Source organism: Sminthopsis crassicaudata, chromosome 5 (assembly GCF_048593235.1).
Source record: "Sminthopsis crassicaudata isolate SCR6 chromosome 5, ASM4859323v1, whole genome shotgun sequence".
NCBI lineage: Eukaryota > Metazoa > Chordata > Mammalia > Dasyuromorphia > Dasyuridae > Sminthopsis > Sminthopsis crassicaudata.
Window position 1 is genome coordinate 229,245,075 of NC_133621.1, and position 69,142 is coordinate 229,314,216.

The window sequence follows — 69,142 nt, forward strand, 5'->3', positions numbered from 1 at the left end:
CCATTTCTTTTTGGAGTTTGACACCACTACTCCAGAGGACCTCAAAAGTCTCTCTAAACCCCAAAATTTTATGACTGATTATCCCATCCAGGGATGGCAATATGTGTTAAAAAGGCAAACACTAACGCATCAAACTCCAAAATGTTGATGTTTGTGTTTAAAAGAGGGATGGCAAGCACCAGGATGCCCATCCCTTATGCCCAGGGGAACATGAAATAAAATCAAGAAAAGGACCAATTTCACATATTTTTTCCTGGCTCTAATTCCCAGGTCAAAGGTCCAAGGAAAATGACTTAGTAAAGGCTGGGTAGAATGGAAAGAGGATGAAAATGTGTATAGCAGTATCCTTTTGGATAAGAAATCAGAAGAGCACAAAGTTGTCCTATGAAAGGACTTGCTAACTAAAGGTGTAAGGAATACATCTATTACAAGGGTCCATTGTGAGTATTGTTTTTCAAATGTGTAACACAATATGTGGGACCTTCACTGACAAGTCTCCTACATGGCTGGAATAAATAGGTTTGGAGTTGTGAGGAAGAAATCATAGTCTTAAAATTAGGACTTTCAAGACTATCTACTAGTCCAGTTGTATTATTTTGAAGATCAGAAAACCGAGGCCCCAAGAGGTAAAGGTCTCCAAGATCAAATTAGTAGTATGTGACTGAAATGGGATTTGAAACTGTCTTTTGACTCCAAATTCTTCAATCAGCATAATGGAAAGAACACTTAAGAAATGCATATGATCAACATCCATATGAGAAAGTGTTCCAAATTAATATAAGAAATGCTAATCAGACAAGATTTTACTTCATATTCAAACTAGCAGATGATAAAAAAAATAGAGTCACTATTGCAAGGGGTATGAGAAGAGTGGCATATTTAATACTGTTGATAACAGCTGTGAATTGGTCTGATCAGCTTGGAAAACAATTTGGAAATATTTGAGAAAGAATCAAAGTATTCACACTCCCTGATCCATTAGCCTCACTCTAGAGCATATATCAGTTCTATATATAACAAAAAATTTATGTAATATTTTTTATAGTAGAAGAAAAATGGACATCAATTGAGAAATTGCTTAACTGCAGCAAATTAATGGGATAGATAAGCTAAGGCTCTATTGAAGGAAAGGAGAAGTCTTCACCAGGAAATGATAAAAGTGTTTGGGTTTTTTTTTTTTTTTTCTTTTTTAAAACTATCTGGCTTGGAATTAGAACTTATTTTCAAGTCTCAAGTCTGCTGATGTTCATTAGTCCTGTGATGTAGGCAAGTCACTTCAGTTCTATGGACCCATTTCCTTATTTGTAAAGAGTTGACTTTTGAGCTCCTTTCTTTGAGACTATCTTATTGTGTACTAGGATGCAAACAATACTTGAAGCCATTTGATTTCACTGGGCTAATGTTTAATGCACTCCACCCAATAAGAATATTAACTTGTCAAACCCACAACTAGAGTCACTGCTCCAGGCTCCCTAACCTAGGGATGGAGAAGAGAAATGACATTCATTTACGACCAAAGAAAGAGGAGGCTACACTCATTCTACCCAGACAATTTCCCACAAATTTGTCTGGGAAATACTTTTCTCATTTAAAAAGGTAGTTTTCCAAGGAGGAAAAAAACCAAAACAAATTAGTGAACATAAGTCCTATGTTCTGCTCCAAGGCCTGTAAAATGTTTCAGCTTATAGAAAAATGACAAAAACATGATGCTTGACTTTCCTCCTTAGCCCAGCTATCTGATGCTGGGATTCCCTGGCCTTGGGCAAAAGGTTCTCTTTTTTAAATGGAAGGATCAGAAAGGTGCAAAACACAGTATTAGCTGATCATATTAAGCAAGTCCTCTGAATGTGCAATTAGTATGTCTTCTCACTCTGCACACTCAACAGCAGAGTACTATGATTTGAGAAATATCTGACTAAAGGGCTGGGGGAAAATGTGGAAGCCTAACAGACTGGTTCTTTCCAGACCACAGAGTCAACTTCTATACCAATATTTAACCCTACATACATATGATTCATAGCACATGAGAAGCCCTGTGAATAAAACATTTTAATAATGTACAGCAGAAATCGGACAGGCTTGTTCTTATATTAAAACAAAAGATTTCCTATATTACAATTTATTTACATTTGCATACTGAAGAGGTAAAGTGTCTAAGTGGCTATTTTACAGTCCTTTCTAATAAAATGTACAAAATAACAAACAAGTACCGAGGAGCCGTTCCAGGGCTTGATGGCGACGTAAGAACGGGCTTAAACTTGGTCTGTGAATCGAGGATCCAAAGTTGCAGGGCAATCCTAAGGATCGATGTTAGCCTTGGTTGATCCAAGGACACAGCTTCAGTTCCTCCCTAATTCTCAGGTGGTGTTTTAGTGGGGTTGCCCCAAACAGCTGCCACATTCTTCCCCTGAGGTGGCTGAACTCTGGGGGGTGATGAGCAAAAATGAACTGACCAGGGGAGCTGGTTAAGTGTTTAGGATCCACTTGGATGTCACTGGTTGGAAAAAGGGCATCAGATAGACCTTGAAGGCTAGCTAGCTATAAACGGAGACTTAGGAGTGTTAAATTCCTATCATTATCCTTGGCTTCCAGTTCCCAAAGCTCTGCTATGGGGAGGATCAAGTGGAGGCCAGAAGCAGGGTAAACTGATGCCCCCAACAAGATAGTTAAGTGCTAAAAAATTTGTCTTTGGCCAAATGGCCTCAAGTGTTTAGGGAATGGAGAAAATTTCCATAATGTAAGATAACGTAATACAACAGAAAAATAAATATGGGGAGGAAAAAGAAGGCTTTAGGGTAGTCAACCCTAATGGGGAGAGGGTCTACTTCCCCCTCACATACCAGTTTTGGCATTGGCCTGCTGGAAAGGAGAGGACAGGATTCTATTGGTCAGCAAAGGCAAAGAAATTTCCCCTTGGAGGAAGGAGATGAAAGGAAGGGAGGGAGGGAAGACCTTTGCATGAATGTAGCCTACTGAAATTGGTAACTCTTAAAGTAATCCTACTGGCATTTAATCTGGAATGCTGGGTCCCACGTCCAACCTGAGGCCCGAATCAGATCATTAAGCTAATCTTCTTGGCCACACATCTCACCTTTGGTATCTTGGCCACTGTCTTCTATTTGCTCTGTGTTCTCCCACGGCATACAGGGTGCTATAGAAAGTGGACACTGGGCACTCAATACATACTGCTGCCTGGCTGTTGGCCAATTTGAGGGATGAGAAGTTAAAGGATTCCAGCAATGGCAAGGATGTTTTCAAATAGGAGCAGCAACTTCTGGCTCCAAAAGCTCTCAAAGTCAAGTGTCTTTCTTTCTGTTCCAAAGCTGCCACTCCACAAAATCAGTCTGTTCAGTCTGCATGTAGGTCTGCCTCCTGGCTCAGGAGAGAGGGTATAACCAGTTATATGACCAGCAAAGGGCTCTGGCCACAGTTCAGAAAACTCCACTCTGACTTGGGATGGGGAGGGGTGGGGCTGAAAAGAAGGGAGAGAGGATTGGACCCCAAAGTAGGGAGGAAGTTCTCAATGTTGAGTACAGGCTCAGGTACACATAACAAATAGTTCCAGTGTGATTAAGCTGTGTGCATTTGATTGGATGGTTTCTCTTTTTCGGTGATTTCTTTAAAAACAAATAGGTTGAGAGGTAATCACACACAGAGAGGTTTTTCTTTTACAAACAATTAACAATATTAAAAAAAGTTAAAATCTAGACCCTCCCAAACAACAAAAATCAAACCACTCCAGTTAAAAGTTATGGCTTCAGAGTTATTATATACGGAAGAGACGCAGGCCAAATCACCACCCTTCTAGAATTTCATTAAATGCTACACTCAGATTAAATAAAAAGGGTCCTGTTAAACTATATCCTGTCTTTCCTAGGGGCCCCTGAAATGGATGTAAATCTCTCATCTGTCCTCCACCTTGATCAAATAATCCAGTAAAACAAAACCCATGCAGTACCCTCCCTTCCCTCCCTCCCACCCCTAAAACTAACCCAGCCGCCACCAAAAATATACATTGCTGTTTCTGGGATCTAGGATGCAAGAGGAGGATGGGACACTCCAATATGATTCTAAAGTTCTGGATCCTTCCATTTCACAGCTCATACTCATAAAATTCCTGGTCTGGCTGAGATTTCTATGGCCATAGTTCTATTTCCCTCATCCCTACTCCCCAGGACTTCCCCTCCTGCCCCATATTTTGACTTCAAATTTTCTCCCCACCCACAGCAACTGTGTGGCACCAAGCAAAAATGGCCAACCTGTGCCAGCTTTGGTTCCAAAGTCTGAAATGGAGGAGGGAGTGTGAGGCCGGGCAGCCAGTTGTAAAGGAAAAAGGAAAAGGCCCTAGGCAGAGAGGGTCACATGGTGAAGGGGCCTAGTCCAGGGAAGGGAAAGACAGAGGCCTCCCTGGGAAGCCGGGAGAAACGAGATTTTGCTCACTACTAAATAGAGAGGCACCAGCACACTGAGACTGAAAGACAACTGACTGCAACCAGACTTGCACATGCACAGTAAGCTCAAGCAGTTAAGTGCGTACCGACAGACACACAGACACACATACACAGACACACATACACAGACACACACGTGTAAGGGCATGGCTTGGATGCCTTCGCACATGCACACACAGTTGGAACGAACACAACAGGCAGCCTCTTCCATCTCTGTGGATGGTTCCTCCAGATGTTCGTGCCAGGGAGGGAGGGGAACATTTGGCTCAAAGCTGCCCCTGGAGGGGGTACCCCTTCGGCTCCTTTGGGCCTATTCTGGGGGCCATGCGCAGGCTTCCCCAAGAGAGCTCTCCGGCAGCTTGGTGATGGCAGCACAGCTTCACGTTTCCTGGCCCTTTCTCAAGCTGTCCCTATATCAGTTCCCAGACAATGTGCCAGAGGTACTGGGCTTAGCTTTCCACAGAAAGAAAGCTCTAAGCTTGGTGTTGAGTCCTCTGTACCATAGCTCACCAGTCTCCATGCCATTAGGAGGGGAACATAAAAAGGTAGGTGTCTCAGACCTCACATGGGTTGAGAGCGTCTCTCCCAGGCTCTTTCCCTCTCATGGCCCAGGCTAGCCTGGGACAAAGGGCTGGGCAGAAACGAGAGGTAGGCCTCCATTACCCTCTAGCATGGCAGGTTTCTGTGTGGTTCTGGATGCCCAGAGCTGCATGTGGACGGGGTCGGGAAGGGACTAGATCTTCACATCTTCTTGCACACTGAGCTGTGAAAGAGTCTTCTTAATGCGGAGGGCGGTCAGACGTGCCGCCCCGTTGGCGTACCAGCACTCTCGCATCATCTTTCCCATGACCCGTAGTGCCTGAGAGGAAGACCACAAAACATGCACAACTGTCACAGCCTAAGGGACCACCACTCTTACCACCACCCACTCCCCAGCTCAGGACCTATGCAGAAGTAGAACTTAAGTTCCAGGCCCCACCTAAGAGGCAGAGGGAGGAGGCCACCTGGAAGCACTCCTGGGATTTGAAACATTCAAGATGTGTATTCTACCTTGTAGCTGATTATCCTAATTAAGGTAACTGTGTTTAAAATTAAATGGAGTCTAATGTAAAAAGGTTACTCAGAACTGAACTGAACCTGTGGCCAGTTGCTTTGGTGGGGAGGAGCAGCAGATGGTGGAGGTGGTAAGGAGTATTGTCTTAACTTTCCCTGGGTGAGGAGGGAAAGACTTGCTTTCCCAGGAATGCAATGGGAAAACATGGTCTAAAATGTAAGTCAAGCTGAAGTGGCTTCTTAACTTTAGAATATCCACAAGAGCAAAGATTCGTAACTTTTTTTTTTTGGGGGGGGGGCTGTGAACTAGATGGTAAATTTATTTTAAACAATTTTTGACAACCTTATTTCAATGTAATTGGTTTCTTTGATAATTTTATGTATTTTTATGCATTAATAAGAATCTTATAAGAAATTTATGATAATACAAGTCATTCCCCAATTGATAAATGGCCAAAGGGTATGAGCAGACATCACTCAGATGAAGAAATTAAAGACATCTATAGTCTTACTGAAAAAAAAAATTTAATTTTTTCAATCAATCTACTACTGACTGGAGAAATGCATATTAAAAGGACTCGGAAGTTAACACCTCACACCTATCAGATTGACTAAGATGACAGGAAAAGATGATAATAAATGGGAAAACTGGGACATTAATGCATTGTTGGTGGAGTTGTGAAATGATCCAACCATTCTGGAGAGCAATTTGGAATTATGCCCAATGCGCTATAAAGTTGTGCATATTCTTTGATCCAGCAGTGTCACTATGGTACTCCAAAGAGATCATAAAAGAGGGGAAAGGACCCACATCTGCAAAAATGTTTGTAGCAGTTCTTGTTGTGGTGGCAAAGAATTGGAAAATGAATGGCTGCCTGTTAATTGAGGAATGGCTGAATAAGTTATATAGTATAGAAAAGTAATGGAATATTACTATTCTATAAGAAATGCTTGAACAAGCTGATTTTACAAAAAACTGGGAAGGTTTACATGAATTACTGCTGAATAAGTAGAACTAGCAAAACACTGTATACAATAACAGCTAAACTGTATGATAATCAAATATGACTGATTTGGCTTCTCAGAAATTCTGTGATTCAAGGCAATTCCCTTAAACTTTGGATGGAAAATGCCATCTGCATCCAGAGAGAGAACTATAGAGACTAAATAAAAGATTGAACCATACAATTTTCACCTTTTTTTCCGTTTTTTTTTCTCTTGACTTTTCCTTTTTGTTCTGATTTTTTTTTTTTGCCTAATATAACTCATGTGGAAATATGTGAAAAATGAATGTACTGTATAACCTAAAATAATTTAAGACATTATTCCAAAAAGGCCTTCATTAGGCTTTTCCAGACTGCCTAAGGGACCCAAGACACACAAAAAAGTCAAGAACTTCTGTCCCTAAGGTTTATTTTTAAAAGAGCTGCTGTCTAAGTCTTTACTGACTCACTGGATTTCCTCAAATGGCAATAAGGATAATAACAAAAAGAAAAGATGCCACTCACATGGCACTTTTAAGATTTACATATTTTATTTTCATTTCAATCTTCCAGCAAATCTGGGAGGGGGTCACCATAGGTATTATCATATTTATGGCACAGTTTTTGAGATTAAATTACACGAACACTATTTCTCCATTGATGAAGAAACTTACAGGCCTCTTATCTGATTCAGGATCTCAGTTATTTTGCTGATCACACACTCCAGGGAGTTAGGATCTCATCACTCACTGTGGAAATGACTTTTTTAAATGTTTCCAATTTAAAAAAAAAATTTTTCCCCATCATCTTCAGTTCCAAATACAGCACATCACAATCTAGATAGCTACTCTTTTTTTTAAACAAAAGAAGTAACAGGAAAAAAAGCAGTTCAGTAGACCCAAATGATCCAGTGACAGCATCTCACAGTTATATTCCCCACTGCCCATCTTTAGTCTACCTCTGCAAAGGAGGGAGGGAGATCTGCCTTCTCATCTATTTTCTGGGGCCAAGCTTGGTCATTTTAATGACAGAGTTTTCAGTTTTGTTTTATTGATTCTACTTACACTGTTACGACCACTGAATATATTGTTTTCCTGGTTCTGTTCCCCTTTGTAGTTTACATAAGCTGTCTGACACTTCTTTGAATTCCTTACAGTCATCATTTCATATGGCACAGTAATATGCCACTACATTCCTCTATCACACTTTATTCAATCATTCTCCAAAAGAGGGTATCTAATTTTATCAATAGTTCTTTACTACCACAAAGAATTTTATGAAGATGTCCTAATTTGCTCAATGAGGATGTACTCTCCTTGGCAATATAGATTGTCATGCTTTCTAATGTTATGCCCAAAATTTCCATAAGGAATTTTACTTTCTGTCTTTGAGCTGTTTGGGATATACCTAACAGTGAGATCTCTGGGTCAAAGAACAAGGGCCACCTTCTCCTTTTGCTCTACATTATCTTTCTTTGTAATCTCATCAGTTTTCCTGAATTCAATGATCACTTCTAGACAGATGATTCCAAGGCCATCTATTCAGATGCCTGTTTACTCTTTTGAGCCACAGACCCACAATAACCACTATCTCCTAGATATCTCTATTTGAATGTCCCCTGGCTATCTTCAATTCAACATGTCCAAAACAAAGAAAACATCTTTACCCACAAAACCCTCCTCTTTCCTACAATTTCCCCATCACTGTGGAAGGTATCATCACCCTCCCAATTAGCCCCAACTCCTCACTACATAATGCCTTGCAAAAGTCTTATTCCCCTCTCAGATTGCCTCCCATGTATTCTGATTAATCTTCTCTGTATTGTCCCGTATTGTCTTCCCCCTTAGAATGTGAACTTACTGGGGCAGGGATTGTTGTTTTGACTTTATCTGTATCCCCAGCACTTAGCACATTATTGATACATAAGAGGCTTTTAAATAAATGCTTGTTAAATGATTCCCTCTACTCTGTGTCAATTCCTTTTTAGAGTTCCACCTCTCCAAGAGGTAGCAGACAGGCTAAGAGGAAGCAGCAAAGTTCCCTACCTCATAGCTTTGCCACCAGTTAGGGATGTTGGGCCGCAGCTTTTGGTCACATACTACCTTCCGCATTTCTTCAATGGAAGGATCAGAGGGCACAAGATCATAATATGGAAGCTGATATTCCTCATGGATTCCTGGGAAAGAGAGATTTACATGACTTGTCAGCAAGAAAACAGTGACATTTCCTCAAAAATCAGTATGATTTAAGACTTTTTTTTTTTTTAAATAGGAAAATAACAACAAATAACCCAGCAAGCTGATGTACTAAGTTAGGGAGGGGATACAATTCTAAGGAAAGTACTTAAATTATGTGAAGCTTGTACAATAAGTATCTGGGGGCTTCACTGAGAAATTAGAGGTAGGATGACAATAAAAAGATACCCGGTTCTGATTCTTAGGAACATGGGTTTGATTCCTGGATCTAATAATACATGACCCTATTAGTCACCATCTCTCTGAGCCTCAATTTCCTCATGTGTAAAATGGTACTACCTACTTCAGAGGATTATTGCTAAAACGAAGTGTTCTGTAAACCTTAAAGCGCCATTATACAACTACAAGGTGGTATGATACAGGATTTTTGGTATATCTTAAGCCATTCTTGAAGATGAACCTACTATATGACAAACAAATAAGTAGCTTTTCCAAACTGTATACATATAACATATCTTCATAAACTCTGCATCAGTGCACTTGTCCAATCCATTCTTCTTCTGGGAAAATCATTTGTGACTTATGGTTACAGGTTCTCATCACTTCCAGAATATAAAAGCTTAAAGATGTAAAACATAAGTGGGGAGAGGCTTCTGCTGAGAGCCCATAAGAAGTGAGGGTAAAGGGAAAGGAACTGGACATCCTAGGGACAGGGAAAACTTCTCAAGCTGTTTTATCATTCATTAACTCTTTTCCACTCTCCAAGGATGCCTTGTGTCAGAGTCGAATGGCACTGAGACATACAATATCCATAGCTTGGAGATCAATAAATAAGGATATGCAATATTGAATCCTGGGAAGAGCTCTAAAATAATACTATACTACACCCACCCAGAATAATCCCTAAATTCCACAAGTAGCTATGGTCTAATTAAAAACAATGTTTTATATAATACACTGATCTAATAAGAGAATTGTAATAGGAAGTTAACAAAATCTGCTAGAAAATTCTGGATGCAAGAATCTCATTCCTTTGCTGAGAGTTGGGAGTATGATTCTCACCTCCAAATCATACATCCTGAAAAGAAAGGTATGCAATAAATCTCAACCACAGCTGAACTAAAAGTTCTAGAATTCTGAAGAAACTAAAAAAGGGTGATACCTCCTGAATTGCATCTTCGGGCAATCTCCCAATATACCAACCCTAAGGCATAAATATCAGCACATTTGAAAGAATCAAAGTGTTTCATGTTGATGGTTTCGTCCAGCACTTCAGGAGCCATATATCTGAAATGGTAATGTGAAAAGAATATAATGAATTCTGGAAGAATATAAATAACATACTTCTCTACTCAGTAATAGTCAATTTGATGATTTTTCTTTTCACATGAAAATACTTTTCAAAGATTCTTTGAATAATGGAGGGAAGGACATGATTATTATCTCCATTTTCATAGGATTATAAAAGTTTTGAATAATAATGAAACTTCTGAATTTTTTAAAACACCAATATATCTTGGACTTAAATTTGATCTTTCCATTGTGAACTTTTTAAACTTTTATTAACCTGCCATTCTCAGCGTAGAGATTATTAAGAGATCTTCTCAGACCCCAGACTCTGAAAACAATGATGTGGGCACTACTAGGCCAGACACAGTTGTAATGATTCAGGGTAGGCTGGTAAAAGGAAGAATTATACTATCTGCTGTATCCCAAGCTCTAAGCTTTCTAATCTCTATGCCTTTGGTCACAATGTTCCTTCTGTTTCAACTGCCCTCTAATATTCAGATATATAGAACTGTACAACTGGATAAGTGACAGTTTCTTTGAAAAAAAATTGATACATTTCATTTTTATACAAGATACTTAATTCCCTCATCCTCTACAAAATTCACTTGTCAATAGGAGAGACACAAAGAGCATCTTCATCTTAGGTAATATAATACTACTGACTTAGATAATATAGTATTACTGACTATAGAGTTTTGTGGCTTCTAAATATTATTTATGTCTAATTCAATGAATTTACACTTTTTTGTATATTGGAAGCCTTTTTCCTCCTATCTGGATATCTTGTTTCCTCAACTAGATTTTAGGTTCTCTATTTTAGATTGTTTAACAGCAGGATCCACAACTTTCTCTGTATTTAATTTTCCTCCCTTTGATGAAGTTCTTCACAAAGGGGACCAGTTCATGCATATTGTTTTATTAAATCTAAAGCCATGAATGTGGAACTATGCCCAAAGGGCTATCAAATTGTCCATATCCTTTGAACCAGCAGTGTCTCTACTTATCTCTATTCCAAAAAGATCATAAAAAAGGAAAAAGGACCCATGTGTGCAAAAACGTTTGTAGCAGCCTTTTTCGTAGAGGCAAGAAAATGGAAACCGAGTAGATGACCATCAACTGGGGAATGGCTGAATAAATTACGGTTTATGTAATGGAACATCACGTTCTATAAGAAATGATAAACAGGCTAATTTCAGAAAAGCCTGGAAAGACTTATATGAACTGATGTGGAGTGAAGTGAGCAGAAACAAGAGAACATTGTACACAGTAACAACAAGATTGTTGATCAACTGATCATGATGATGAGATGATCAACTCTGATGGATGTAGCTCTTTTCAACAGTGAGGTGATACAAACCAATTCAAATACAGTTGTGATGGAGAGTTAGCTGTATCCAGAGAGAAGACTATGGGGACTGAATGTGGATCATAACATAGTATTTTCATCTTTGTTATTATTGTTGTTTATTTGCTTAGTTTTTTTCTCTCACTTTTTTTTATTTTTTGTTCTGATTCTTCTTGTGCAGCATGATAAATGTGGAAACAGATTTAGAAGAAATGCATATGTTTAACCTACATAGATTATTTGTTGTCTAGGGGAGGATCCTGTTGTCAGGAGAAAAATATAGAACACAAGATATTGCAAGGGTGAGTGCTGAAAATGATCTTTGCATGTATTTTGAAAAATAAAAAGTTATTATTAGAAAAAAGTCTAAAGTCACGCTTTTCTCCATACCTCTTGGTCCCCACCCTTTGATTTGGGGCGATGTCAATAGTATCAGTGCTTGAATCATGACGAACAGCAAGACCCAGGTCAGCAATTGCACACATTCCATTTTTCTTCACCAAGATGTTCTTTGATTTTAAGTCTCTATGTGCAATTCCAGGCTTCCCTGACAAAGAAAACAGGATCTCTTAAAAGGACAAATCCAGCACTGTTGGTTAAGTTCTCTTAACTAATCAGGCCAAGAGGGAGTATATATACATATGTCAAGGGCCAGACCCTTTGAGTTTCCTTCCATTATCAAGGCTGGCAATGGCTGTCTCCCTAATTATCAACTGAGCCACAAGAGAAAAAAACAACAAGTCTATAAAAGACTTGGGTTTTCTGATAAGTTTATGGAATAAGGCCCAGTATCTAACTTACCAACATATTCCTGACTTAGCTTTCCCCCTTGACACATTTAAGTAATTACCTCATGGCTATCTCTGCTGGTAGCATGTTCATCAGTCTCATCTACAGCATTAAATTAACAATTCTTACCCTTTAATAGGCTTCCTAAAGGATAACACATAAAACCATTTAATAAATATTTGCCAATGGATCACAAAATCTTACTACCTAATGATAGGTAATTAAATAGTAAGCTATTTGATCATATGAGGCCAGATCTAAACAAAAGTTAAAAAAAAAAAATCAAACCCTAGCCTATTTCATATTATTCAATTTAATGAGAAGAAAGATTAATTCTTTTAGTGGCTGTTAGTAGTGTACAAATTTACGTTGGGGATAAAAATCAGGAAGATAAAAGTCCTTTCAAGAATTATCTAATTTCTGGGGCAGCTAGGTGGCGCAGTGGATAGAGCACCAGCCTTGAATTCAGGAGGACCCGAGTTCAAATCTGGTCTCAGACACTAAACACTTCCTAGCTGTGTGACCCTGGGCAAGTCACTTAACCCCAGCCTCAAAAAAAAAAAAAAAAAAAAAAAAAAATTATTTAATTTCTTTCCTCCTTCATTGTAGCCACTTACCCTGGGTACCTACAATCTCCATGTGTAGGTGCGCCAACCCACTAGCAGCAGACAAAGCCAGCTTAATCATCCCCTCGATAGTCACTGTGTATCGGTTAAGGTAATCAAACAAGGAACCATGTTCGTGATAATCAGAAACAAGCCACAGCTGGGTCCATGTACCATTATCTGTAGGAAGAACCAAGGAAGACTTTTTAGAAAGTCACAGCTACTGGCAGAGAATGGGACAGAAAAGGAAATATATGAGGCATAGGAGAATGAGAGAAATCAGTTTGCAAAATTTACATTGATTCTTTCCACATTTTTCAGTTACCTACACTTTATAAAAACTGGAATGAAGAAAAGATGAAGTGGGAAGTCAATCAACTAGACATATTAAGTACCTACTATATGCCAACACTACACTTTTAAGAGTACCTAAGAAGAGCAAAAACCAGTTCCCACTCTCCAGAATCTTACAATCTAATGGAGGAGACAACATGCAAACAAATATGTACAAACAGGATATATAAAGTTTAAATTGAGGGTAATCTCAGAGAGAAGGAACTTAGAAAGTTATCATGGTAATATGGGTGACAGCCTGGAGTGGGAATGGAGAAAAGGAGACAGTATATGAAACATGTTATGAAGGAAGAGATGATGAGATTTTGCAATGGATTGGATATACAAGGTCAAGTACAATGAGAGGCAGAGGATGACACTGAGGTTGTAAGGCTGGGTCACTAGGAGAAGGATGGTATTGTCAACAAGTAAAGTAAAAATTACAAAGAGAAAAGGATTTTGTGGCAAAAGATAATGAGCTCTGTTTGGAAAATGTTGAGTTTAAATTGTTCAAGGATATCTATTTGAAGATATTGATATGTTAAAGCAGCTCAGGAGAGGGAACCAGGCTTTGGAATCCATAGGAACTGGTAAGATTACAACTTGAGATAGTACACAGCAAATAGGAAAAGTCAAGTACAAAGCCTTGCAGATGAGCCACTCTTAGTGAAAGTGACACCACTGAAGAACCGTCCAAGGGGACAGTGATTAGGAGGAGGAAGGCCAGACAGGCTAGAAGATAATGAGAGAATAAGAAGTAGAAAAACCAAGCTTTTTCAAGGAATTTAGCTGAGAGGAGGAAGAGAGAGATAGAATATTAGATAGTAGGAGTAGGGATGTTACATCAAGTGAGGGTTGTGTCATTTGTTTGTTTTTTTTTTTAAGAATATGGAGATAGCCAGCAGATAGGGAGAGATTGAAGATGAATGTGAGAATCAGAGTGTGAGAAACAGTAAAGAAGATGGGATCAGTTACTCTGGTAAGGAGAAGTCACTTCTTTACTCAAGACCTGATTAAGGAGGATATCACACGGGAGATGTTCGAATGATATGATAGAAGATAAGAAATAAGGAGAAAGGGGAAAGGGGGAGCTCTCCAAGAATAGTCTAAATTTTTTTTTTTTTGAAGTATAAGCCAAAATCCTCAGCTAAAAGGGTTGTCGTGACAGGGGTGTCATGGAAGGCTTGAGTAGTTTTGTGAATATCTGGCACACTGACTTTGGAGAGTAGATAGCAAAGCAATTAGGGAATGATAAGAGTGTATACCTTGTGACAGTGAGGGGCAAGATGAGATCAGAGAAAATACATTTGTAGTAGATTCACTTCCTACATTCACAGTTGAGAACAGATTTTGGAAGAATCCTTTTTTGATTAGTGACTATTTAAGAATACTATTTCAAGAAAGCCTATCTCAGTTCCACTGACCTTAGTAATTCTTGGTTGTCATCTCACCAGCTGCCTTGATTTATTCTATTCTTTTCAGTTCTGGAACTGTAATCAAATCTACCTTACCATTTCTCTTGAAAGGGATTTGCCTTCGTTGGTGAAATTGTGGACCGATCTAACCATTCTGGAGAGCAATTTAAAACTATGCCTAAAAGGCTATCAAACTGTGTATATGCCTTATGATCCAGCAATGTCTCTAGAGATCATAAGAAAGGGAAAAGGACCCACATGTGCAAAAATGTTTGTGGCAGCCCTTCCTGTAGTGGCAAGGAACTGGAAACTGAATGGATGCCCATCAGTTGGGGAATAGTTGAAGAAGTAATGGTCTGAGAAAGTTATGGAATATTATTATTCTATAAGAAATGAGCAGGATGATTTAAGAAAAGCCTGGAAAGTCATGAATTGATACTGACAACAAGTAACAACAAGATTAGGCAATGATCAACTGTGATGGACTTGCTCTTTTCAACTTTTCACTTCTCAGTGATTTAAGGCATTTCTAATAGACGTGGGATGGAAAATGCCATCTAAGCATAGTATTTTCGCTTTTCATTTTTTTCTTTTTCATGTTTTTTTTCTCTTTTGATATGATTTTTCTTGCACAACATGACAAATATGGAAATATGTTTAAAAGAACTGCACATTGTTTAATGTCTATCAGGTTATGTGATTATCTTGGGGAGGAGGAAGGGAAAGGAAAAAAGGAAGGAGAACAATTTGGAACACAAAGCCTTATAAAAACAAATGTTGAAAACTATCTTCACATGTATTTGGAAATAAATTATTATTGAAAAAATTTTAAAAAGGGCTATGACTATGCCAATCTACTCCTTTAAGACTCCACATACCATCTCTGTAACTTTCTAGATCAAAATTCTGCTCACTAGAAATCACATTCCACATATTGTTTTCTCTATTAGAATAAAAGCTCTCTAAGGGTTTTTTTTTTTTAAATTTATATCCCCAATGTTTGGCACATAGTAAGATAATATTAAGAATTCTAGGGGCAGCTAGGTGGCGCAGTGGTTAGAGCACCAGCCTTGAGTTCAGGAGAACCGGAGTTCAAATCTGTCTCTGACACTTAACACTTCCTAACTATGTGACCCTGGGCAAGTCACTTAACCCCAGCCTCAGGAAAAAAAGAATTCTAAATACTTATTCATTCACAATTCACAAATTCAGTTTCATTGAAAAACCAATGAAAAGGAACTGAGAATCTGAGTATTTTTAGGTTTCATTCCTTCATCATTCCTTCATTTTTAGGTCTCTTGACTACCTAAATTCTTGGATTTCAGATTAGGATTTATTTTCATAATGAAATTTCAAAACAAGAAACTACCAAATAAAAGGAAGTTCAAAAAGGAAATGGTAAACCTTCAAAATTGCCTTTGATTCTTGCATACAATTTTCACAAACAAGTCTGGAGGAAGGTAAATTGTGTAACACACCAATGCTGGCTAATTATACAAGTCCTCAGAGAAACACACTTAAAGGATGAAATGATCATCAGTGGAATAGTATCAACTTGATGAAACCTATTAAGGTATATACCACAAGATCTTTCAATTCCTCTCCTGCTTTTTAAAGCCAAGCCCCTGGAAAGACTATACCTGCTTATTGTTGTGAGAAAGACATCAGTTAATCTTTAATTACCAAATAAATATGAATAATTTAACATCCTCAATATCATTACTGTCATCTTATTTTCATCTTTCTCACCAAAGTTCAGAGAGAAACAGATTGAAGAACTATTGCACAAATAGATAAAATGACTTTTTCTATGTGAATAAGAGGATTATTAAATAAGCTCATCTTCTGTAGAAAGTAACCTTGGAAAAATTTCAGTAGATGACAGGATGACAGGGTTAACATTTACCTTACCTGTTCCCACATGGTTTTAATTTTTTTTTTTCTGGTTAAGTCTCTATTATATTTTTAACACCTTTTATTCCATGGAATAAAAGGAAGTTTTGAAGTTATGAATATTTGATTGGTCAACACCTACTAGAAAACTGTTTTTTTTAAAACTTTTAAAGATTAATTTTATGTCCAGGCAGTTGTGGAATGCTTCTCTGAATTTATCATATTTATTGTTTCTTACTGCAAGGGTATCTTTAATACTGAAATAGAAATAGGGGGGTTGCTAATTAGTACATAAGAACACCTAACACTGGCTTAGTTTTAAAATGTTATATTATCTATTTAACATGTATTTTTGGTCTCCCTGCCATCCAGGGGAGCTGGTGGGGGGAAGGAGGGGAAAAGTTGGAACAAAAAGTTTTGCAATTGTCAATGCATTACCCATGCATATATCTTTTTTTTTTAAATTATATATATTTTTATAATATTATCCCTTGTATTCATTTTTCCAAATTATCCCCCTTCCCTCTACTCCCTCCCCCCAATGACAGGCAATCCCATACATTTTACATGTGTTACAATATAACCTAGATACAATATATGTGTGTAAATACCATTTTCTTGTTGCACAATAAGCATTAGATTCCGAAGGCACATGTAACCTGGGCAGACAGATATTAGTGCTAACAATTTACACTTCCCAGTGTTTCTTCTCTGGGTGTAGCTACCTCTGTCCATCATTGATCAACTGGAAGTGAGTTGGCTCTTCTTTATGTTGAAGATTTCCACTTCCATCAGAATACATCCCCATACAGTATTGTTGTTGAAGTGTACAGTGATCTTCTGGTTCTGCTCATTTCACTCAGCATCAGTTGATGTAAGTCTCTCCAAGCCTCTCTGTATTCCTCCTGCTGGTCATTTCTTACAGAGCAATAATATTCCATAACCTTCATATACCATAATTTACCCAACCATTCTCCAACTGATGGACATCCATTCATCTTCCAGTTTCTAGTCAACGAAAAGAGCTGCCACAAACATTTTGGCACATACAGGTCTCTTTCCGCTCTTCAGTATTTCTTTGGGATATAAGCCCAGCAGTAGTACTGCTGGGTCAAAGGGTATGCACAATTTGATAACTTTTTGGGCATAGTTCCAAATTGCTCTCCAGAATGGCTGGATTCTTTCACAACTCCACCAGCAATGTATTAGTGTCCCAGTTTTCCCACATCCCCTCCAACATTCATCATTATTTGTTCCTGTCATCTTAGCCAATCTGACAGGTGTATAGTGGTATCTCAGAGTTGTCTTAATTTGCATTTCTCTGATCAGTAGTGATTTGGAACACTCTTTCATATGAGTGGATATAGTTTCAATTTCTTCATCTGAAAATTGTCTGTTCATATCCTTTGACCATTTGTCAATTGGAGAATGGTTTGATTTCTTATAAATTAAGGTCAGTTCTCTATATATTTTGGAAATGAGACCTTTGTCAGAACCTTTGCTTTTAAAAATATTTTCCCAATTTGTTACTTCCCTTCTAATCTTGTTTGCATTAGTATTGTTTGTACAGAAACTTTTTAGTTTGATGTAATCAAAATCTTCTATTTTGCAAATTAAGACAACTCTGAGGTATCATTACACACCTGTCAGATTGGCTAAGATGACAGGAACAAATAACGATGAATGTTGGAGGGGCTGTGGGAAAACTGGGACACTGATGCATTGTTGGTGGAGTTGTGAAAGAATCCAACCATTCTGGAGAGCAATCTGGAATTATGCCCAAAAAGTTATCAAAATGTGCATACCCTTTGACCCAGCCATACTACTACTGGGCTTATACCCAAAGGAACTACTAGAGAAGGGAAAGGGTCCTGTATGTGCCAAAATGTTTGTGGCAGCCCTTTTCATAGTGGCTAGAAGCTGGAAGATGAATGGATGTCCATCAATTGGAGAATGGTTGGGTAAACTATGGTATATGAAGGTTATGGAATATTATTGTTCTATAAGAAATGACCAACAGGAGAAATACAGAGAGGCTTGGAGAGACTTACATCAATTGATGCTGAGTGAAACGAGAAGAACCAGAAGATCATTATACACTTCAACAATGATACTGTACGAGGATTTATGCTGATGGAAGTGGATTTCTTCAACATAGAGAAGAGCTAATCCAATTCCAATTGATTAATGATGGACAGAACCAGCTACATCCAGAAAAGGAACACTGGGAAATGAATGTAAACTGTTATTTTTACCTTCTGAATCCAATTCTTCCTGTGCAACAAAAAATTCGGTTCTACACACATATATTGTATCTAAATTATACTGTAATATATTTAACATATATAAGACTGCTTGCCATCTGGGGGAGGGGGTTGGGGGAGGAAGGGAAAAAATCTGAATAGAAGTAAGTGCAAGGGATAATGTTGTAAAAAATTACCCATGCATATGTACTGTCAAAAAATGTTATAATTATAAAATAAAATAAAAAAATAAAAAAAAAATCTTCTATTTTGCGATCAATAATGATCTCTAGTTCTCCTCTGGTCATAAATTCCTTCCTCCTCCACAGGTCTGAGAGGTAGACTATCCTCTGTTCCTCTAATCTATTTATTATCTCACTCTTTATGCCTAAATCATGGACCCATTTTGATCTTATCTTGGTATATGGTGTTAAGTGTGGATCCATATCTAATTTCTGCCATACTAATTTCCACTTTTCCCAACAGTTTTTTCCAAATAATGAATTTTTATCCCTAATGTTGGTATCTTTGGGTTTGTCAAAGATTAGATTGCTATAGATGTACCCTTTTTTGTCCTTTGTATCTAATCTGTTCCACTGATCTACAGGTCTATTTCTTAGCCAATACCAGATGGTTTTGGTGACTGCTGCTATATAATATAGCTTTAGATCAGGTACACTTAGACCACCTTCCTCTGTGGTTTTTTTCATTAGTTCCCTTGCAATTCTCGACCTTTTATTCTTCCATATGAATTTTGTTGTTATTTTTTTCTAGGTCATTGAAATAGTTTCTTGGGAGTCTGATTGGTATAGCACTAAATAAATAGATTAGTTTGGGGAGTATTGTCATCTTTATTATATTCGCTCGGCCTATCCAAGAGCTCTGAATGTCTTTCCAACTATTTAAATCTGACTTTATTTTTGTGGCAAGTATTTTGTAATTTTTCTCATAATTCCTGACTTTTCTTTGGTAGATGGATTCCCAAATACTTTATATTCTCAACATTTGTTTGGAATGGAATTTCTCTTTGTATCTCTTGCTGTTGCATTTTGTTAGTGATATATAAAAATGCTGAGGATTTATGTGGATTTATTTTGTATCCTGCCACTTTGCTGAAATTTTGAATTATTTCTAATAGTTTTTTAGCAGAGTCTTTGGGGTTCTCTAAATATACCATTATGTCATCTGCAAAGAGTGATAGTTTGATTTCCTCATTTCCTACTCTAATTCCTTGAATCTCTTTCTCGGCTCTTATTGCCGAGGCTAGCGTTTCTAGTACTATATTGAATAGTAATGGTGATAGTGGGCAACCTTGTTTCACTCCTGATCTTACTGGGAAAGGTTGCAGTTTATTTCTATTGCATATTATGCTTACTGACGGTCTTAAATATATGCTCCTGATTATTCTAAGGAATAGTCCATTTATTCCTATACTCTCAAGAGTTTTTAGTAGGAATGGATGTTGGATTTTGTCAAATGCTTTTTCTGCATCTATTGAGATGATCATATGGTTCTTATTAATTTGATTATTAATATGGTCAATTATATTAATAGTTTTCCTAATATTAAACCAGCCCTGCATTCCTGGAATAAATCCTACTTGATCATAGTGTATTATCCTGGAGATGATTTTCTGAAGTCTTTCCCATGCATATATCTTGTTAATAAAAAGCTATAATAAAAAATAAAGTTCCAAAGCTGTACCTTAAAGCAAATATTGGATAGATACTAATTGCTTTAAACACATTCTTCCCATTCAGCTTCCACCACAAATGCAAATAAGGATCTTAACATACACAGTCACAGCCTTTGCTCTGATAAATTTATGTTCTTATCTTGCCCAGAGAAGACTAAAGCTTTTGTTAAGCACCAACTTCTATTTGTTCAATGCAACTTTTGGATCAAGCTCAAAGCATTCAGTCACTATTTTTCTTGACATACTTAAAATGTTTATACTTAAGTCCAAATGATATTTTGATATCATTGAAGAAGGATTACATGAGTTAAAGGTGCTATTTAATAGGCATGTGGGATCCCTGAGGTCTTCATCTTTTGGTAACAGATATGTATTACCTTCTACCAAGAAAGTTCAGGCCCAAGGATCAGACTTGTGTCTGAGAATAAGCTGGCAAAATGCAAGGCTAGTAATTCATGTGCCAATGTGAAGCATCTATGCCAAGAATTATGGATCTTCTCTGGCTCCAGCAGTTTCAGGTTTTGCAGAAAAGCTGGAGTTTCATTTATCTCCCTTAATATAACTGTTCTGGTGTTTACTTGCATTAACAATGAACACCATTTTCTTGTTGGTTTCAACCTGAATTTTGATTGGGTTGGATCTTCTTGTGACCAGAAGAAATTAGGGTCATTTTCCCTGTTATCATTCAGAAGCTGCTTTATTTTGCTTTACTTCTCAAGCTCCTCTGATTGTGTTTTTGGTTAATATTGCATTGCTTGCTTTGTTCTTTGTACTATTCTGACATCTTTTGATTGCCTTATCCTTTGGAATTTTATAATTTTTTTGCAGAAACCTAGAATTTTTATATTCTTTTGTTTTTCTGATTTCTTTCTACATCTCTCTTTTTTTGCTTTTAATTTGACAACATGCTGTTCAAATTTTCTAGTAAGTGCACCAGCCAGGTATAAATATGATCTTCCATTGTCTTTCTGGGGCTCTTCAATAGTTCACTCAAGTCACTTCTGCCACTGGTGTCTGAGGTTTGTTTGTCTTTACCAGGACTGCTCCAGACCTCTGTGTTTCCTCATACTGTCCTTATTATGATAATGACTATCACATCAACTACTGTGTGTAAATCCTGAAATGTTTTATATTTTGTCAAACACTATTGGAGAATGCATTAGTTTGTGATGATGATAACAGATACCAGGTTTCAAAAGTTACACTGGTTTTTGTTTTTGTATAATTAATTTTTTTTTTGAGGCTGGGGTTGAGTGACTTGCCCAGGGTCACACAGCTAAGAAGTGTTAAGTGTCTGAGATCACATTTGAACTCGGGTCCTCCTGAATTCAAGGCTGGTGCTCTATCCACTGCACCACCTAGCTGCCCCTGTATAATTAATTTAACAGTACTCATGCTGTCAAACTAAAAAAGCTTTTTGGAATTGCAGTATAAGTATATTCATGCCCTTTTCAAAATTATTTGAGGGAGCAGTGCTATTTTTGTCACATGATGATGTCTGGATTTTTACATAAAATGACAACAAAATCTTCCTTTTCCCCCTTCAAATTTTATCTCTTATTTTTTCTAATATAAACTCAGGAATTAAAGGTTGGGTTTTTTGTTTGTTTGTTTTTTATTGTACTACAATTTTTGACAATATGCTGTTTTATGACTTGGACCTAAGGATCATTGACAAAAAGTAGTATGAAGGGCTTTTCTATAATTCGAAGGACCTGTTTCTTGTTTTGCTAATGATACAATATTTTCACAAAATAAAAATACTCATAGCTTCAGTCTGTTTTACATACACTCATGGTCTTCCTGCTTTAGTGGGGCAAGAGGAGGCAAAAATTAATCCTGGGTATTTGTAAGGAGGGAACTTGATACTATAAATAATATTTTAATGGAAAATTGAGTACATACATATACACACACACGTGTATGCATGCGCAAATCAAGAATTACAAAGGATAAATAATCTTATATCATTGGAAGAGTTAGCTGTTTCAGGCTTTTCAGGAAAGTGATAAAGACTAAATAAGAGGATAAGTGATTTTCTCTTCCTCAAACCTAACATAGTTCTCATTAGCTAAATCCTTATTCTCAACCAGCAGTTTCAATGAACTCTAACTCTTAGTTTCTTGTTGCCAACAGAGGGCCTACCCAATACCAGCTTTCATTTCTTTGCTCAATAACTTGTTCACAGTTAAAGTCTCAGTATGCTATTAAGTTCAAATGAAAACTTTTCTGCCTTTCTGTTTAAAGATCCAAAATTTGTAACAATGGATGGTGATGTGATTTTTTTATTTGTTTAAAAGAACACATACTCCTTTTTCATTTCCTTTGGGAATCAAACATTCTTCCCCCTTGTGGTAACTAAAGATACTATTAATTTCCACTAAAATGTAAGGAATATAGCTGCCTGCTGTTTTAGAAGAGGAAAAACATGAAACACCAAATACCAAAGACTTTTCAGACACATAACTCCTAAAATTACCTCAAAGGTTCTCCAGGGCTCAGAAAAATAGTGACAAGAGTCCCCCTTTACATAAAGGGCATTCATTTGCTTTTGGATATGCCTTTACAGAGGCATAAAAAGTCCAAGTGATTTGCCTTGTGTTTGAGAAATATCCAAGAACCAGGTATGGATCACTTCTACAATGGAGGGTTGTACATGACAATAGGCAACTAGGCAGGATTGATTTTCTCTTTTCCTTGCCCTCTTAAAATACTTATATATATATATATCAGACCTTTTTGCCTTCCTTAATAAAGCAAAAAAACTACAAATTAAAGGTATGGTAAGTATGAATTTTTTTTCAGTGTTTCTTTCATCGAGCAATATTGTTAGAAAGTAGAATTATTTCCCCTGTACCCTACACCAAATCCAGTCCTTTACCTTTGTTGTCAGCGGCAATAAATCCAAGAATATTTTCATGACGCAACATGACTGTCTGGTATATTTCTGCTTCTCGAAACCAAGACCGTTCTTCTCGGGAGGAGAAAATTTTCACAGCCACATCTCCACCTCGCCACCGGCCACGCCACACTTCCCCAAATCGGCCCTTGCCTATGATCTCTTGTAGAACAATTGTACGAGCCACCGTGCGCTGGACAAAAAGTGGTAACCCTGTAGACCAAAGAAAAGAAGATGAGGAAAAAAAAAAAAAAGAATAGAAGGTGATACTAAACTGTAGGCTTCAGGAAAGTCCATTATTTCACTTTTTAAAATGTCTACTTTAGTGTAACATGTAGAAAGGGATTTTAGCACATTCAGTTCTCAAATATCACTTATGATAATTTAAAACCTCTTCACAAAGTTCCGGCTAAATTCCAAGCTAACTACTATAGGACTGAACTGAGGAGATTGAAACTGAAGAGAAGAGTGGGAAAAGATTATTAAGTGTCCATTGTTTTATACTATGCATCCCATTTTTCTGTTCCTAGGAAAAGTTGAATGTAACCAAATTAGTAAATGAGTCAAAGGATATGCATTTAATACTGCACATTTATCAGCTGATGCAACCAGTTATCTGCTAGTCCACCCACTCACCTCTGCTCCATGCATCCTAAAGGAAGAACTAGAGCATGAGATGATCAGGTCTCTAAAGAGAGATGAAGAGAGAGCTAAGTAGTTTGGTAGCTTTCCTCCTCCACTAGAGGGCAGTGGTGTAAGGCACATAAAAGTGGAACAGAGGATACTTCTCCAAGACCAAGCCATGTATTTTCTCTTGCTTTCTCACGTTCTAAAAATATAAAGGTGAGACACTTTAGCGTGCTCTGCTATAGCTAAAAATATCTCCCACTTTTGGGGGGAAAGTTTTGTTCTGCCTAAGTATCATTTTCGCTACAACGCCAACTGCCCTGTTGATGGGATAAAGATTAAACTTTACTTCAAAAAGAGAAAAAAAAACAACAGACAACTTAATTCGTCACAAACATCTATCTTCTCTGTATTTGGAGTTAGAAGACAAATTCAAATCCCACTGATCTTGGGCAAGTCACTCCTACAGCTTCCTTGCTTATGAAATGAGGACGTCGGGCTAGATGATCTGCAAGGCCCATTCTAGCTCTAATATATATATATTTTTTCTGATGCAGTAACAACAATGCTTTTTAAGGACATTTTTTCTCAAGATTACACTATCATTAAGATCCTTCAGCTCCTTTTAGTTCTGTCCAGACCTGAGAGTTTAGATGATCATGTTGATTATGTGATTCCCTAAGATAAATCTTAAGATCTTAATATTGTGGGCCAAAATCCTGTTTCATTCCTTTAATGAAGCAAACCTCATACAGGTAAATGGCAAGCCACACAAGATATGGAGCTAGTGCTTTACTAGGAACCCCGGTTGCCTATTTCATACCTCTGTCACAAAATCCTAGGGCAACTGGTACAAGTAAATAATTCACTAAAGGCCAACTCTAAGCTTCAGCACTCAGTGTCCTTACACTCACCTTGTAGATACTGCCAAGATCAATGATTAGCCACTACAACCTTATGGGAATTTTGCACATGCTCACAGTATCTACTGAATAGTGTTCTACCAACTAACTTTTTGCAACTATTACTCAGGCAGAACCAGCAGAACATTAATAGCTCCACAAATGCTAAATTTTACAAGTGATAGCATTTTCATGATGAAGAATTCTTCATATTTAATTTGGGGGATCTTAGGAAACAAAATAATTATGTGACCTTGCTACCTTGCCTTATTACATATGGGACACCAAGTGACTCACAGTCCTGGTAGAAGCAAACACAGGATGATCAGCCTACTCCATCTACACATTACCTCGTTGGGAGACAACAATGCAGGCTAACCACAGACACAATGCCCTGGAGAACTCTGTACCTGAGCCAGACCCTGAAGTAGACAGATCGTAGACAAGATCCTGAAGAGTCTTGTCTTTGGACAGACACATTTCACACGAGGGATCTTCCATGTCCAGCCGCTGGCGGTTGTGATAAACCCGCTGATGATGGTGAATAACAAAGACGACGACAATGATGATGAGAAATAGGAGGAACACTGGGCCAGCAATGACAGCGACTAGTTCCACAGGACCCCACATGGATGGGGTGTCTTTCAGGTGACCTGATAAATTTAATAAGTGGAATTTTTTTAAAAGTGAAAATAAAGGAAAATAGTGAGACAGGGAAATGATCACCTTCCCACCTTGCCACTACCTCTTTGTCTTCTTACAGTCCCTGTTGAGCCAGCTCCTCAATAAAAAATTCTTGTACACTAGACAAAAGATTATCAAACTTTTTCAGAAAATAATTCCTTCAAATATCTAACTAAAGTTGGGAGTGGCCAATTAAATGGCAGATTTTGCATCATTCTGCAATATTTGGGAGTACCAACTCCTCTATACCAAATAATTTCAAAATTTTGACATTCTCTTCTCATTCTAGTCTCAATGGTTAAGAGATATTTCTTCTAATTACACCCCAATAAAGGAGATTCCAAAAGCCTTTGCCCTTTGTGCCAAAAAGAGAAAGGGGAGATATTGTCCCTCTCTCTTGATAATATACCTTCTTGGGGGCAGCTAGGTGACGCAGTGGATAGAGTACCAGCCTTGAATTCCGGAGGAGTTCAAATGTGGTCTCAGACACAACACTTCCTAGCTGTGTGACTCTGGGCAAGTCACTTAACCCTAGTCTCAGGGGAAAAAAAAAATAATAATATACCTTCTTTTTTACACCTCTTTATTCCATCTCTCTTCATTTTACTTCTATTCTTAACAATAGTTTCAAGCCATTCCTCCAATTGAACACTTCTACTGCTTTGACCATGGCAACATTTTATAAACCCAAGGTCCATTTCTATACCTCTCACTGACTGATTCTGGTTATTTTTTCACCAGGTACATGTTATTGTATTATAGCATTTCTTTTTCTTCTGAATGGCAGCCACAGCTCACCAATCCCTGCTTCCATTGAGACTACATTCAAGGTTTGGTAGCCTCCTCACCAAATCCTGAATCCTCAAAACTGTGAGATTCCTTTCCCCATAATCTTAGGGGACACTGAAATGACAAGGGGTTCCCCTCATCTATCAGAGAAGCTGCAATAGATGATAGATGAAATTATGTAGCCAGCCACCCTTTTCTCCCAAAGATACAATAATCAATGGTTCTATAAGAATATTTACTCACCACTGGGTACCCTCAGGTCAATCTTGTTACAGAAGTCAGTACGACAGCAGTGTGTGTTTCGAACATGATCTGAGCTGAGGCAATAGAAGGGCTTTCCTACTGGGACCAGTTCAGCCTGGGGGATACAGGTTCGAGAATGGTGCTCCATCCCATCCATGTTGGAAATAGAAACCATGCAGACTCCATCTGTTTCACATGTGTAGTTGGTATGCACACAGTTTGTACATGAACATATCAGAGCTGTTGGAAAATTAGAACTAGATGTTGATAAAAGGGATCCTGCATTTTTAAAGTCCTTATTCATATAACTAACCACAAAGCATACAGATGAGTTATAAGTTGAGGATATGAAACTATTAGCCTAATCTGATAATAATCTGATAACACCTTTTTGACTTACTCAATTTATAAATAAAGTTCTTTGTACTGTCTGCTTTCTCCAAGCACCACATCTTATGTCTGAGACAGGAAGAAAATTAGCTTCTGATCTAGTTTCTGATAAAAAGTTTTATACTTGGAACTTCCATTTCAAATTATACCTTTCCTTTCTATACCTGAGTATGACTTAGATGCCACCATCAACCATCAAAGAGGGTTTTTTTTTTTTTCCTTATGCTTATTTGTAGCTCCTGGATGGGGGTGAGGGTGGGGAAGAGAATTTTGTCCTGTGTAATATGAAAGAAAGAACTAAAATAGGAACATATCCATTGCAAAATAGCTATGTGAATTTTTTTTCACATTCCCTTGTTCATACATATACCCAGACCCTTTGATTTTTTTTCCTTTTGTCTCATACTGAAAAACTTACCTTAAGGGCCTAAAATGAAGTATGTAGGATGCAATAGTTAAGAGAACTAATGAGGTAACTGTTAAGCATGAAGTATGTTCTATAGACAGTAAAGTACTATCAACTAATTTGGTGCCTTGGAAGTCAGTTCAAGAGTCTTGAAATTGGAAATCCTTTATTTATTCATAGCACAGAAAAAGCACAGGCAGTAGCAATCAAGACCTTCCTACAATGCTGTCTCCTGAACACTGAACCCTAATCCTAACTTTTTAATACAAAAAGACGACTTTGGACTTGGCTATCTAGGTCTTTAGGCTAAGGCTACCAGTGCTGACTGAAGCACTTATCCATTAACACACAGATTGGCAATAAAATGGAGGCAAAATTCAGCCACCGTTAACTTGGATTGAATTCAAACCAAGGCCTATAACCTGGTCTCATAAGATTCTCCCTACTCTTTGCCACTCCCAATCTTGTTCCTTCCTGTTCAGATACAGACAATCTATCTTTGTCTTTTCCAATATTCTAGGACCCTCTCTTGGCCCAGTTACATTGGTTGGTGAAAAGTATAATAGACAACTTCAGAGCTTTCTGTGTTTTTTCCCAATCTTTCATCAGATACCTCTTTCCCAAGAGAAATTCTAAAACATGCAGCTACCTGCTTACAAGACCTGTGTTGTGCTGATTTGTATGATTGTTTGTGGTTAACACAAAATTTAAGGTAATCACTCTTTAAAAAGACAGGTTTTAAAAGTCAAAGTCCCTCAACTTCCTGCTAACTTACTTTCTTTTTTGCTACAATTCTTTCTTTTCATACATTCCAATTTTTATCATAAATGGAAACTTAAGAGATTTCTGTCACACAAGAAAAGAAGCTTTTGGAGAGAAACTGAAGGATGCAAGGAAAGATTCTGAGGGTACCAACTATTCTGAATTAGCATTGTCAACTGCTTAAGTTACTCTGTGTTCTGAAGAGAAAAGTTTAAAAAAAAAAATACTCCCTGATGAGCAGGACCAGGAGATCGTTGTATACTTCAACAACAATACTATATGATGATCAATTCTGATGGATGAGGCCATTTTCAACAATGAGATGAATCAAATCAGTAGAGTAGTAATGAACTGAACCAGCTACACCCAGCAAAAGAATTCTAGGAGATGATTATGAACCACTAATTCCAGTCCCTCTAATTTTGTCTGCCTGCATTTTGGATTTCCTTCACAGGCTAATTGTACACTATTTCAAAGTCTGATTCTTTTTGTACAGCAAGACAACTGTTTGGTCATGTATACATATATTGTATTTAATTTATACTCTAGCATATTTGACATGTATTGGTCAACCTGCCATCTGGGGGGGAGGGAGGAGAAAAAATTGGAACAAGGGGTTTGGCAATTGTTAATGTTGTAAAATTGCCCGTGCCTATATCTAGTAAATAAAAATTATTAATTAAAAAAAATACTCCCTGAAAAACTAAGGATATTGACATTTAATTCATAGTGTCAGATGGGGTCTAGCAGAGGTCACAACATTTGTTTTATTTGGGGGAATAAGAAAGGAAAAACCAACAATTTTAAGATGCAACTATTCTGAGCACATATAGATATGTAAGACCAAAAGCAAAGCAGCCTTTTAAAAGGCTGTCCACCATTTATTGGAGTTAGCCAGACAAGAGTCATTCTCATTCTTATTCTCCTTTGGTTAAGTATGTGGCCTCTTTCTAGTGAATCATTCTGGAGATAAAACACCCACATGTGGCTTGTTATTTCTGGGAAGTTCCTAAAACAATCCTGGTGTAAGACAGGAAAGAACATAAGTGGTGAAATGTATTCCAGATTGGACAAAACACTGGACTGCAAGTTAGGAAGTCTAAGTTTTAATTCATCCCCTGCTGAGTTTGTAATCTAATGCTTTCAGTACCTTTGGATTCTAGAGGCCTTGGTTTGTCCATATATAAATATTTACCTTAATTGGGATGACAAAGCTTTAATGTCCCAGAGTGCTTTTAGTAACTCAGACAAAGGTTTTCTTTTCAAAAAATTTTGCATGTAAATTGAGCATCTGAAAAGAAAAAGTCATGCTCTCTTAATAATAGCTGAGCATCTCAGCAACTTCCTAGAATTCTCGGTGAGGATATAGAAGCTAGTGGACTGCTTAAACTTAGGAGTTCTGAGCTATAGTGGACTAAGCTGATAGGATGTCTGCACAGAGTCTGGCACCAATATGGTGAGCATTCAGAGAGAATGAGGCCACTAGGCTGCTTAGGTGAGAGGCCAGTCATTGTAGCTATTGCACTTCCAACTTATACAAGATAGGGAAACGAGTCTCAGAGGAAAAAAAGAGAAGCATCACTACTTAAAATTCCAAAGCTACTTTTTCTAATTAAATAACCCTCCCTCCTCTCCCCAAAAACCATGCAGGTTAGGTCACTAACACTACATCAAAAAATAGTGCTTTAGATTTACACATATTTTCCTGAATTTCAATCAAAAGAGCAACTTGGCTATGCTTTTTAAAGTATTTCTGCTCACTAATAAATATAATAAAGAATAATAATTATTTAAAAATTTAAGTTTAAACACTGACCCTGGAGTCTGGAGAACCTGAGTTCAAAATATGACCTGAGACACTTAATTCCTAACTGTGTGGCCCTGAGCAAGTCACTTAGCCCCAACAACCTTGCCAAAAAAAAAAAAAGAAAAAAAAATAAAATTTAAGTTTACTATGCATCTGGCAAACTAAGTTTCTTTTCTTTTCTTTTTAAAATTTATTTATTTATTTACAGAGCATATGCATGGGTAATTTTTGATCCTTGCAAAGCCTTTTGTTCCAAATTTTTCCCTCCTTCCTCCTACCCTCGCCCCTAACTGGCAGGTAGTCCAATTCATGTGAACTGTTTCAATCCTAAATCAGTTAAGTCCTGAATAATTCAAATAATAAATCCTACAAAGTAGATCCTACTATGTGCTAGGTACGTTACAAAAATGATCTTATTAGTCCTCACAACAATCATGTAAGGTATTATCCTTGTTTTACCCATTAGGAAACTAAAGCACCAAGGCTAAATGAAAGTGTCCCAGGCCACATTTGAATTCAAATCTTCCTGATTCCAGCCAAAGCACTCTTTCATAGTACCACTAATCTGGTTGCAATTCATACTTTTCAAAGTTGTATTTACATAAAATATGGCAACTGATTTCAGCCCAAGGAAAATATGCACTGCAAATTAGATTAATGGGATCAGTTCATTGGCTTCATTATTCTCACAGATCTGAACCTAGATGTTATGTTTCTTCTGGAAACTAAGAATGGAGTCACAAATGCTAAACACTTACAATCTATTCCTTAGCCACATATTTCTAGTTGCATGCATCTAGGACGCATATACCCTACACATTTCTCATGAGATTTATGGTTAAAAAAAAAGTTTGAAAATCTGAACCAACTAAACCATTCTGGCTAGAAACATGTTAGAACATGGTCAATGTTCATCCTCCCCTTTACAAAGATCTTTTACTAACAAGTTTACTGGTCAAACTTGGTTATGCCATAAGAATCTCCAGCAGAATTTAAATACAGTTCCAACACCTGGACAGATCATGTTTGGTATTAAAAAAAAAAAAAAAAAAAAAAAAAGGCAAACAGTTCCTAAGTGAGCCAATGTTAAAAAAGCTTACGAAGTCCCACTGTGAGTAGAATCAGGACCTGGCTGTAGATTAGTTGAAGCACCTAATTTACTTCTGGGCTTCAAAAAACATTAAAAAGAATTACTAATAATGAAACCGAAACCCTTCTTTCCTTCCCAACTGTCATATATTGGAAGGAAATCCATCATTTCTGCTGCTTGAGCATTACCAAGCTCGGAGACATAGTCCATCCAAACTCAAGTTATCTATCTTTGACACAGGCATAAAGAGCACAAGTGTTTTCCCAGATGTAAACTCCAAAAGACTAGCGATAGCTCCAAAATTTCCAAGTTTATCGCCACCAAAGAATGAATCTATGACTTTCTGAAGCTACAGTACTGACATTTGTAGTCTATCAGGGATCATAGAAGGGCCTTCAGAAATCATCTGATGGGGGCAACTAGATAGTGAAGTGGATAGAGCTCTGGAGTTCAAATCTGTCCTCAGATATTTAATACTTCCTAGTTTTATGACTCTGGGCAAGTCATTTAACCCCAATTGTCTTGCCAAAAAAATAAAGAAATAAATCACTGACTGAACCCCCACATTTTATATAGAGAGAATTTTGAGGCTTAGAGAGGGTTATCCATGACAAATGGAAGAGTTAGAATTGTAATTCAGATCCTTTGAATCAAATCCAAAGCTCTATTCATTGCACTATACTGCCGAATATCTTTTGTTTTTTGTTTTTCTTAAGAAATCTATGATCTAATATGCAAGATAGTAGATAATAGCATTTGAGAGAGTTAGATCTTTTATATGCCCTAAACTTATTTCAAGTTTCAAAAAAGTTTCTCTAATTTTCACATTTTAAGATTCACACAAAACACACACACACACACACACACAAAATCACCTTTTCCATGTCTTTTATGATTTTGAGAGACCACGATCACATCTCAAAACAACAAACATTTATTGAGTGCTAGGCATTATGATAAGTGCCACAGATATGTAAGACAGAAAAGGAACATATACAAAGAAATATATATATATATATATATATAATTTTTTTTTTAATTTACACCTATGATTTTATTTGTTATAAGGAACCACCAGTGAGGAAGTTCCATTTATTCATAAATCAACAACTGTTTTGCAACCAAGTTTCCTAGGAAACGGAGAGGTTAAATGAATTGCCCAGAGTCACAAAGATAGAATATTCAATATCAGGGCAGAACTTGAATCCACTGCTTCCTGTCATACAAAATATGGAAAGAGGAAAATATAAAATAGGGGTTTTTTGGGGGTGGAGTAGAGAAGAGAACTAGCAAAACTATATCAGGAAAGCTATAGGAATCTAAGCTGGACTATGAAGGCTTTTTAAGACAAATAAAGAACCAAGGTGAGAAATGGAATGCTGAGTACCAGTAACAGCAATTAAGTCAGTTCATCAAGAACAGAAAGGTGTGAATAGGAGTAATGTGAGCTATGTTTGGAGAGCCTGATGTGAAAGGTTTTAAATGCCCAAAAAAAGGGGTATTTTATTCTAGAAACCACAGGAAACTAGTGAAGCTTCCACAGCAAGGATGACATAGACCTAAGTTATAGAAGAATTATCAATTTAGTGATTGTGTAGAGAATGAATTAAAAAGAGACTATACTGGAGGCAGGTAGAGTGACTGAACTACCACTAAATTAGTCCAGGTAAAAGTGATGAGGGACTGAACCAAGGTGGTGCTATGTAAGAGAAGATATGTTATGGAGATAGAATCTATAAGACTTAGGAAATAATTAGCAGGCAGGGAAAGGAAAGACAGGATAGAGGGAGAATCCTTATCTGCATGTGTTCATATAATAGCTTCCCATCCCCATGCTATTTTGTTTGGCAAACTCTATTCCATGTCTTTCTTGAGATAGGCAAGCAAACCTGCACCTAGCATTCCAGATATAATTATAGCAAGATTTTTTAAAAAGAGAGAATGTTTTCTGTTCAATTTTTAATAACTTTTCTGCTAAAACTTAGCATTCTGTTGTATTTCTTGCTCTTCCAAAAACATTCTGGAATGATATCTTTAGTGAGTAACTTAAAATGACAATTGGGACCTTTTCTCATCATTTTAACAGTACAGCATATGATATTTCTTCTCTTAAAGGCTTTATGTTTTATTTTTCCACCATGAAATGGATCTCTTTTACACATACACACCTTTCTGATGAATTCCTAACAGATCAGACTGCTTGCCTCCTCTAGAAATTATGTAGTTTTTCCATCAATATAGTGTATTTGCTTAAGTGATTAGTGATAAACTAGTGGAAAACAGATAATTAGCCTGGAAGACAGAAGACCTGGGTTCAAGTCCTACTTCTGAAATATCCTATTTTTGTAACTGGGCAAGTCTGAACCCGAACAGAACTGAACCTATTACTGAATGTCTAAGCAACTCTCTATAACTGAAGTTCCCTGTAAGCGTTGGTGATATCTTCCACCATATATTACAGAATTTTTCATTAAGATCGAAGTCAAATAAAATTCTACCAGTTTAGAAGGTGGAGTCAAGAGAGTAAAGAAGAAGCAGTTTTGCCTAGCTCATCCAGCACATTTCTTCCACAACAAGCTAGAAAGAAACTGAATTCTAATCAGGAAAACCAAGAAAAAGTCACGTGAGTCATTTTTCTACTCAAGAGTAGCTTAAAAAAATAAAGAAATCTGAAGACAGTAGAGTGGGAGCTGGATAGGACTAAAGCATGGCATCAATGAGGCAGAAGAAATCCAGAGGCCAAAGATTGAAAGGGAGACAAGACAGAGCATCTGGGCAGGAAACACGGGTACAAAAAGATCCTAAGGAATCCCTAAACTGGGGGAACAGGTGCTATATGGCAACTTTGACACCCATTATATATTTCCAGATTAAAGAAAACAGGGTGGAGAAGAACAGCTGCAAGGCATAAATTTCAGAAATTTAGCTGTGTGGCTCTGAGCCAAGAGCAGAATTGAGATTTAGTTCTAACCTTTAACCAAGGTGGAATAAATCAGGAGACTAAAACCAAAGGACAGCCCACAGTTCAGTCTCTCTGAGCAAGTCTGAAGCAGACCTGACTTGCAAAAAGCTCAGACTAGGAGAGTAGTGAACTGATTCCTTCCCAGATCATACTGCTTTTGGAAGTACCGAAAACTTGCAGATCTCCAGACTGAACTGTGAAAGCAGAAGAATATAAAAGAACAGAAACTTAGAAGTGGACAGAGCCTAACACTAACACAAAATTCAAAGTAAATAATTAGCAAGAAGAATAAACAAACAAAGACCACAACTATAAATTGCTTCTCTGATGAAAGTTCAAGATTCAAAGTATCAAGACGATAATGAACAGATTCATAAGCAAAGCCTCAAAGGAAAAATGCAGATTAGACACATACCCAAAAAGAATTACTAGAAGAGTTAAAGGCACTAAAAAATTTCTTTTAAAAATCAAATGATAGTAATTGAAAAAAGATATGAAAAGGGAATTAGAAGCTTGGTTAAAGATTCACAAAATTTTACTGAAGAAAATAACTCCTTGAAAATCAGAACTGTTTAAACAAAATGCTCCTGACTTCATGAGCCAGCAAAAAATAATAAAGTCAAAGGATTTAAAAAGTAGAAGAAAATGTAAAATATAGGAAAAGTAAGTGACCTGAAAATTAGATTGAGATGAAATAATTTAGGAATCACTGGAGTATCTGAAATTCAAGAAGGGGAAAGAGAGAAAGAGAACGAAGAAGAGGAAGAGAAAGAAGTGTTTTGACATAATTTTTCAAGAAATTGTAAAGGAAAATTGCTGAAAAATCTTAGAATCAGTGGACAAAATAGAAATCAAAGAAATACACAAGTTGTTCTTTGAAAGAAACCCCAAAATGAAAATTTCAAGGAATATTGCAGCCAGAATTCAGAGCTGTCAGGTTGAGGAGAAAATACTACAAGCAGCCAGAAAGAAAGAATTCAAGGACCTCAAAGGCCACAGTTAGCATCACATAAGATTTAGCAGTTATGGATAGAAACAAAAAGGAGGCTTGGAATATGACATTCTGAATCTAGATTACAACCAAGAATAATCTTCCCAGCAAAACTGAATACAATTCTGCAGAGAGGAGAAATGGGACATTTAATGAAATAGAAAGCTTTCAAGAATTCTGATGAAAAGGAAATCTACTAATTCATTGGCAAAGCAGCTCCTTGAATGAATAAATGAATTTATAAAATCATGTATTAAGTGTTTATTATGTCCAAAGCATTGTATTAAGTACTGGATATACAAATAGAAAAATAAGACAGTTCCTGCACCCAAGATTTCCAAATTCTAATGGAGGAGACATATTTGAAAAGCTTCAGCTACAAGTCTGATGGAGAAGTCTCATACTCCTTAGATAGCAAAGCAGATGTTAACCCCTCCTCTTTTATGACATTTAATGTTACTATTTCCAGGGCTCTTGGATTCATGGGCCGAAGCCAGGGCTGTCTTCATTAGCATTCAATGAGAGATGGTGGTCACAGTGGTGCTAGTAGTTTGACATGCCCAGAGTATGCTCTCTCTTTTCATTCCCTCAGACTGCCCTGTTGCTTCAGCTAGGATGGCTTGCCTTGCCTTTATACCAATAGGTTACACACTTTGGTAGTGTTCTACAATATTACCCTTGTGTTTCTTAGAAACTCTAGAGAGGATGCAATTATTTAAACTTCTTCTACTGATTAGACCTAGAGAATTCTGTGCAGTTAACACTATTTAGTCTAAGAGTACCTCCAACCTTAATGTTTCAGGGGATGTTGGATGTGGCACTGAAGCAAGTAATTAATTGCAGCATTCTGATTTCTTTTTCATTTCTGAAAGTAACTTTTGCATCAGGATCACTAAGGGATTCCATTGATTCTTTAAAGTGGTTCCCTCCCTTCTGGTATATTTTTAAATAATCTGATTATTTGCTTTGGAATCCCTTGTAGTGTATATGTCTAATAATTTTCTTTGACTTCCCAGGTACCTCAAAAAGAAAGAGACTTCCATTTTTGGAAAGATGTGTTTCCTTTGCAAGAGTCTTTTTACTCTCTAGTTAGTATTTAGTATTGCATCTTCCCCTTCTCCCTTCAGCCAAGTCATCTTGATCCTTGGTACACATTTATCCTAGCCTTTTAATAAGACATTTATAGGTGGTCTGATAATTATAGTACTTTCTCTTTTCTGAATCAGTCATAATAACTCTCTGTATTAGTTCTTATTCACAACTCAAAAGCAAATTCAATATATTTCCATTCCTTATAGGTTGAAAATCTTAGGACCACACTTTGTTTGAATTTTGCCAAATTTGTTTAGATAACCAAAATTCCCAACTGCTAGGACTAATTCTGTAACTTTCACAATCCTATTTAACATTTCCACCTTAATTTCACTATCCTAGCTAGGTGGTTGGTACCATATCCCTATAAGTACATTTTTATCATATAATCATGGAATTATCACGCAGAGACTATATAGTAATGATTTTCATTCCATTACCATTGATGCTGTATTAGATTATATTTCATATTTGTCCATCCCATCATTTCTAGAGGTCTAGAAGTTACTGTTATCTGTAAGGGATTGAAACTCTTGAATCAATGCACTGAGGTGGGACAATTGAGCACTATTCTAGACAATATTCTATAGGAATATGCTTGGAAAATGGCCCTTCCCACTATCCTGTGCTGGCCCAGTCCTTCGGTGTATTCAGAGAATTGTGGGAGGGACTAGGAGGTGGAGGGAGACTAGTCAGGGTTACTTCTGCGAGAAAGACGAGGCGGTGAGGTCGCAGAGATCCTATGCATCCACTCTCTTCACTTCTACCCCTAAAGACCAAAAATAAAGACTTTTGCTTATTCTGACTCCTGCTGATTCTCAGGTACCCAGGGTGCTAACACAGTCGCCACATTTGGTGCCCAAAGCAAGGACCAAAGCAAGGGACTGAAGTCGTCCCTGCAACCAGGAAATAGGGTGAGTATTTTAATAGACAAACAGGGAACTTACTTTCTTAAGAACTAAACTAATAACCTTTTCTAGCTGAAATGGGGCAGATATTAGGAAAAGATTCTCCCCCAACCCCAGCCCCACCTCGAGGGGGCGCTATAGATGATCAAGGGACAAGGTTTAATTATAACTTGGTTGCAGATCACTAGATTCTTGGGTACATTAGAACATACGTCCCCTTGATTCTTAAAGGAAGAAGATATAGGGCCAGATAATTGGAAGCTGGTAGGAGATCAACTATGTGAATACTACAATGATAAAGGTCCTCATTCAATTTCCAAGGAAACATTCTATACAAACATAATACAATTGGCCTTAAAGAATCCTGCAAGTTATAGAAAAAAGAAAAATTTTCAGAACAGCCAGATGAGGAAGTGTGAGGAAAAAGAGGAAGACAATGAACAGATTAATAGCATCACTAGAGGGCATGTGGAGTGAAGTGAGGATGAAGGGCATGGTGATTCTAGCTCTGACCAGGCAGCTTCAACCCACCCTAAACCGGAACTGGTTCTTGACACGCACATCAACTTCATCTTTGGGGATGGAGAGAGGAGGAGGAGTGGGAGGGGCAGTGATATCACCAGCACCTCCTCCCCAGTAATCATTCCCTCCTAAGACTAGATTGCAAAAGGCACTACTTAAAGACACAAAAGAAGGGCAGGATTTAGCTGATTTGAAAATCAATATGTATCCAGTGATTCAACAGTTTAACTCTTCAGGTCAAGAAAGTAGAAGATATACTCCTTTTGATATAGAAATCCTCAAAGACCTGAAAAAGGCTTGCCTCTTTATGGGGCTACTTCAGCTTATGTTAAGATGTTATTACAGAATTTGGCTTATTAAGTCTTAACCCGGGGGCAGCTAGGTGGCGCAGTGGATAGAGCACCAGCCCTGAATTCAGGAGGACCTGAGTTCAAATCTGGTCTCAGACACTTAACACTTCCTGGCTGTGTGACCCTGGGCAAGTCACTTAACCCCAACCTCAGGGGGGGGGGGGGGAGAGAAAGTCTTAACCCAAGGGACTGGAAATCTATAGCAAGGACAAAACTTGTTGTGGCTTTCTGAATATAGTGAGCTCTGTAGGATACAAGCCCAACGAAACAGTCAAAGTGGAGTAAATCCTCCAATCATCTATGACCAACTAACAGGTGTAGGTTCTTTTGCAGACATTTCAGTACAGATTAATTACCCCATAGCAGCATATGAGCAAATTGCTACTGCTGCTATCAGAGCATGGGCTTCTCTCCGCAATAAAAACAACAAGGATGAGACCTTCACAAAAACTGCAAGGACCAAATGAACCCTTTGATGATTTTGTGGGATGTTTGCAGACACCTGTCATATGAATTAATAGTGAAAATTCAGTAACAGACATTATGATAAAGAAAATGCTAATGAGATTTATAGAAGGATTCTACTAGGACTACCTAAGGATGCTCCTTTAGAGGAGATCATTAAGACACTGGGTGCCACAGTGGGCACAAATACCTTTTATAGCCAGGCTATGATGCAGACTTCCCAAGATCCCAAGATGGGAAGACAGGGTCCCTTTTGGCAAGGGACTTCCAGAGAGATCATCAATGCTTTCAATGTGGTAAAGTAAGGCATCTGAAAGCTCAATGTTGGCATAGAGAGAGTGAGAAAACAGAGTGGGAGAACAAGACCCAATACCCCATGTCCAAAATGCAACAGAGGCTTCCATTGGGCATCAGAATGTAGACCGATTCAGGGAAACTGGATGAGGGGCCCAAAGCAAAAAATACTTGGGGCATGAAGGCAGCTGATGCTACACCCAGCTAGTGCCTAGAAGTTCAGTACCCAGAGATGATCAATCAGCCAGAAAGCAATCTGATGGGAGAAAGGGATTACAATTGGGGAGAATAGAGTTGTATGCAACTGGGACAACTGAGATACGCCCTGGAGAGATGAAATCTGTTCCTCTCCAGCCTATGGATCCCTTGCCTCCAGGCACAGTAGGCCTGACCATTTTATCTCCTGAGAGTACTTACAAAACAGTGTCCATCCATACACTGAAGTGGGAAACTGGGGAATGTGTAGATAATATCCCAGTCACTAATTATAGGTAGACAATGTGTGACTTATCAACCAGGGGAAGTAGTAGCATCAGGTTTGCTGATACAGACTCTTAATAAGCAACCTGATGATAGTCGCCAGATTCTGACTCCAAGCAACAAAACCCAGGAATATACTGGACAGCAACTGTGACAGCTGACGGACCAATACTCACTATCTCTATAAATGGCATACCATTAGAAGGATTGGTAGACATTGGTGCAGATTGTACAGTTATTAGAGGTGTCAACTGGCCCAGTCACTGGCCAAAGATTAAGGCAGACACCTACATGTCTGGCGTAGGAATATCAATAACAGCTGAAGTTAGTGCCACCCTTTGAGATGGATATTTGAAGGCAAAACAGGAGTTTTTACTCCTTTTATAGTTGAAAAAATCCCCATCAACCTGTGGGGAAGAGACATTTTACAACAATTAGGATTAAAAACGAGTACTTTGGTTTTTTAGGCAGGGCTGCTGTAGAAGGCCTGCCAACACTCTCACCTCTGTTCCTGTCCAATGGAAAACTGATACACCAGTGTGGATAGAACAGTGGCCCTTAGGTAGCGATAAAATTCAGGCCTTACTAGATATAGTACAGGAGCAACTTGACCAAGGACACTTACAACCTTCTCTAAGTCCTTGGAATTCCCCTGTATTTGTTGTAAGAAAGAAAACTGGAAAATGGAGGATGTTGACTGATTTAAGAAAGGTAAATGAACAGATGGAAACTATGGGAATTCTTCAGCCTGAACTTCCATCTCCTACTCAATTGCCTAGAGAATGGCCTCTTTGGGTTATAGACCTTAAGGATTGTTTCTATTCTATCCCTCTAAATAAGGAGGATATGAAAAGATTTGCCTTTTCAGTACCCAGGTGTTACCTTAGCTGAGCCTTATAAAAGATATGAATGGACAGCTTTGCTAAAGGGAATGAAAAATATCCCTACTATGTGCCAAATGTATGTTGCTGCTGCTCTTACTCCAGTAAGAAAAGCATTTCCAAAAGTAATGTTTTTACATTACATGGATGATATATTGGGATGTGCACCTGAGGAACAAATGTTAGAAGCATGTCTACAAAAGACCATAGAAACACTAAGGAACTATAGATTGCACATAGCTCCAGAAAAAATTCAAAGACATGCTCCTTTTCAATATTTAGGATATGAAGTATACCCTAAGGTGCTTACAGTACAAAAACTTTCCTTAAGAACAGAGAAGCTAAACTCCTTAAATGACTTTCAGAAATTAACTGGAGATATCCAATGGATGCATTCAGTGTTAGGCTTGACTAGCTATCAATTGCAACCATTATATAACATTTTAAGGGGAGACAGTGCTTTAAACTCACCACGGCAGCTTACAAAAGAAGCTCAAGAGGCTTTGAGAGAAGTTGAACTGGCTTTATCCAATGTGGTTGAAAGAGTCACTCAAAACCCCTTGGAAATATCAGTTTTTGCTACACAAGAGGCACCCACAGTAGTCCTTCTTCAGGGAGACAGTGTGATTGAGTGGGTGAACCTCCCAGCACAACCAGAACAAAGCCTTATTCCTTACCCAGTGCTTGTGGCTAGAATTTTATTAAGGGCCACTAAGCAAGCAGTACAATTATCTGGGATAAGACCTGACAAGATATACACCTTTTATACCAATGCATAAATTAATGTATGCTGTGAAACCATCCCAGAGTGGCAAGTTTTATTAGCCACAGCTCCAAATTTTACACACGGGACTCCATTAAAGATAACCAGACTATTACATAATTGGCAATGGATTCTTAAAGAAAAGTTTTCTAAAGTTCCTCTTAAAGGACCAACTATCTTTATAGATGCATCCAAACATAATATTTGCTCTGTATACTCTTATGACTTAAGTATAAAGAGAGTAGTCAGAACTCCTTTTCAGTCCACTCAACAGAATAAATTGTATGCAATCATTCTAGCTCTTACTTATTATCTAGAAGATATAAATATAATATCTGGTTCAGCCTATTCAGTAGGTGTGGTACAAAGAATTGCCACAGCCCAAATAAAATGTGTAGCCTCTAATATATATCAGCTCTTTAAGGTACTTCAAGAGCAAGTGAGAAAGCATCCAGTAAGATTTTTATCTTGTATGTCCACTCTCATAGTGGACTTCCAGGTCCTATTTTTTATGGTAATTCAAAGGCAGATAGCCTTCTAACCATATTGGCCAATACTCCTTTATATCAGGCAGCCCAAGAATCTCATTTTAAATATCATCAGGCTGCTTAAGCTTTATGTTTACAATTTGGAATAACAAGAGAGGAAGCTAGGAGCATAGTAAAAGCCTGTACAGTTTGCATTCCTTTCCACCCTCCCACACTCCCTCCAGGGAAAAACGTGGTTTGAGACCCAATGGAATTTGGCAAATGGATGTGACCCATTATAAATCTTATGATTGTCTGTCTTTTATCCATGTTGTGGTAGACACTTTTTCAGGATTCATTTTTGCAATACCAACAGCAAAAGAGACAGCCTGGGTGGTCACTGAATTCTTTATACAAGCATTTGCAATTATGGGGGTGCTACAAGCAACAAAAACAGACAATGGACCTGCATATACTTCTAAACATTTTGCACACTTTTGTGCACAGTATAAGATTTTATACACCACTGGCGTACCTTTTAATCCTCAAGGACAGGCAATAGTAGAGAGAAGAAACAGAGACATTAAGACACTCCTCCAAAAACAAAAGAAAGGGGGAGCCACAGGTAACCCTAGAGAACTTCTAAATCTAGTCCTTTATACTACTAACTTCTTGATTTTTGATAAAAATATACTGCCTCTGGCAGACAGGTTTTATAACCCACCTGAAGGACAGTGTCCAGTGTGAGCAGCTCCACTATCTTTACATAATCACCAGGTGATGTGGAGAGACACAGAAAGTGGTGAATGGAAGGACTAGCTAGGTTAACTGCTTGGGGAAGAGGGTTTGCTTGTATCTCCACAGATGAAGAAGGAATCAGATGGGTGCCAATGAGGTGTATTCGTCTTGTCCATCAGAGAGAGATGGAGCAGACCCTTGAAACAAAGGAAAAGACCCAAGAAACATCAGGTGGTTCCATTGCTGACTGTGCCACCACTGAAAGAGCATGGCAGTTAATGGCGTTTGACTCATAGACATCAAAAATTGTTGGATTTCAAAATCTTCAGGAATCATTGGAATCCCTCAGACATGAAAAGATTGTTGTAGGACTTCAAAACCCTCTGGAATCATTGGATTTTCTGAGAAATGACAAAACTGTTGCAGGACTTCAAAATCTGCAGGAATCATTGGATTCCCTAACACATAAAAAGATTGTTACAGGACTTCAAAAACTTGCGGGGATCATTGGATTCCCTGATACGTGAAGCAACGGACAATAGATTGGTTTTAGACTATCTCTTGGCTGCTGAGGAAGATGTATGTGTGACTACTGTTTACATACCCTCTTTCTAGGACTTCTGGAAATCTTTTACAACACCATGTTGAATCTACAATTCATGTTTGTTACACCACATTGAGCCTGCCCTGGCTGTGGGGAGAGTCATCACTAACTGCCTGTGCATTATTGCTATGTGCTTGTGTAATACCTCCCATGCTGATGGGTTTGTGCACACCTGTTTCCAATAAGACCCTTCAGCCCAGAAACCCACCAGCAATTCCCACTTCCCTTTGGTGCTTTTCATCTCCCTTCCTGAGAAGTCAGGGATGATGTTACCACCTGTGTTCTAAAACAAAAGAAAGCGGGAAATGTAAGGGGCTGAAACTCTTGAGTCAATGCACTGAGGTAGGACAATGGAACACTTGAGGCTAATTACTGATTGGTCAATACTCTATAAGAATATGCTTGGAAAATGGTCTATCCTGTTTGGTGTATACAGAGAATTGTGGGAGGGACTAGGAGGTGCGGGAGACAAGCCAGGATCACTTCTGCAAGAGACAAGGCGGTGAGGTCGAAGAGATCCTATGTGTCCACTCTCTTCACTTCTACCCCTAAAGACCTAGAATAAAGACTTTTGCTTATCCTGACTCCGGCTGATTCTAAGGTATCCAGGGTGCTAACGCGGTCGCCACAGTAGTCCACCAAATTTCCCTGAAAACAATCACATGAGAATCGTCATTTACTGCCAGATACACCAATTCATCCATTTTATTCCTTAGGTTTCTAAAATTGATAAAGCTCAGTAAGGAGAACTAGTAAGAACACAAACCTCTTATTAACAGGAGTGGCCTAGACAAATGCTAGAATTTCTACCCAAAAATGGTTATGCTGAGAAATCAGATGCTGAAAAATTACAGTTCCACAATCACGCACTCAGGTTAATGATGTTTGCTCTCTGACACAAAAACAACTAAAGTAATAATAATTCACATTTATAGAGTACTTTAAAGTTTTATAAAGCACTTTCCTCACAATAATTTGAAGTATCATCCACAGTTTACAGATAAGGAAATGGAAGCCCTGAAAGATTAAATAACTTGATTATGGCCAGAGTTAGAAATAGCAGAGTCTAAATTTCAATCTGGATCTTTTGATTTCAAGCTAAATAGTCTTCCTACTATAATATATAGTATCTCCCAAATTCTAAGTATTTTCAAGAAATTGGTATTGTTCTATCTACCTCTAAGGCTCAGGGTTATGAGCAAGAAATTCTTGTAAAAATAAAGTTCAGCTGTAAAGTTCTGTTTTGGTTTCCTTGGGGTCTCTGGGAGCAGCCTTCCTTTCAGTTCAGTAATCATCACAAGTGCAGCCAGGTGTTAAAGTCCAAATCCTTTATTGTCTCTTTCAAAGTCTTGCCTCCTTTCCTGGGGCCTGGTTAGCTTTCTTAGAGGCCTATCTCTCTCCTTGGTTCCGAGAGCTTGAGCTCCTGCTGCCAGTCCTTTGTGTTCTTTGCCTCTGCCAGCTTCTTGAGGTCCTCCAGAATATGTCATGGTTTCTATGGGGGAGGCAGAAAGACTACCACCATAGTCTCTGTCTTCCCTAGTTCTGATTCTGACTGAGTTTGTCTGAGCTTATATGCTCTTTTATCATAGGTGTGAATCTTGTAGAACTCTAGTAAGTACAGAACTGTTAAGCACCATGCTAAATAACCATTGTCTCTATCAATTCCATTAACTTAGCACTTTGTAAGAATCCTTTGTTTCAAGTTCAGAGTTCTGGCCCATAACATTCAGCAATAAAAAAAAAAATTCAAGAGAAAAAAAATTACCTTTTCTTTATCTGCAGTTTCTAAATTATTCTTCCCCTTCCACTAGAACCACCAAATAGGATTAAAAAGAAGATTAAAAAGCAACTCCTTGAGATGGATTGATTCAAGATGTCTCACTGTCAATTATGAGTGTGCAACTGATAGTATCTTGGAAATAAAAAATTGAGAGATTTTCCTGAATCAACCAAGATTCATTCCCCATTTTGTTTAAAGAGCATCTTAGAAAAATACAATTGCCTTATTATATAAAGGAAGCTGAACAGTAAGGGAAAACCCAGTTTTGACAATAAGAACTTGATAAGCTGGTTCTTTAGTTCATTTGTAGCCAGAAGAAGGGCCTAGAAATGAGGTAAACATGAAAGGGAAGGTGTGAGAGAAGCCAGTTCAGCACTGCATCCATTATACACAATACCTTTCTGACATTTTGCTTGGAAACAAACCCAACCCTAGAGAGCTGTTTAAACAAGTTCAACCTTAAGCCTCAGGTCTACAGAATGAAAGCTTTGTTCTTTCCCCAAATAAATGCTTGGCATTTATGCTAAAGAAAACTGTCAGAGCAACTTAATCTATGATGGAGGGTAGGAATGACCATCCTGAAGGGTCCCTGTGGCTGCCTGGGAGGTTGAGTGGCATGTGAAAGAGGGATAATGAATCCAGTCATTCCTGGATCATCAAGACAGCCATTATATATAACCTATCCATTATGTACCAAATACTAGGAAGGGGATAAATAAGGTAAAGAGAAGGAAATAATCATTCTTTACTTTATTCTATAATTAAAAAAAATACAAAAAATACTTTATTGTTTTCAATAGTCAGCCTCTTGTGTGGCTTTCATTTTATCTGGTTTATCAGGGCAACAATAGTTATTTGACACTGAAGCTTACGAAAGGTATCTTCTTCCTGACCTACTTACTGTACTAAGGATGAGTATTTCAAAGACAGTGGGGATGCAATTTTGAGAAAGAAAAAGGCTTTGGTTAGTTGCTTTAGTCAGAAGAAAAGTGAGAGGGCTTAATACACAAATATTAGGTACCTAAATGCAAGGGATGCAAAGAAAAATAGAACAACTGGAGCAAAATAAATAGATAATAGGCTAAGAGATGAGAATTGATGTAAGAAGAGGAGGCTCTCCTGTTCAAAGTGGCTCAAAAAGAAGACTCCAGTTGAATATTAGAGAGAATGGTGAACAAAATATTAGAGGTGAACAGAGATAAAACTAAAAATGCAGCGGTACAAATGTGATGCTATTCCTGAAAGGATGGAAATAAAGGGGCAGATGTTATGAGCTGGGAAGGGGGGAAAAGGTAACAGTTGGTTAATTGTTTTTAAGTAGAGAAATATGGATAAGATGGATCTGAAAACTTGTGCTAGAGTAAGTTGGGACTTATTAAGATAGGTAAGATCTTAGTATGGCAAATATCATTCAAAGAAAGATTCTATGCAACAAAACAATTTTTACTTCCTAAGTGTGAACAGATAATGCAGTAGTAGTATAGTATTATGTTATAATATAACCTAGCTTTGGTCTACTTTCTAAATCTCTTAAAGAATATTCTAAGATAGCATTTGTGTTTGGCTTTTGTAAGTATTGGAAGCTTTGCAAAGAAGAACAGGGTAGAGAACACTGAACTGTAACTGAACTGTTCCGATTTTTTGAGCTTTCTCACCAACTAAGGAGCAGAACAACACTCTGATTTCAAACTTTTGGTGGAGAGGGACAAGTTAGGTTTCTTTTATAGAAGAGATTTTGCATCACAAGGTAATCTCAATTAACAGAACAAATTAACCTATTTAAGATAGCTTGGCCTACAAGAAAAGCTGAATATTGCAGAATTGATGTTTTCGAATTGTGGGGATGGAGAAGACTTTTGAGAGTCCCTTGCACAGTAAGGAAATCAAACCATCAATACTCAAAGTAAAGACTATTCACTGGAAGGTCAAATACTTAATGCTTTGGCTACATAAGAAGACAGGCCTCATTGGAAAAGAGGCTAATGTTGGGAAAGATTGAAGGCAAAAGAAAAAGGGGATGGCAGATATTGGCCAGATAGGATCATGGAAACAATGAACATGAACTAAGACACTGGACAAGAGACAGTGGAAAATAAAAAAGGCTGTCATGCAATGGTCCATGAGGTCATGAAGAATTGGACTCAACAGAATAACAGCAATCTACTATTATAAAACCTCTAGCCTAAAATATGCATATGTATGCACTAATAATTAGTAAGTGCTCACTGGATGCTTAGTACCTAAAAAATGCAATATTAACTGAAATATTCTTCAACTTCTTGACCATTACTCACTTAAGAATTTAAACAATCTAATAATATTGGATCATATTTATATAGCATTTAGTGCTTTATGTTTATCACTTATTTAACCCGTACAAGTCTGTGATATTTAGAGCTTGCATTGGGTCAGATCAGTTGTATATCCTCTCTGAAATATGGTCTTTGGAGCCTACAGCTGATTAAAGACCATATCTCCCACTAAAATGTAAGATACTTGAGAGCAGGAACTGTTTTTGGATCTCTTTGCACCTCAACTTTAGCACTGTGCTATTTTTGTTATTGTTCAATCATTTCAGTTGTATCTGGCTCTTCATAACCCCATTTTGGGGTTTTCATGGCAAAGCTATTGGAATGGTTTGCCATTTCCTTCTCCCACTCATTTTGCAGATGAGAAATTGAAACAAATGGTGTTAAGTGACCTGCCTAGGGTCATATAGCTACTAAGTGTCTGAAGCAGACTTCAAACTCATAAAGATGAGTCCTCCAGATTACAAACACAGTGTATCACCTAACTGCCCCACAGTGCCATAGTAAGGGTTCAGTAAATGCTCATTGACAACACAGTTAATGAATGTCTGATTTAGGATTCAAGCTTAGATATTCCTGACTCAAGTCTATTATGCCAACCTTCTTCTCAACTTAAAATATTCATTCCCTAACTACCCACATAATCCTCTCCTCAAAGGATTCACAAAAGACTTAAGAAATTGGAAAAGGAGAAGGAATGGGATGGAAATATTAACCATATAAAACCTGAATTCAAATGACTTTTCATTTATTGATTCACCTGAGAGAGAATGGACTTCAATTCTACTTTTTATAAGTTCTACAATTCTCAGAGGCTAATAGAAGAGGTGTTGATGACTCCTAGTTTACAGAGGGAACAGATAGAAAAGAGTTAAGTGAATAAGATGATTGTCTTATAGGAGACTTCAGATTATGAGTTCAAAACAAGAAATGATGAGGGAATGGAGCTGAGAGAAAACTGTTAAAGAGGTAGAAACCCAAGACAACTGCCCAGGAGGAAAAAAAAAATACTTAAGAAAAAGTACAGATTCTAGAACAATACTTTAAAAAAGATGTTTCAATCTGGCCAATGTTTCAGCTTAAGCTCAGCAAGCCCTTATATTTTTGTTTACAAAAGATCAAGTGGGAAATATAGAGGAATCTGCATGCAAGTAGAGAAAAAACTGAGAAGATAGCTCATATTAAGATTAAAAGGAGCCTCTGAGGTCATCTGGGCCAATATCTTCATTTTATGGCTGAGGAAACTGAGGTCCCATAAGAGGGAATTGTCTGAGGTCAAATCGAAAGTCAGTGTCTTCCATAACACAGATCTGACTTCTAGTACAAGATTCTCTCCACTACATATGAGCATCAAATCTAAAATTAGAAGAGATCTCAAGAAGATCTTAGTAAACCATGTCTTTAGTAAGTAATTGAGGAAAGCCAAAATAAAAATAAATAAATAAATAGATAGATAGATAGATAGATATGAAAAGGCATTGTCACAGGACCAAGACAACGATCCTGAAGCTACTCTCCTCTCTCTCCAGTTACTATTTTAAAGATTTCACTGTTCCCCATTAGTTTTGCATATAATGACTGGATGAAGATGCCTGCATCACTATCAATGTCAATGAGATTGATGGGAAGAAAGGTTTTAAGATACTTTAAAAAAAAATACAAAAAGAAAACGAGAAAAAATCTTACAAAAAAAAATTCATCTAACAAAAAATAAATAAATAAATAAAATAAAAAATACACATTTAGTCCAAACAATGATGGGATTCCAAGATGAGTTTTGCAAGTAGAGATTTTATCAATAAACAGTATAAGACAGATTTTAAAGATGAAAATACAAAAATGAACCTTAGTGTTAGCTTCTGCTGCGCTTTAGGACTAAATAAAGTAGAGAAAAGCATGAACTAGATTTACTCCTAAGAACAGACTGTAATGCAAAGCAATTCAAGTTGACAAGCCTCTCCAGCAGGTTTTGATGGAAACAGCAGCAGTAGATTTCACCAAATTACTGATTTATGTGGTGGCAGAGGGCTGCAATGAGCTTCCTGGGATGAAATTGGCCTGACTATAATATCAGAGCCCACCAAAGTCAGTCACTCAAATACGATTTTTCATAAGAATGCCATTCAATTTCAAGTCATTAAACATTTATTAAGTGCCTCCTAGATTTCAAATGCTGGGGATGCAGAGATAGTCCATTTCCCCAAGGAAATTTACATTCCACAACATATACAGAGCCAAATTTAAAAATTATTACAAAGTAAACACAAGGAAATTTTAGGGATGGGAGTGCAGGAAGCCTTGATGGCAGTTAGAAAAAGCTTCCCCTTCAGAGATGGCACTTGAGCTGAGCCTTGCCTGGAGCTAAGAATTCCACAAGGTAAAGGGCAAAGAGGCAAGAGATGGAATGCCATGTATGGGAAATGTCAAGTTGACCAGTTTGGCTGGAACAAAATATATGAGAGGAGTAATATGAAAAACAGGAGGGAGCCAGAATGTGAATCTTTATTTTAAGGCAGAGGCAATAAGGAACCACTGAAACTTAATAAGCAAGAAAGCAATGGTCAGATAACAATATTATTCAAAAACTCTCCATCAGCTCAACAAGTACATATGAAGAGCCCACTGTGTTCCAGGCACTGTGTTAAGCACTGATGATGCTAAGAAAAACAAACAAAAACAAAACAAAACAAACAGTCCCTACTTTCAAGGAGTTCATAATCCAATTTTAGAAAGAGCAACTCAATCAAGTGTTAAGGTGGGTTCAAAAATCAATTTAGAGAATTGATAAGAAAGGAGCAAAAAGTAAAGAGAATTTTTGCTAGGAATTTGGCAGAGAAAGGGAGTTTACAAAGAGCTAAAAGCCTGAAGTGACAGCAGGATCAAATGAAGGGTTTGTCTCTTTTTTTATGATAGGGAGGTCTAGGTATGTTTGTTGGTTAAGGAGCCAGCGTATAAAAGGAATGGAAGAGATGATTGACACAGTTCCTAGAGAAGGGAAGGGACAAAAATCTAAGGAATTTGGTCTTGGTAAGCAGAAGATTCATCTCTTTCTTAAAGGCATTAGGGAATTATGAGGAGATATGAAATGTAGAAGTGATAACAAGAGGGAGTTCAAGAAGGATTGCCTTAAGTTTCTTGTTAAGTAAGAGGTCCTCCCAGAAGAGTAAGTAGAGAAGATAATGTAAATGGTTGGAGGAAAGAAGTAAAGGTCCGGAAAAGATCTTGTGGGAAGTGTGATAAAAGGTGAATCAGAGATAATTTAAAGATTTGCCCTGTAGGCAGTTAAGGCCCAAGTGAGATTAGATAAAAATGAACGTAATGGATTCTGGCATTTGGGATCTGCAGCAAGGTGTAGGACTAAAGATGAGAAATGGGGAGGGTAATCCAGATTTGGGGTTTGGGAAAGGATGAATAGCAAGGGGGGCAAGGAATTCAAGGACAGAAGACTGTATAAAGCTGAACTGGTTAAACAGAGTGCAAGATTGAAAACAAGATCAAGCCTTGCTTTTGTCACTTACTTACCCATGTGATTGGGGACACTTAACTGTAGGCTTCAGTTTCTTTACCTGCAAAATGAAAGGACTGGACTAGTGTGCTCTAAAATCCCTGTTAGCTTAAAGTCTTCGCCCCTATGAAACAGGGTATTAGAGAGTACTGAGAGGACATTATACCAAATCATCAGGAAAAGATCTGTTAAAATCTCTGACATAGTAAAGACACAATAAAAATTCCCATTAAAGGAGCTGTCTCCCACATTCCAAAGAACCTTTTAAGATGAAGTTCTCAGTCTAATCTCCTCTTTAGTTCCCAATTGGCCCAAATCTGGCTCTAAGTTCTTATGTAACATTTACATAGTGCCATAAACATACCCAGAGTTGCATAATAAATAATATGGTGCCAAACCAATAAAGCTAAGCAGGTCACTCCCTCCAGAATCTCAGATGGCCAGGTACAAGGCTAGTTGTACAAATGTTAAAGACCTGTCCTCTAAGGCAGAGATTAACTTGAAAGAATCTAAAAGTAGCCTGCCAAAATGCATAAATAAAAAAGAATTTACACTGTAACAAATGGTATTTCCTTCAATCACAAAGCAGTTATTCTGCCCTGATAAGATAAAAAGTAATCCAACATTGCTTATTCACATAAGTACAGAAACTGTATCTAAAAATACTCAACCAACTGGATATCAGTAATTCAGCCTCACAAATGTCCCCAAAAGAACAGCATGTATCATTTTTTTTTACAATATAGAAAGAAGAACTGAGGTACACAGAGGTTAAACCTGTTCAAGAACAACCTGTGGGGGAACAAAGTTCTGGTATTGCAACTAATAGTCCAAGTTCCAACTAATACATGTTTTCCATAAGCCATATGGACAGATAAAAAGATATGGAGAGGCAATGGATTCATTTATTCTCTGTTGTAAGAATCAACTTTTACTGAACATATTTATTTTACTGAGTGGACATCTGGATTCAAATTAGATCTTAAGTATGCCCCTTAAATTTCATTATCTATTAGAATTTCTATCATCAAGGTTTCTACTGATGTTGAAAAATAGAAAAAAATTTCTATTGCCTCTCCTAAATCAAATAATTTCATATTTTAAAAATAAGTGAAATGTGAACTCCCCAGATGAACCTGAAAAAGCATGATACTCCTAATCAAACAGTTCAGTGCCATAACTTTATCAGGGTGCAAACTTCTTCCCCTTCCCACAGTCAGGATTTTATTAAGGTACAAAGGTCCCAATACCTCACCAGCCTCTCTCTTTATTAAATGAATAGTCTTCCAAACCACTCATTCTTCTGTTATAAGGTCCGAGAAAAAGTCTGAAATGCTTTAGAACTACCCTGCTCTATTTCTAACCCAGCTAATACAGATAAAATCATTCTGATGAAGATACACAGGAGAAAAGATTCAACTAGTTGTCACCCCATGGCCCATAGTTAGCTTTCCCAGAACTGACGTTCTACTCTAATCCTTTTGCAACAGTGGTTTCCGGTGCATTCACTGTGGGCAACTAGATGTGTCCCGGAAAAAAATTGTAGTGTCTGGCCAAGAAGTTTTAAGGCCTTGGAGAATATCAGCTGGACATACAACCCCTTTCTAATTTAAAAAAGAAAAAGGGGGGGGGAATAAGAAACAAAATCTCGCCCAACCCCCTCCCTTACTGGACATTCTTTTTAGGAAAGGTTAAAGAAAGCAGACTGTGGCTCATTCAGAACAAGCTGGATTATCAATTAAACATTTTAGGTAGGTACTTTATTCTTTATTTAGACTTTTTTAAAACAGACATTAAAAAAAGACACCAGGGAAAGACTTGTTACAGTCTGTGACACATTAGGAATATAATAAAAATCCTTAAGAAAGAAATTTAAGGATTTATTCATAATATCCTAATATTATATCTTCCAGACACATAGTCCATTGTAACTACTCCCATCCCACCCGCATGAAATCTCCCTATTCATGGAATTTCACCACAAATGCTGTTAGTTTCTATTCACACACCTTTCCACGGTGTTCAACAACCAGATCACACGGAGTAGTTGCCTATATAATATAGTAATAAGGAAGAAAACACAGAACGCCAAAGAGAAGCATTAGTGAACAAAGACAGAATGCACACACACCAGCTACTAGCAAGACCAGATATTCAAGTTAAAAATAATAAAAAAATTTCAGACTCAAAGTGCAATGATCCCTTTCCCGTTTGGGCTATTTAAGCAAGGCAGGACCATCATCTTGAGTAGAAAAAACAGGGTTAGCAAATAAACACACACACGCTATATTCCATTGTTGAAAGGTTAGGTGGTTGCTGAGAATTCAAAGCAGCCGATTCTGTGTAATCAACCTGGAGTTCTGACTTTCGCTCCCAGACAAAAAAGTACAGGTCAATAATCCCTCGAGCTCAGACAAAATCTTCATCTCTAAGGCAAAACCCCTTTGAATCGATTATTCCTTAAATTAATACTATTTGGGGATTTCAATGGCGCCTCTACAAGCCGAAGGGCTTCACAAAGAAGGGAGAGTGTGGCTGAAACCTGTCCGTCTCCCGGAGAGTCGGACGGCACGTCAGACGGGAAGGTTAAGGTTGCTCGGGGTAGAAGGTAAGTTTTTGTTTGTTCGTTTTTTCTTTGGGGAGGAGGAGAGAAATCTTGGCCAAGGGCAGAGGGAGAACTTCCTCCCCTAGGATCTTTATGTAATCTTGGAGGCTAAAGGTAGATCTTAGATTTTTATCAAGATTTCGCATAAAGGCAGCTACTCGGTAATTAAAGGAATAGGGCCCCTGTCATTCGTTTCCCGGGGGTGAGAAGCATTAATCCGTTTCCAGTCCCAGGGCTGCCTCCCCGGTCCTTCCAAACGTCGTGTGTGTGTGTGTGTGTGTGTGTGTGTGTGTGTGTGTGTGTGTGTGTGTGTGTGTGTGTGTGTTGTGTGTGTGAGAGAGAGAGAGAGAGAGAAAGAGAGAAAGAGAGAGAGAGAGAGAGAGAGAGAGAGAGAGAGAGAGAGAGAGAGAGAGAGAGAGAGAGAGAGAGAGAGAGATATGGGGGGTCCCAATGATGGGGGGAGGGGTCGGGGCTGTTTCCCTCCCCAGGACGTGGGCAGGTAGGAGATCGGGGAGACCCCGGTCCCGGAATACGCAGGGGAGGAGGGAGGGCTGGCGCCTCTTCCTCAGGCCCGGAGGGCGGCGACCACGCCTCGCCGGGCAGGCGGAGAAGGGATCCCCGGAGCGCCGGGGCCGAGCCGAGGCGAGCCGAGCCCGCGGACGGCCCGGCGGCGGAGGGAGGGAGGGGGTGCCTGGGTTCAGGCCTCGCCCCGAATCCCGCCCGCTCTCGCCACTCTCCTTCCCCACTCTCCCCGGGACTCACCCTGGGTCCCCCGAGGTCCGGCGCCGCCGCCGCCCTCCAGCAGGAGGAAGACCAGGAGGAGGAAGGAGGAGGCTCCGAACGACTCCGCCATAGTAACAGTCGCTGCTGCCGCCGCCGCCGCCGCCGCCGCCGCCGCCGCCGCCGCCGCCGCAGCCCAGCAGCTCCCGGCGCGCGCCCGCGCCCGCCCGCCCCGAGCGCGCGCCCGCCGCCGCCTCCGCCTCCTCCCCGCACGTGCTGTCCCGGACGCCGCGCGGGACCCCCCCGCAGCGCGCGTGCGCGAGGAGTCAGCTAGAGTCCCCCTCGAAGGAAGGGGCGAGAGATGCGCAGGATTGCCCCTTGCTTAAAGAAGGGGCGCGCAGCTCCGCGCTAGGCAGCGGCGGAGAAGAGAGCGCGCACGCGCCCCGCTGAGGGCTCTCCCTCTCCAGGAAACCGGCGAGGAGCGCGAGCAGGGAAGGCGGTGCCTCTGTACGTGCGTATGTGCGCGCGCGCGCGCCGGGGCGAGGGGCGGTGCGCCGGGGAGCGCGCACCTTGGGGACCGGTCACCTGTGGGACCTTGGCTGCCCGGAACGATAATAGCCATGCTACTCTAAAAGGGTTTGTAGAGGGAGCTGCCTAAAGGTCAACTAGTATCCTGGGGAGGCGAGATTTTCCCTTTCCCAGTCCCTAGGGAGGGTCCAAAGGCAATGAGGGGGCCCTGTGGTATGGATAGGGAGGTGAGAACGGTCACGGTGTCGGGTCCGGTCCCAGCGGTTTCTGCAGGCTTGGAGCCAGTGGTCCCCGGCCCTCCGTGCTCCCAGAGGGGCACTTCGTGCACACCTTAATCTCCGCCGCCCTTCACCTCCGAAGGAGGACTCCCACTCACTCTGAACTTAACCTTAGAGCAGTGCAACCTTGGCAGCGGACTGCTAGCCCGAGCTTTTTACCAGGTTTGCCACGAGACTGCCCGGATTCATTCCAATGAAGCCTTCATTAAGCACCTCCTATGGGGCAGACCGCTGGGCTGGCCTCGAGTGGGATCTAAAAATTAAGGGAGACAAGATCCACTGCCATTGAATTCGGGATCCAGTCACACAAGTTCATTAGCCAATGGTTTCAATGTGGCTTTTTAGGTCTAAAGAGAGAAAAGACCATTGTGGGTTAGGGAGGATGAGGAGGATGGGGAAATCTCGGAAGACTTCGTGAAGGAAGTAGCATTAGTCCACAACTAAGATTTCATGTTAATTAATAACTGCATTTATATGGTGTTTGCAAAGTACTCCTGTCAGCTCTCAGGCACCTACCTGATCATCGCTACTAAGCGTCGGAGGCAAGGGTCAAACTCCCGAAGCTCGGTCCTCTCTCCTCCCTGCTGCACGGACAGAGAGAATCTCCAAAGGCTTCCCAATGAATAAGTAGAAGCACTCACTCCTTTCTATCTGACTCTCACTGTTTTAACACAACAATGTAAGCAGATTATGCATACATAATTGTTGTGTTAAAGCCGGAGAGAGTCAGGTCATTCTTGTAGCTCACCGGCGTGCCCCGCAGCCCCAGTTCCCAAAGCTGCCTGGGATTCAAGGTGTTCTGTGGTTCTGCATTTATTCAGAACCATTATCATGAGCCCCCACTAATGTGCTTACTGTTACAGCCGCTCAAGGCAGAATTAGTTCAAAGCCAAGGCATTTCATGAAATCACACAGTAAGAAAAAGGATACTTTGTTATTCTTGGTTACAAGGGGAGGCTCAGTTGGTGGGGGTAGAGGTATGGAGAAATGATTGAGTGGGGAAGTGAAGGAAGGAAAAAGAAAGAGGGGACGGGAAAGAAAAGAAACTATCGGTAGAATATTTTCCCCATAAATCTGGGACACATTCTCCTGCACAGACCATCAGTGGAAAGAGGGAGGAGGGACACACTTAGGGCACAGGTGTTTCAGGGGCCCTGGTGACTCGGATGCTTCAGTGTCCTATGTTCCTTGGTGACATCACTTTCTGCTCTTGTTGAGCTGGTTCTTCGCTGGGTGTGGCTTTCAGTCTGGCATCCTCCCCACTGGGTAATGCATTTAGTCTTTGAGTTGCCTGCTGCTCCCTGTACCCCACTGGGATGTTCTCACTGCTGCCACCTACTGGGTCTCACCAGGAATCTTTACCTAAGTGTTACCTCTTCCCCCTAAGAAAATGCTTTTCCATCTCAGAGAAGCAAAAACAGAGACAGAGAGATGGATAAAGCATTTGTTAAGTACTTATCTCGAATGAGATGCTACTTCTTCATCTCTGCCACCGAGTTTTCCCAGCTTCATTCAAGTTTTGGCCAAAGTCCAACCTTCATCAAGAAGCCATTCCTGATCCCCTTAACTTTAATGCCTTCCCTCAGAGATTGTCTCCAATTAATTCAGTCTATTGCTTGTTTGTATCTACTTGAGTATATGTTTTCTCCTCCCATTAGACTCTTGTCTCCTTCACAGCAGAGGCTATTTTTTGGCCTTTTTTGGTATCCCCCAGCATTTAGCAGAGTACCTGGCCCATAAAAGGTACTTAATTAATGCTTATTGACTTATTGACTTGACATGTTTCAACATCTAATTGACCCTTCTGCCAATCTCTCTTGATACCAGTTCAGACCATTGCCAATATTAGTTATCCTGAACCACTATCTTCTTGATGATGTCTTGTTCAAGAATCTATAGTGGGGGGATAGAGCACCTGTCCTTGAGGCAAGAAGACCTGAGTTCAAATCAAGACTCAGATACTTGACACTTACTAGGTATGTGATCTTTGGCAAATTACTTAACCTTGCCAAAAAAAAAAAATCTAGAGTGGTCTCTATTGTCCACAACTAGTTCATCTTTGAGACTCTCAACATACCATTCAAAATGTCCTCTGGGAATACTCCTTAGCTGACATCTTTATTAGTACCTTATCAGACATTGATTCTGCCTAAAAATCTAAACTAGTCATATGATATATGTAGAGGATGAGAGGAGAGGCAGATCAGATTAAATAGAGTACAAAGGGAGAGAGCTATGATGAAGGTGGTAGAAAATACCAGAAACAGATAACCCAGTTCATAGGTTTGTCTGTTGCCATTCAAAGGCATCTTTTCTATTGAATTCAGATCATTCCCTCCATAACCACAGTGGTTTTTTTTTTCTTGTTATCCATTTCCAACTATGTTTCATGAATTAATAATTTTCATTAAACATTTCAAAAAGAAACCAGTACTATTGAATATAGGCCCATTTCAAGGCCAAGCTCATTTGCCTGTCCTTCAAGGCCTCAATAATTAGTCCTCATTTGCTTGCATTTATGTAATTTTTAAAATACTTTATAAGTATTGTCTCATTTTTCCTCACAACAACTCTAGGAGGTAGGTGATAATATTATCTCCATTTTACAGATGATTAAACTGAAGCAGACAAAAATTAAGTGACTTGCCCAGCATCAGGCAGCTAGTAGATGTCTGAAACCATATTCAAATTCAGGTCTTCCTGACTACAACTCCTATGTTCTATCCACTATGCACTTAGCTATCCTTTATTATACATGACAATCCAAAAATATTTGTAAATTATCTTCTGAATACATTTATAAATTATCTGCTGTGCTAGGTCTGAGGATACAAAGATAAAACTACCTTATTTATCTTAAGAAGTTGATAGTCTATTAGTGGTGGTGATAAAACACATCAAACTATATATAAATTGAAGAGAAAGAAAGCACTCATAATGATGGGTAAGGATAGGAGGAGAATCAAAGAGGCGAGGACACCTGAGGTAGGCCTTTAAATAAGATGAGGAATCTTCTGAAAGCAGAAAGAGGGAGAACATTTCAAGTCAGTGCTAATGTATTTTGCAAGCAGATGGAATGTTGAATTTGGGAATAGCTAGTGATCCAGGTTGGTTGAACACAGGGTCCTGGAAAGAATTTATATAAAATAAGATTAGGAAAGTAGATTGGAATCAGTGTGTGGAGGGCCTTAAACATCTATTCAAACATTTATAAGGAAAGAAGAAAACCAAATTACCAATTGTTAGGATTACTAAGTGAGAACTCAGGTTGTCTGGACAGTGACAAGGTGAGAATTCAGGTTTTCTGGACAATTACAAGGTGAGAACTCAGGTTGACTTGATAGAGGGGGCAAGCTCATTGGCTGGGGTGGTTCTTCCCAGAAGCCCTTGCATTATCCCACGCCCATTCTCTGGGAGAATAAAAGAGACAGCACTGGGCCCAGAGAGCAGATCGGCCTGGAGAAGGATAAGAGCTGGAGGAGATTCAGAGCCAGGATTCAAGAAGAGGGTCTCTGCATTACATCAGGCCTGATGGGGCTCTCTGCAGGAAGGGAAGTCACTTCTCTGGACAAGAGTTAACAGCAACTGCCTGGAGACAACGGTTCACTACAGGAAGAAGAATCTGTCTGAGAGATTTGAGTAGACACAGCAGATCTCTTCCCAGAGAGTGATCCGGCAGCTTCTAGAGACGACAGCTCGCTACAATTGGCGCCCAACGTGGGGCAAGGACTTTTGCTTATCTTGACAAGAGGAGCTAGACCAGACCTTCGCAATTTGGCGCCCGAACAGGGCGAAAATGAAAAGGGTAAACTTACTACTAATGAAGAGAAAATTATAGCAATAATTAGGAACCATTTTGCTTAATTGTATGCCAATAAATCTGACAATCTAAGTGAAACACATAAATATTTACAAAAATATAGGTTGCCCAGGTTAACGAAAGAGAAAATAAAATACTTAAACAGCCCCATTTTAGAAAAAGAAATTGAACAAATATTTATTAAGAACTTACCAAGATGGTGGAGATGACACACATTTCTTTTTGACCTTCTCCTCTTTCTGCTTCTAGACTCTCAGACTAATTAGCAAATCCAGTCTCTGAATTAATTCTGGATAGGCAGAACCCACAAATATTGGGAGTGCAACAAATTACAAGCAAAAGATAATTTCAAAGATCCCCAGGAAAGGTCTGTTTCAATTGGAAATTGGAGTTTGGCAGCCAGCACAAGCAGCTGAGCACAGATGACAGTGCAGACAGCACAGAGTCCTGGGTGGTACAGACTCCACAAAGTGGTACAGATTCTGTGGGGCAGAGAATCTACAATGAGGAATCTACAGCAGCAGTGTTGGCTATTCTGCCCTGGCTGTAAGCCATTAGATCAGCAGAGAAGTTATAAAATATCCAACACAAACACAAAAGGTAAATAGTGAATTGCAAAGCGCCAGAATCTCACAGGACCTGGCCACGCCCACCCAGAATTGGGAATGAGTCAGCACTGATCCAGCGCAGCTATGGCTGCTTATAGAGGAAGCTGCTGCTTGTAGAGAAAGCTTGGAAAACCTTTCCTGCCTAAAAGCAGACCTTAATTTTTTTTTGAAAAATGAGTAAAAAAGTAGAGAATTCTGACAATAGACAGCTTCTATAGTGAAAGAGAAGAACAGATCTCAAACCCTGGATTGTCACCAGAAGAATCCCCCAAAAGGTGATATAACCTGGTCCCTATCATACAAGGCTCTCCTGGAAGAAATTAAAAAGGATCTTAAAAGAGAGCTAGAAGAAAAATGGGGAAAGGAAATGAAAACTTTGCAAGAGGGTTTGGAAAGGCATATAACTCATTAAAAGATAGATTTGATAAAATGGAAAAAGAAAACAACTCCTTAAAAAACGGAATTTTTGAAATGGAAAAAAATTCCATAGAACAAAAGAACTCATTTAAAAATTCAATTGGAGGGGCAGTTAGGTGGTGCAGTGGATAGAGCACCAGCCTTGAATTCAGGAGGACCTGAGTTCAAATCTGGCCTCAGACACTTAATGCTTCCTAGCTGTGTGACCCTGGGCAAGTCACTTAACCCCAGCCTCCAAAAAAAATAAAAAAAAAAAAGAAATTGAAAAAAGAAAAAAAAGTAAATGAAGAAAATAATTCACTAAAATTCAGAACTGAACAAATGGAAATGAATGATTCAATGAGACAACAAGAATCAGTCAAGCAAAACCCAAAATAATGAAAAAATAGAAAAAAAGTGTAAAAAACCTAATTGGGAAAACAATTACCCTGAAAAATAGATATAGGAGAGACAATACATGATAAAAAAAAAAAAAAGCCTAGACACGATTCAAAGAGAACTGCTTGGATGTCATAGAATCAGAAAATAAAATGACCATTGAAAGAATTCACTGAACACCTCCTGAAAGAGACCCCAAAATTAAAACGCCAAGGAATATCATGGCTAAATTCAAGAACTATTGGACCAAGAAAAAAATACTACAAGCATCCAGAAAGAAACAATTCAAATACCAAGGAACAACAATAAGGATTACTCAAGACCTAGCAGCTTCCTCTTTAAAGGATCGAAGGGCCTGGAATCTCATGTCTGGTGAATTCACCAGTTTCATTGAATGTCCATCTTCTTCCCTGAAAGAAAATGCTCAGTTTAGCAGGATGATTTATCCTTAGCTGTGTTCCAAGTTCCTTTGCCTTTTGGAATATTAGATATTACTTTTTTTACTTCACCTGAAGCATAATAGATTCTGCTCCAGCTTTTTACCTTTACTCTGTATATAATGCTCTGCTTTAAATGTGTTTCTTGTAAACAAAATATTGTAGAATTCTGGCTTTTAATCCAGTCTACTATCTGCTCACACTTTATGGGAGAGTTCACCCCATTCACATTTACAGTCAAAACTACTAAGTCTACTATTTCCTGCCATCTTATTAATCCCAAATTAATACAAGATATAAATATCACCAAACATTTAAAGAACAATTAACTCCAATACTATATAAACTATTTGAAAAAAATAAGGAAGGAAGGACTCCTACCAAATTCCTTTTATGACACAGACATGATACTGATTCCTAAAACAGGTAGGACAAAAACAGAGAAAGAAAATTATGGACCAATCTCCCTAATGAATTTTGATGCAAAAATCTTAAATAAAATATTAGCAAAGAGAATACAGAAAATCATCCCCAGAATAATACACCATAACCAAGTAGGATTTATACCAGGAATGCAGGGCTGGTTCAATATTAGGAAAACTATTAGCACCATTGACTATATCAATAACCAAATTAACAAAAACTATATGATTATCCCAATAGATGCAGAAAAAGCATTTGATAAAATCCAACACTCGTTCCTATTAAAAACATTAGAGGATATAGGAATAAATGGAATTTTCCTTAAAAAGTCAGTAGCATCAATTTTAAAGCTATCAGCAAGCATCATATGTAATGGGGATAAACTGGAACCATTTCCAATAAGATCAGGGGTGAAACAAGGTTTCCCACTATCACCATTACTATTCAATATTGTATTAGAAACACTAGCCTCAGCAATAAGAGTCGAGATAGAGATTAAAGAAATTAGAGTAGGTAATGAGAAAACCAAATTATCACTCTTTGCAGATGATATGATGGTATAGTTAGAGAACCCTAGAGAATCAACTAAAAACTATTAGAAATAATTCACAACTTTAGCAAAGTTGCAGCATACAAAATAAATCTACATAAATCATTAGCATTCTTTTACATCACTAACAAAATCCAGCAGTAAGAGATACAAAGAGAAATTCAATTTAAAATAACTGTTAAAAGGAAAAAAAAATGTTTGGGAATCAATATACCAAGGGAGGGTTAGGAATTATATGAGCAAAACTACAAAACACTTTCCACACAAATAAAGTCAGAACTAAGCAACTGGAAAAATATCAAGTGCTCTTGGATAGCTCAAGTGAATATAACAAAGATGAAAATACTCCTCAAAGAGTATAACCAATCAAATTCCCAAGTTCTGTAAGAAATGACCAATAGGATGATTTCAGAGAGGACTGGACAAGCTTATATGAACTGATGCTCAGTCAAATGAGCAGAACCAGGAGATCTTTATACAAGGCAACAAGAAGACTATATGATGATTAATTCTGATGGACATGTGGCTCTCTTCAACAATGAGAGGTTTCAAACTAGTTCCACTTGTTCAGTGATGAAGAAAGCTATCTACACCCAGAGAGAGGATCGTGGGAACAGAGTGTGGAACATAGCATAGCATTCTCATTCTTTCTTATGTTATTTGCTTGCATTTTGCTTTCTTTCTCAGTTTTTATTTTCCTTCCTTCTTTATCTGATTTGTCTTGTGCAGCAAGATAATTATATAAATATGTATCGTATATTGGATTTATCATGTATTTCAACATATTTGACATGGATTACCTGCCAGCTGGGGAGGGGGTGGAGGGGAAGGAGGGGAAAATTTGGAACAAAAGATTTTGAAAGGGTCAGTGTTGGAAAAATTACCCATGCATATGTTTTGTAAATAAATAAAGAAAGAAAGAACTGAGCTTTGGAACTCCCACTTTGGGTTATGCTGCCCTATTTGTAAGTCAATGAATACAAACTTAGGTAGTTCATTGTATTTATTGGATTCTCAACTACCAAATCATGCTGCTAGCCAACCATCTTGGTTATCTTCTCACCAGCTGTACTGTAGAGGGCTGAAACTTTAGAGAAGTATACTTGAAACAAGGTGTTAACAATGGAATTGATGAGATGATGGTTCTCTGGTATACATATATTTAGTACTTATCATTGAAATGGACCCTGTCCCTAACCTGCTTATGCACTCCTGAGACCATGAGAAGATTATTTCAGTTTCAGCTCTGTCTGCAGTCATAATGCAGGTTGTATTTTCTGTTTCCAATTGCAGGCACATACAGCCCCCAGATGTGCCATCTTAAGACCTTGACAACTTGGCAAATATAAAACTTAAAGAAATATTGTCTTCTTATTAACCCTTTGCCTCCTGTCTGGGAATGGAATTTTTAGTGTGATAAATGTTTCACAGCATTTTTTGTGGGGGTCTTTTTTCCTTTAAATATGTGTCTCTGAAACTACTCCATGCTGATTCCCCTAATTTGGTTCTGGGGTTACTGGCCAGCTAGCAATAAGCACTCTTAAATTTACATTATTTTATCTGTCCTGTATTTTCTCTCGCTCGGGTATTTCAGCATGGTGATGTAATGGTTCTCTAGTTCACACATACTCAGTATACTGTAATGATGTAATTACAATAGGGTATTTAGACTGGGGACAAAGTTAGACTCAGAGGGAGACTGGTTGAGACCATCAGACTGTCAGACTGCCGGAGGAGACTGGGTCAGATTGAGACTGGGTCAGACTATGACAGACACAGATTGTGTAAGAGACAATAAAGACTTTGGACTCTATTCTTGTCCATTCTTGTGATGTCTATCCTGCTGAGATCAAGACCCTTCTGGAGGACTTTCAGAAAGCTAGCCCAAACATTACAATATATACCCTCTCTTTCTACTTTTTGCTCTAGGAACTATAATGAAATCAATCTTCCCATTGTTTTTGAAGGAGCAGACATTTCTTTGCTTCGGTCTACTATACTTTATGACTTCCCAGTATAAAAACCATGTTTCTTGGACATGGGTATTCTAAGTATGTTGTCTTCCTCATTAAGATTTAAGTTCCTTCTAATAAGGGTATTTTTTGCTATGTGTACTTTGTATTCCATTTGAGATGACACTAATTCTATTTCTAACTAATTCCATTTCTCTAATCTTGAATATCTTATATATGCAGTTGTGTTTTCACTTTTCTTTTTATTTTCAACACTCAAAATGGTGCATTATACATGGATAGCATTTATTAAATTCTTATTGACTATTTGACTCCCTAGCACTTAACACTAAAGCTTAGAATGTAGAAAACACTAATAAATGCTTTTCATTCATTCATTTACAATGTGCATTGTATATGGTGTGTCTATGTATGGATGGGTGTGGTAAGCACAAAAGTTAATTTGGAATGATCAATGGAATTATACACATTATAAATCATTACTTTTATAACTAGAAGAGACATTAGAAATCATTTAATCTAACTTCATTTTACAGAGGAGGAAACTGAGGTTAAGAAAAGCTAAATAAGGGGGCAGCTAGGTGGCTCAGTGGATAGAGCACCAGCCTTGAATTCAGGAGTTCAAATCTGGTCTCAGACACTTAACACTTCCTAGCTGTGTGACCCTGGGCAAGTCACTTAACCCCAGCCTCAGAAAAAGAAAAAAAGAAAGAAAGAAAAGCTAAATGATTTCTATGATTACAGAGTTATTAGCTGTCAGAGACTGGATATCTTCCAGGTCCAAGGTCTTATCCATTATAATATGACATCAAGGAGCTTATTCTTATAAGATGGAGACAACAATCACATAAAATAACTACTTTTCTCTACTTCCAACATATACTCTCTGCTTCAAGCAAACTAGTTTCACTTTCCACAGAAATAAGTAATACTATATCTTCCTTCCTTGCCTTTGTATATGTAGCACCTCTTAAGATCTCCTTCATGCAACTTTAACTATCACTAGCTAGATCCTCAGAGAGGTGGCTATTACTACTCCCAGGATTCTAGGGACAACCTTATGGATAGCCACTAGATCATGATGCCCCCCCAATATGTGCTTTCTCTTAACAATCAATCAGAACACTCAAAGAAATATTTAGTAAAGACAATTTGTTCAAATGACATAGCAAGAGCAACAAGACAAATACAAATAATTTCTCCTAGCAGCAAGGATAATCTTTACTAAAATATATATATTTAGATTTCAGAGAGAGAAATTGTAGGCAAGAACTCAAAGTACAAAATAGTGAGTGAGGCACATGAATAGAAGATGCATGTGGCCAAGGCATCTCACAACTCTAGAACTACAGGACCTCAATGTTGTTTTTCTCTCCAGAGGGTCCTCATGAAATTTTAAATTAGTCTATCTTTATTCAGCAGGTCTAATTCCTAGAGGATGTTGCTGATGTACAAGTGGCTTAGGTGCACTTGCTAATCCTAGAATATAATGTCTTATTACAGACTAGCTCCTGACTAGCTGCTGTAGAACTGGCCTAGATAACTACTTGAGGTGGCTTCTGGTTGGAGCCAAACAGGGTATTTTGTCAGTGAACAGTGGCTACTGAACTGGAGCAAGTAGCTCTGTTGCTGGACAGCTGCTGCTAGGCTGAGTGAGACAGAATGCTCTCCCTCTGATCTCTTCTCAGGATGTGGCATCTCTTCTAGATGGATCAATCCTGTGATCTATGGGATGGGTAGTTGAAATAATATGCCACTCTAGCCATTGACTAGACTTTGGAGGCATTATGCTTTCCTCAGCTAAAATGTAAGTCATCTTTTCCTACAGAGTGCTACAAAAAATTTTGGCTAGAGTAATGACTCTGATCTGATGATCATTCTTTTTCCCTCTCCCATACTCTTTGGGAATCTGAAGAAGATAATGGTTAGGAACAACTGAGTCCAGTTTATGCCTTGTGTTTTTATTTATCTTGCTGGCCTCTTCATATGCAGTTAAGGTATTATAAGCCTTTCTAGACTAGGAAATCTTTTATTTTGCTTCCTAAGACTTTTCTCTTTATCTTCCAATATCTCTGTCTTTTAGCCTCTACAAGTATATAGCTTTTGCTAAAGTTTCATTGGGACATTTCCCCTCTTACCCCCACCTCCCTCCCTCCCTTCCTCTCTCTCTCTCTCTCTCTCTCTCTCTCTCTCTCTCTGTCTCTCTCTCTCTCTCTCTCTCTCTCTCTCTCTCTCTCTCTCACACACACACACACACACACACACACACACACATATATATACATACATACACACATATATATATTATATATACATACACATACACATACATATACATATATATACCTTCCATTCAAAATTTCAGTTAGGTGATGCAGTAAACAGAGTGCTTGACTTGGTGTGGGAAGATTTGAGTTCAAATCTGAACTTAGGTGTAGGCCATCTAACCTCTGTTTGCCTCAGTTTCCTTATCTGTAAAAGAGGGATAATAACATTTACCTCCAAGTTCAACCCAGGTGAGGATCAAATGAAGTAATAATTGCAAAATGCTTAGCACAGTGTCTGACACATAGTTAATACTATTGAAATGTTAGCTACTATTGTCATTATTATATAAAGTGATAACACAATAAAAAAGACAAAACCAAGAGAACAATACATATATATATATATATAAACTATAATAATGTAAATGACATAACCCTAAAAAGCAGTCAGATTCTGATAACATCATATGGAAAATCTCAGTCCTGGAGAATTGATAAAGAAAGATACCTTCCATCCATAGTGGAGACTACAGATAAAAAACAGTTTACACAGTCAAAAGATATAGATACATCTGCTAACTTTTGTTTCTTTATTTATTATAAAACATGGAACAAGCATATGGATGGCCATTTCTTATATTGTTCCTGGAGCTCCTTTTTGGCTATTGCTTGATAGATATGTGGTTCAGTAATGAATGGATCAGCATTTTGGGGGTTACATAGAAAACCCTATGAAAGTGACAGATAATATGATATTGCATCATTTAGAAATGAAAGAAATCTTTTCATTTCTCTTTTTTTGTTCCATCCTTTGGAACATATGACAAGTAGTCTCTTTGCCCAGGCATACCCACAAATGGGTTAGGGTGATAACCTTGTTCTACTCCAATAGCATGGAAGCTGTAATCATATATAAAAGACATTTTAATTTAGGCAAACCTAGGGCTGAACTTTGGACTTGTGGCTTCCTCTTCTGTTTTTTGTTTCATCACTGAACAGAGATTCATTGAACAAATCCACAATGGAAATATGCAGCTGTGGAAGTAACCTTGTGAGTTCTAGAGGTCTGGAGCTCCCAGATCCATCTGTTAGAACTAATTGAGAGTGGGGAAAGTATTCTATAACTATACCTTTCTGAATATGACTATCAATGAGAGGATGAGCTCAAGTCCTGGTCTGGCTTGCCAAAATACATGTTATTAGATGTAATTGTTGGGACAGTACAGAGTAAAGGTGAAATGTGAATTGCTCAATCAGCAGTCCCTAAACCTATTTCATATTTTTATATTTAAATTTCAACTTCTTAGAAGAACATGATCATAGTGTAAAAATCACTTTGTCAACTTAGATTTATTCATTTCTTGTGTTAAGCATTTTTAATGGAGTCTGTCAGTCAACACTATATTAAAGCTTATTATGTGCTAAATGCTAGGGATGTAAAGAAAAGCAAAAACAGCATCTGTTTTCTAGGAGCCTACATTCTATTTATGCAAATAATTAAGTACACACAATATTATACATATAGGGTCAGCTATGAAGATGAAGAAAGGCTTTCTTCAGAAGGTAGGGTTTAACTGAACCATGAAAGAAGTTAAAGAAACTAAGAGGTAGGGATAAGAGGACAAGTATTCTAGGCAGAAGGGACAAAGGCATGGAGATGGAAGGTGGAGTATCATATTGGTGGAATAGAGAGTGGGCCAGTGTCTCTGGAATGTATAATATATGGAAGAGTTGTGTGAGAAGATTTGAAAGGTAGGAAGAGGCCAGATTATGAAGAGCTTTAAATACCAAACAGAGTGGAGGATAACTTAGAGTAGGTAGACATTTAAGGCAGGAGACTACTTAGAAGACTATTGTAATAGTAATAGGTGAGATGGGATGACAGGATGTTGGGGAGACAGAGAGAGAGAGAGAGAGAGAGAGAGAGAGAGAGAGAGAGAGAGAGAGAGAGAGAGAGAGAGAGAGAGAGAGAGAGAGAGAGAGAGAAGGAGAGAGAGAGAGAGAGAGAGAGAGAGAGAGAGAGAGAGAGAGAGAGAGAGAGAGAAGGAGAGAGAGAAGGAGAGAGAAGGAGAGAGAGAAGGAGAGAGAGAGAGAGAGAGAGAGAGAGAGGAGAGAAGGAGAGAGAGAGAGAGAGAGAGAGAAGGAGAGAGAGAGAGAAGGAGAGAGAGAGAGAGAGAGAGGCAGAGAGAGAGAAGGAGAGAGAGAGAGAGAGAGAGAGAGAGAGAGAGAGAGAGAGAAAGGAGAGAGAGAGAAGGAGAGAGAGAGAAGGAGAGAAGGAGAGAGAGAGAAGGAGAGAGAGAGAGAGAGAGAGAGAGAGAGAGAGAGAAGGAGAGAGAGAGAAGGAGAGAGAGAGAAGGAGAGAGAGAAAGGAGAGAGAGAGAAGGAGAGAGAGAGAAGGAGAGAGAGAGAGAGGAGAGAGAGAAGGAGAGAGAGAGAGAGAGAGAGAGAAGGAGAGAGAGAGAGAGAGAGAGAGAGAGAGAGAGAGAGAGAGAGAGAGAGAGAGAGAGAAGGAGAGAGAGAGAAGGAGAGAGAGAGAGAGAGAGAGAGAGAGAGAGAGAGAGAGAGAGAGAGAGAGAAGTTGTGAATTTAAATTGCAAGATTTAACAATGAACTGTATATGTGGGGTGATGGAAGAGGGAAAGGTTTAGGATAATTCTATAATTGCAAGCTGGAGTGACTGGAGAGGATGGTAGGTGCCCTTAACAATAATAGGGAAGTTTGGAGGAGATGTAGTTCAATTGGGAATTCCAGACTAGAACTTAAGAAAGAAATAAGGTTGAACATATAAATGCAAAATCTTACACTTGGATTAAAAATATAGGATAGGGTGGGTAGGATGGAGGAGACATGGTTAAATAACTGTTCATCCGAAAAAGGTCTGAAGGATTATTGGATTGTAAATTCAATATGAATTAGTAGTATGATGTAGAAGTAAAAAAAAAAAAAAAAAAAAAGCTAATGTCATCTTGGGCTGCATTTAAAAAGCATAACTTTTAGGACTAAAGAGGTTATTTAAATATGAATCCTTTTCATCCTGCCCTGATCATTCTTCATCTAGAGTATTGTGTTCACTTCTGGACAGCCTCAAAGGGGACCTAAGAAGGATGGAGGAGGGGTAGGAAAGTGTTGAAGAACTAGATAATACATATTATATGTTATGAGGAAATTAGGGATCTTTAACCTGGAGGAGAAAAGACTTGGGGGGAACAAATGCTCCTGAGTACTTAAAAGGACTATCATCTGATGTATATATTGGGAAGAAACCAATTTAGGGTCAATATCCAGCAGAAGTTCTTAACGATTAAGGAGTGTAGCACAAAGTCTGTTTGTACAGATAATGAGATCCTCCTTCATTTGGATTTTCATGAGACTGAATGACAGCTTGTTGGGTATGATATAGAGCATATTCATTTCATGTACAGGAATTACCTCCCAAGTCTTAACTTATGTGTGAAAATAACTATAGCTGTCATTAAGAGTCCCTTCTAGTTATATTGCTCAACTGGCCTAAATCACAAGGCTAATCCATGCCTCTGTTGGCACCAGGTCATTGTCTGAATCCTATGATCCTGTTACATGAATGCAAGTCCATCCTGTTTTCTATCATGGGCTCTATTTTGTTTAGTCCAAAGTTGAGGATTTAGTAACTGATTTCCAAGTGACTTCTTTTCAGTATATCTTTTTGGAGACCTTAAACCCCTGAGGATGCCAGGAGGAACTTAAAGAAAGCATTGACTCTCTTCCATGCCTGGAATCTACTTTCTCTCACTTCTGCCTCTTACTCCCTTAGAATTCAGTTCAAATACCTCTTTCTACATGAAGCTTTTCTTGATCTCCTCAACTCTGCCAAATATAAGTGACTGCCTCGTGCCTTATATTTCTCTTACAAATGCTTGTATAGGAGCATATCATCTTCCCCTGAGAGAATATAAGCTCTTTGGGGGTAGAGATTGGTTAAGTTTTGTCTTAGCATGTAGCATATCTGGCACATAATAGGTGCTTTTATTATTCAATTGTTTTGCAGTTGTACCTGACTCATTTTGACCCCATTTGGGGTTTTCTTGACAAAGACACTGGAATGGTTTGTAATTTCCTTCTCTCACTGTTACACAGATGAACAAACAGGGCAAACAAAGT

General features: G+C 38.4%; 1 protein-coding gene across 1 annotated transcript; it reads right to left on the reverse strand.

The window, feature by feature from the left end:
- Window positions 1-2,031: 2,031 nt before the first annotated feature.
- On the reverse strand, window positions 2,032-53,528 carry ACVR1B (activin A receptor type 1B). Its single transcript, XM_074270340.1, has 9 exons — window positions 53,369-53,528; window positions 26,436-26,675; window positions 25,130-25,372; window positions 23,173-23,403; window positions 12,724-12,891; window positions 11,708-11,864; window positions 9,845-9,969; window positions 8,533-8,663; window positions 2,032-5,310 (listed from the first exon to the last, which is right to left on the reverse strand). The coding sequence occupies exons 1-9, from the start codon at window positions 53,457-53,459 to the stop codon at window positions 5,185-5,187; spliced, it is 1,512 nt and encodes a 503-aa protein (XP_074126441.1). The 5' UTR covers window positions 53,460-53,528; the 3' UTR covers window positions 2,032-5,184.
- Window positions 53,529-69,142: the final 15,614 nt, after the last annotated feature.

What these genes read in the sequence shown, in the direction of transcription:
- ACVR1B (XM_074270340.1), bottom strand. Translation starts at nt 53,459, where the DNA reads ATGGCGGAGTCGTTCGGAGCCTCCTCCTTCCTCCTCCTGGTCTTCCTC. An exon ending in GGAGATTGTAGGTACCCAGG is followed by an intron (nt 11,865 to 12,723) that starts GTAAGTGGCTAC and finishes TTTCTTTGTCAG; the next exon opens with GGAAGCCTGGAATTGCACAT. An exon ending in ACTGGTGGCAAAGCTATGAG is followed by an intron (nt 5,311 to 8,532) that starts GTAGGGAACTTT and finishes TCTTCCTCTCAG; the next exon opens with GCACTACGGGTCATGGGAAA.